Genomic DNA, 72,089 nt, shown 5'->3' on the forward strand with positions numbered 1-72,089 from the left:
TCTTGACATTCCTTCATAACTAAGTCGGACCAAAACAAAACACTGTTTCTCATCTCGAGAGAACATAATGGGCACCAACCAGGTCTTGGCCGAGGTCCCATACCTCCTTGCCGAAGTGTGGTCCCGATGGCCACATTCAAGGAAATGAAGTCGGGAAAATCTGGGTTTCCCTCTGCTGAAGAACATGAAGAACATGAATGCAAAGATCATAACTTATCATTACAAAATCTGAGATTTCATGCTTATGAATTCAAAAACATGGACCTGGGTACCCATTCTCGAAGATTTTATGAAAACGAACACAAAAACATGAATCTTGATGCAAGCTTTCGGATCGAACAAGGCTTTTATTCAAGAACACATGAATATCACTTTCGCTTTCTAAAACCAAACTTTAAATCAATGCATGGCTTACAAATCGTGCTCGATCATGCAATGCAGCTAGATGAACAATAAGAACAACAAGAGTAGATCAAGATTCTAACCTCAAAACACGAATCTAATGGCTCAAGGTGTGAAGATCAAGCTTGGAAATCTATTCCCTTTCTAAGAACTCCTCCTTCTTCCTAGAGCCTCTCTCTCTAAAAAGACAAGGATACGATACAAAATGATGTGTTTCTCAACAGTTCACCGACTTAACCCTCTGTTGGGACACGTGGCATCGGCTGGTTGGCTCTTCTCAAAAAGGTGACTGAGTGAAAAGACAAGACTATAACAAAGTGTGTTCAACAAGCAAGATGGCATAGGCACTCCGTCAAGTGATGATCTCGGCTAAGGACAAGGCTTCGGCAAGTAAGGTCTTAATGATCTCGGCTAGGAAGGACAACACTTGACTTAGCTGTGCCACACCTCGGCCTAGATGTGCCACACCTCGGTCTAGGTCATACCAATCCAGGAACAAGATCACTAGGTGCAAGGGTAACATCTCGGCCTAGATGATACACACCTCGGCCAATATGCCAAGGTGCGAGTGAAGGTTAACCAAAAGATTCCAAGATAGTCCTAGGCAGAAGAGATTCAAAGGTGCGACCCAGGCTTAGGATGACCTCGGCTAAACTCACACCAAGCAAGGAACAAAGCATACAGTAACACTTAAGTAAGACGAAAAAACAAGATTTGAAATGCAAGCTTAACAAGGCAAAATCATATAAATGCATGAGAGCATGACTAAGATGAAGTGAGGGTTGTTACAATGTACAACAAAGTCATTAATATATTATTAATTCAACAAAACTATAGAGACAGTGAGAATGTGCCATTTTCAATTAATCGAACAAGGATAGTGAGACAAAATACAAAATGAATCATCTCATAGACCCAAAAAAAAAAAAAAAATCGAAAGTTGTTTTGTAACACCTAAGAATCATGTGGGTAGAAAGAAATAAGTGTTGCCCACCTTTAAATACTTGGTGAATGAGGCAACCTGGGACGGAAATTGGGACCCCATAACAATATCTAGCAATTCACAGATGCATTCAACATCTATCCATTTTTGCTTATCTTCTGAAGGAGGGAAACAATGGCCAACAAAATTAAAAATAAATAAATAATAAAAATTTAAATCAAACTCAAAACTGAAACAAGATAATGTCATGAAACAATGGGGTGCACTTCCATTCACTTAAACACGTGCTTGACAAGTCTAAAAGCTCACCTGTTAGGCAGTATTGAAATAACACTATTAAGAAGTCTTCATCATCATGGAATCATCAATAATCAACCAGATGAAAACTACAAGAATAAAATACCTCATTCTCTAGTTCTGAAAGTGCATTCTTCAATTTATTTATAGTTTCAACAGTAAGAGCTTTCAGGCCTATTTGCCACTCATCCTGTTACAAAGAAGGAAATTTAAACTATCAATTTTAAGAGTATTTTCTAGCTGGATTTTTCATCCATCTCCAGAACAGAAATATAATAGAATACTTGAGAAAAGTGATGATGAAGACTAGTCCTTCCATAGGTACACAAACAAGATAATTACACAGAGCAGCAACATTACGGCATAAAACTAGTCGACCAATTGAACACTTCATAAGTGGGCAGTTATCAACAAATAAATATCTAGAACAGAGAAAAAAAGGTATGGTTAGGACCCTTTGTTGTCAAATTCCATGGATCAAAACCAAGGTTATAACTTGTTTCAATTTCCCAATTTTTTCCAGTTTTGGTCTTCCCGCTCGAGCGGGGAAAGTGACGCTCGAGCGGGGTTTGTTCACTCACAGCATCTCTGTCAAGCTTGCAAATATACTGGATGGTGTGATTCGATGCTCGAGCGTGGAAACTTCCGCTCGAGCGTGGACCTTGTATGAATCGCGGAATATGCAGTCTCCGCTCGAGCGGGAATTCCCACGCTCGAGCAGACCACGCAATCTCAGGTTCTATAAATTCGCATGTTGGGTCTGTTTTAGGATTACTTCTCCTAGATCTTGTATAAGGTTTTTTAGGGTTTTGTTTGAGGTTTTCTTCAAGAGATTTTTTGTGAGTTTTCCTTGATAAAATTGAATGAGTATTCAACTCATGATTTGAGAAACACATATCAAGAAGATTGTTCGTATACATACAAGAGTGTTATTCTTCGGTGGATTCCAAAGATTCAAGCGTAGAGTTTCAAAAGGCGTTTGATTCTGTACGTAGTCATTAATTCGACAAGTGAAATAGTGGATTCAACTTTAGGATTGATCAGTTCCGAGACGAAGGCGTGGTGAAAGAGTTACAAAAGATTCCAAGACAAATTGACTGAGTTGGGTAATTTGTATGTTATCTTTGTAATCTTTCTTTCTTCAGTAGTGGATTGATTAGTGGCGTTTCGCCCGTGGTTTTTGATTACAATTAAAGGTTCTTCAATTGTGGTTTTTTCCACATAAAAATCGTTTGTGTCGATTTATGATTTGTTCAGAAAAACAACAATCTAAATCACTTTCGTAAGTGCTTGATAATTTAGATTGCGTGTTTTGAATAATTGGGATTTGGAATATTTTAATCTTGATCTAATCACGAATCACTTAGGATTTTCAATTGGTATCAGAGCAAGTCACTCTTTGTTTTTTTTTAAAAATATAAGAGTGTAATTTTGTGTGACTAGTGATATGGATTCTATTTGTGAAGGTAACTCGACCCATAGACCTCCTTTACTCGATGGTACAAACTATTCTTATTGGAAAATTCGTATGAGAGCGTTTTTAAAATCCATCGATGAGAAAGTTTGGCACAGCGTGATCTATGGGTGGAGTGAACCTACTGTCACCATTGATGGTGTTGATATTCCTAAACCCCTTGATAAATGGGACACAACTTATTACCAAAACTCGAGTTGGAACAGTAAGGCTCTCAATTCCCTGTTTTGCTCCGTCACACCTGAAGAGTTTCGTCGTATCTTCACGTGTGAGGTAGCAAAAGAGGCTTGGGACATTTTGGAAATGATTCACGAAGCTACTACTTCTGTCAAAAGGTCAAAACTTCAACGTCTCACCTCCGCTTTTGAAACCCTTTTTATGTGCGATGATGAGACGTTTGATGATTTCTATGCAAAATCAATGATATCGTGAATTCCTGTTTCACACTCGATGAAAAAAATTCCAGATGCTAAAGTTGTTGGAAAAATTTTGAGGTCATTACCCGAGAGGTTCCAATCAAAAGTGACAGCCATTGCGGAGGCTCAGAATGTTAATACTCTCAAGCTTGATCAGTTGGTTGGAAACCTGCAGACTTATGAAGCCCACCAGATTTCAAAGAAAAAACAAAAAGAAAGTGTGGCTTTCAATAGTGCTCATGAGACTGCAAAAACCCTGGAGACTGAATTTGATTTAGAGTATGAGATGACGGCTATATTTACTAAACAGTTTAAAAAAAATTTGAAGAAAAAGAAGCCTAATTTTAGAGACCCTATTTCAAAGGACAAGAGTAATGAAAAACCCAAAACTTTTTCACCAAAACTTGCTCCAAAAACTGAAAAGAAGATTGTAAAAGGGCAAGGGGTCAAGTGCTATAAATGTCAAGGGTTTGGTCACATTGCCCTTGAATGCCCTTCGAAAAAGAATCGAAAGAAAGTCTACACTATGACTTAGGATGATGAAAGCGGGTCGGAGCAAAAACCCAAAGAACCTGAATCTGGAGAAGACGAGGATAGTTTTTTCATGGCATTTTTGTCCACTTTCACTCAACCTCTCCCAAAGCCAATGGAGTTAGCTCGTGGTCAGAACCTGCATCATGCTCCCACCTTTGATGGGAGTAACTACCTGTATTGGAAGATCAGAATGAGGGCTTTTCTGAGAGCTTTTGATCCAGAAGGCTGGCAGGCCATTGAAGAAGATACAGAAAGTGCTAACAATCAGAGTAATCAGAGAGCCTTGATTATTATTCGTGGAGTAATTTCTGATGAAGAAAAGCAACGAGTTGCTCACTGCACAAAGGCTAAAGATGCATGGGAAATTCTGAGCCAACTTCATGAAAGAGGAGATTCACTTTCACCACCATCCAGCAACTTTCCTGCCTTAGTTGCTAGATTGGATGAGATCAAGGAGAATGAAGAGCAAAAAGAGAATGATGAAACATCAGAAGACAATGATGAGATTAATGGTGATGAACTGCAACAAGCTTACAAAAAGCTTTACGAGGAATCTCTAAATTTGTCCAAAATTAATGACAAACTCTCTCTCAAACTCAAAGCATGTGAAAGTGAGAATGTCAAGCTGAAAGGAGAACTTGTAGCAGCAAAGCAGAATATCATCAAGATCTCAAGTGACAGGCAAGACTTATGTGGAAAACTTCTATCCTGCGAAACTAAAAGGAATGAACTTCTGAGGTGTATTCCACATATGAAGAGAAGCTTAAAAGCCTCGAGATGTCACAAGCTACATTGGAAGAGATAATCTGTCAGAAAGATGAAGAACTTCATATTGCTAGAACCACTATTGCCATGTGGAACAAAGGTTCCAAATCTTTAGAAGACATCCTCGGGTCTCAACAAATGGGTTATGACAAAAGTAGGCTAGGCTATGGTGCAACAGCTCACACGGGACAGGCCTCTACTTCACATGACCTGAAGACTCAAGCAAAGGGAAAGCTGAAGGTAGACCAGGCTGATCCCTCTCTTCATCTACCTAAAGGGGGTAAGATCGTTAAAAGGGAGGTAAAACCTGTTTTTATTTGTCGTCACTGTGGTAGGTATGGCCACATTCGTCCTTATTGCTTTGAATTATTTGGTAAGGTGTCTCAAAAGGGTAGAAATTCGAATACTTTCTGGGTTAGGAGACAACCTTACATGTCTAGGCGGAATACCAAGTTTCATGAGGGTGTTCACAACGCCAAGACATTTACCAAGACCACTAGATCTGATTTTGTTAAGACCAAAAAGATTTGGGTGAGAAAAGATGACTTGACTTGTTTAGTTGTTCACACTGCTCTAAAAGCACATGACTCACACATGTGGTATCTTGATAGTGGGTGCTCTCATCACATGTTTGGTAATAAATCCTACTTTACCTCCCTTGAAAAATGTGAAGGAGGAATTGTTACCTTCGGAGATGGCGGCATTTCTAGAGTCATTAGTAAGGGCTCTATAAATGTTGTTGGTCTCCCCAAGCTCGAAAATGCCTTACTTGTTGATGGTCTTAAAGCAAATCTTTTGAGCATTAGTCAAATGTGTGATTCCCATCATGAAGTATTATTTTCAAAAAATAAATGTGAAATTTTGGATAAAAAAGGAAACACTGTCTTGCATGGGATTCGCACATCTGATAACTGCTATGGGATTGTTACTACTAATGATCTCACTCTGCCATCATGAGTAACATTAATTTGTGGCATCAAAGATTAGGTCACATGAATTTCAAAGACCTACCTAAGATAGCCAACAAAGAGCTTGTGAGAGGAGTACCTAAACTGGGTAAGAATCTGAACCATGTGTGTGGACCATGTCAACTTGGAAAGCAGGCCTGTGCCCCTCACAGAAAGGTGAACAGCTTTACAACCAAACGTCCTCTTGAATTGGTTCACATGGATTTAATGGGTCCTACTTGCACTGAAAGCATTGGAGGTAAAAGATATATTTTTTTAACTGTTGATGAGTTTACCCGATTTTCATGGGTAAATTTTTTAAGGAAAAAATCTGATACGTTTAATGCTTTCTAGGCCTTAGTCCTTAAAATTCAAAATGAACAGGGTGTTTCCATTGGGCGTATCATAAGAATCTGAACTGATCATGGTCGTGAATTTGAAAACAGTTCGTTTTCTGATTTTTGTGATATGAATGGAATTGAGCAGGAATTTTCTGCACCTATTACTTCACAACAAAATGGAGCGGTTGAGAGGAAGAACAAAGTTGTTCAAGAAATGGCTAGGGTCATGCTTCTTAGTAAGAAACTTCCTCCAAAATTTTGGGCTGAAGCCCTAAATACTGCTGTTTATGTCATAAATCGCGTGTATTTAAGGCCCGACACTTTACAAACTCCATACGAATTGTGGAAGGGATTGAAACCTAATGTAAAATACTTCAAAACTTTTGGGAGTAAGTGTTACATTTTCAAAGATAGAGAGCCTTTGGGCAAGTTTGACTCCCGAAGTGATGAAGGTATTTTTCTAGGGTATTCAACCACTAGTAGGGCTTTTCGAGTCTATAACCTGAGAACTTCTTCTTTAATGGAATCTATCAATGTGGTTATAGATGATACAGGTTCCCCTACTCCAGCAACAAATGAGGGTGACAATGGTGAGTCTCCAATCTTGGATACTGAACCACAAATTCAAAGAGAAGCTGAGGTCCAATCACAAGAGGTTGTTACAGCACCATCCCCACAGGTAAGTTCAAGTCCAAAAAGTGCTCAAAGGGACATCACTCCTGATGCTTCTGTCACCGTAAGTCCTGAGTTCAAACCATCAGCAAGGATGAAACTGAATCATCCAGCTCAACAGGTGATTGGAAGTGTATCGGATTGAATGAAAACCCGAAGATAGATTCGGGATGAGGTATCACATATGTGTTATGTTTCATTAATTAAACCTAAAAACTTTAAAGAGGCCTTGCTAGATGATAGTTGGGTTAATGCTATGCAGGAAGAATTAGGTCAATTTGAACGTAACAAAGTTTGGACTTTAGTTCCCAGACCTAGAGACATGAATGTGATAGGTACCAAGTGAATCTTTAAAAATAAATCTGATGAGAATGGTACTGTGGTTAGGAATAAAGCTAGGTTGGTTGCTCAAGGCTACACACAAGTAGAGGGTGTTGACTATGATGAGACGTTTGCCCCAGTTGCACGTCTCGAATCTATTCGTATTTTACTTGGTGTTGCATGTTTTCTTGGTTTCAAATTGTTTCAAATGGATGTGAAAAGTGCCTTTCTGAATGGGTACTTGAAAGAAGAAGCATATGTTGAGCAACCAAAAGGGTTTGAGGACCCTAAATGTCCGAATCATGTCTACAAGTTAGATAACGCTTTGTATGAGTTGAAACAAGCTCCTCGGGCTTGGTATGATAGACTTACTACCTTTCTTCTTGATAATGATTTCCAAAGAGGTAGTGTGGATAAGACCTTATTTGTAAAACATACTAAGTCTCATATTCTTGTTGCTCAGATTTATGTTGATGATATTGTGTTTGGATCCACTGCTGATCATCTTGTGAAATATTTTTCGGATTGCATGACACATGAGTTTGAGATGAGCATGATGGGAGAGTTGTCTTATTTTTTGGGTCTTCAAATTAAACAGTCTCCTTCAGGTATGTTTGTTTCTCAGTCTAAGTATGCCAAAAATCTTGTGTCAAAGTTTGGTCTTAAGTCTGCCAAACATGCACATACTCCTATGAGCACCAATCTTCACCTTTCCAAAGATTCTTTTGGTACTGATGTTGATCCTACCCTTTATAGGAGTATGATAGGGAGTCTTCTTTACCTCACAGCCAGTCGTCCTGATATTGCTTTCAGTGTAGGTGTTTGTGCCCGTTACCAAGCCAGTCCTAAAGAGTCTCATCTACTTGCTGTCAAACACATCATTAAATATGTTAATGGGACATTGGGGTATGGGGTTTGATTTTCTACTGATGCTATAGCTGAAATTACTGATTTTTCTGATGCCGACTGGGCAGGGTGTGCTGATGATAGGAAAAGTACATCCGGGGGGTGTTTTTTCCTTGGGAATAATCTGGTTTCCTGGCATAGTAAAAAGCAAAATGCCATCTCCCTTTCGACTGCTGAGGCTGAGTACATTGCTGCAGGGAGTTGTTGTGCACAAATGTTGTGGATGAAGCAAATGCTTCATGATTATGGGATCGAACAGGACACTCTCACTCTTTTCTGTGATAACATAAGTGCCATAAACATTTCAAAAAATCCTGTCCAACACTCTCGCACCAAACACATTGACATTCGTCATCATTTTATTCGAGAGTTAGTGGAAGAAGGCCTTGTTGTTTTGGAACATGTACCCACTGAGCATAAAAAAGTTGATATTTTTACAAAACCCCTTGATCTTCTTCGATTTGAGTTTCTTAAAAAGACCTTGGGTATAGTGCTCAGTAACTAGGCTGTTTCCTGTGTTTTATAGTGAGTGGGAGTGATTGGCTTTCTGTATACTTGGAAGTGATAATCTCATTGTCATTGAGTCCTGATATCTTTGCATGAAAAATTTATATGAACACTGCTCATATTGCTTACAAGATCTCATTCTTCTTTGTTCATAGCCCATTCTGAATACCCATAATCATTTACTTCATGATCTCATTCTGTACACATCCTTGAGATAAACTGTTGCAGGGGTTTCCGCACAAGTGATCAAAGTTCTCTATGGACCACTAACAGTGTTTCTTGTACTTTTACAGTGGAATTGACCGATACTAGTATGTCATAGGTGATGTTGAGTCTCTTAACCATCTACCATCTGTTTTCACTTCCATGGCTTCTCCCTTAGTTCCTTGAAGTCCGGGCATTAGGAAAAGGCTACCTCAGAGGCACCAACCAGGCCATCCTTTATGATTTCATTCTTCTCTGGTTTGGTTTCCATACTCTTGAGTGTGAATGCCACCAATGAGTGCCCACAAGACAGAAAAAGTTAAAAAAAAAAAAAATGGACTCATTGATTGAGGGGGAGCCTCCGCGTTTACTCAACAAATACCCCATGATTCCTAGTGGTTTAACTTTTCTCTGTGATGGTCCATTACTCTTGTCGGAGGTCCAGCCATCTGATCACTACAAGGATTAACTCTAGCTCTGTGGCTCTTAAGGATTGCAAACACACACATTCTATTTGTGAGCTCTCATGCGTGTTTTGAAGTTATGCATTCGTATGTTGCTTATGACATTGATTAAAGTCTATCTGTTCTGTTCATGATCTGGTGTAACAAATTTTTTTTACAAGTTTGCAGGACTCATAATTGATGGATTCTTGTGTCCTAGCGATATAGTAGTTCCCTTGGACTCTCTGTTGATTACAGGTCATCTTAGTTGTTTTTTGTTTAAAAAAAAAAAAAAAATTGTCCCCGCTCGACGGAAATTCCCTTGCTCGAGCGTGGTTTTGAGCATTGTAGCATTTTTCACTTCACTTTACAGTTCTGAGAGGGGTGCATTGGCACTCGATCGGCCGTTTTCTCGCTCGAGCGAGTCTCTGCTTGTTATGGCTCACGCTCGAGCGTTAAAATCCACGCTCGAGCGGACTGGTTTTGTATAAATCTTCCCCCTTCGACTCTTCAGTCCATTTTTTGCACTTTGGTCTCTCTCTCCTAGGACATCCTTTGCGATTCCAGTCCATTGTGCCTCCTTGGTGACTTCTTGGTGCTCTCAGTGTGTGTGCTCACCCAAGGTATATCTCTCATCTCTTTCTCCTCTTCTTTTGTGTCGGATTTCTGTCTCTTTTCTCTATTCGTATTTGGTTGAGTTGGTTTTACAATGTGTAGATGGGTTTATTGTGTTCATCTTGTCGAAGGTCCTTCGTCGTTGCTTTTGTTTAGTTAATAATGGACTAGTGTCTCTATCTTGCATCAAGGGTTAGTGTTTTGGGCCTTTTGCTAGGTTTTTGTTTGTCTTTTAAATTGGGGATTTTGGTCTACATCTATTGCCTTGTGTTACTGTGATCCTATTTTTTGCTGATTTCGTTCCTCACCATGCTGGCTACCTATGTGTTTGATTGCTGTTTTCTTGGTCCTAGTACACATCTCATTTCCTTTGCTTCATACTTGCAATATTTGGTTCTCTTACGCTTACATTGTTGCATCATCAGATATCTTTCATTGCCTCATGTTGCTATATCATTGTGATACTAATGTTTTGTGGTTTCTCTGTTGGTTGTTGTTTGGTCTTGGGTTGGGGGTTGTTTGTCTTGGTTCTTTTGTCTTGGTTTAGTCATGTCCACCTTCAAAAGACGAAAGTCTACTACCTCTCGCCCCACCTATAACACTGACCGCTTTTCATCGGCTGAAAAAGCCAAGTTATACAGAGAGTCTTGTCCAGCTCGCTCCATACATCTTGAACGTAATGTTCAACCCTCCACATTCGAGTCTATACATATCCGTTCATTTTTTGAACCTTTGGGAGGGGATAATGTTATTTTATTTTCTGGTTCTCAAAACCTCACTTGGGTGCGCGAAATCTATTGCAACATGGAGAGTCTGGGCAATATTGGGCCCTCTTTCAAAACATAGGTTAGGTCTAAATCCATTATTGTTACCACCGCCCTTATTTGCGAGCTCTTAGAGATTAGTGAAAGATTTCCTATCTTCTACCCTTTTCCAGTCTGGCCTACTTGTGACTTTGATGAGGTAGCCCATACTTTGTGTGGTTTTCCTCATTCTTGGCCTACCGGTTCCTTGATCAAACAGCATGAGCTACTTCCCCAATTTAGGTTGCTCAACCTAATTGTGTGTGCCAATATCATTGTTACCACCCATAGCTCCGAAATTAATCAAGACCAAGGGTTTGTCCTTCAGTGCCTTGCTCACAATCATTCCATAGATCTTGCCACATTGATCATTTAAAAGATGGTTGCTGCTTTTGAGCGCAACAATCTTGGTTTACCCTATGGTTGCCTTATAAACCGGCTTCTTGCCAAACTTGAGGTCCCTGCTTTCGATGAGGATGAGTTTGCCTCTCCTTCCCGGTCTTTCACCAAGAAGACTGTCTCCCAGAGTCAGTCTCATATTCGGGGGGTTTCTTCTGGTTCAGGTAGATCTGGTGTGCAGGTCCTAGTGATGCTGCAGCCGTGGCAGAGAAGGCGGAGTATGATGCTGCTGCTAGTGGCAGAGATATTGGTGAGGGGGAGCAACATCCTCCAGTTCGTACCGTTCGTGGTCAGCTTCAGTCCTTTGAGAGATCTGTTGCTTCCCGGTTTGACCATCTCGAGGAGAGGATGTATATCTTTGAGGCCAGGCTCACCGATCTTGAGACGACAGCTGATACCCGGTTCAGTGCCTTGGAGGCTTCTTCCCAGCGGCTTGAGGCATCTGTGGCACAGACTTCATCTCAGCTGGCTCAGATTTTATCTTTACTTCAGTTGCAGTCCCAGGCACCAGCTCCATGATTTTTACTGTTCTGTTTCTCTTATTTTTGATCCCTCCTAGACAAAAATGGGGAGTGGTATATATTTTGTTCTGGTACAGTCATTGATGGTACAGTTCTTTTGTTTATATCCTTCTTTGGTACAGTTGGATCGTTGTTTGGTTTTGTGGTTATACTTGTTATTTGGTACAGTTGGACATAAATATGTTTTTTATTGGATGGATGGATAGTATATTTTGTCTTGTGGATGGATTTATATTTTGCTATTTAATACATTTCCACAGATTTTGGTTGGTTTGTGTGCTTGTTTTTTTTTCAGGGTAATTGATCAAAAGCTTGGATTTCTGATTTTCATGGATGTTAATGTTGGCTCATAGTTGTTGGTGTTGTTAGTCTTGTTTTTGTGATTTTGTTAGGAAAATTGTTTTAGACTGGTTTTGTCCGGGATTTGACAAAGGGGGAGATTGTTAGGACCCTTTGTTGTCAAATTCCATGGATCAAAACCAGTTTTGTAACTTGTTTTAATTTCCCGATTTTTTCCAGTTTTGGTCTTCCCGCTCGAGCGGGGAAAGTGACGCTCGAGCGGGGTTTGTTCACTCACAGCATCTTTGTCAAGCCTGCAAATATACTGGATGGTGTGATTCGACGCTCGAGTGTGGAAACTTCCGCTCGAGCGTGGACCTTGTATGAATCGTGGAATATGCAGTCTCCGCTCGAGCGGGAATTCCCACGCTCGAGCGGACCACGCGCTCTCAGGTTCTATAAATTCGCATGTTGGGTCTGTTTTAGGATTACTTCTCCTAGATCTTGTTTAAGGTTTTTTAGGGTTTTGTTTGAGGTTTTCTTCAAGAGATTTTTGTGAGTTTTCCTTGATAAAATTGAATGAGTATTCAACTCATGATTTGAGAAGCACATATCAAGGAGATTGTTCGTATACATACAAGAGTGTTATTCTTCGGTGGATTCCGAAGACTCAAGCGTAGAGTTTTAAAAGGCGTTTGATTCTGTACGTAGTCATTAATTCGACAAGTGAATTTGTGGATTCAACTTCAGGATTGATCAGTTCCGAGACGAAGGCGTGGTGAAAGAGTTACAGAAGATTCGAAGACAAATTGACTGAGTTGGGTAATTTGTGTGTTATCTTTGTAATCTTTCTTTCTTCAGTAATGGATTGATTAGTGGCGTTTCGCCTGTGGTTTTTTATTACAATTAAAGGTTCTTCAATTGTGATTTTTTCCACGTAAAAATCGTTTGTGTCGATTTATTGTTTATTCAGAAAAACAACAATCTAAATCACTTTCGTAAGTGCTTGATGATTTAGATTGCGTGTTTTGAATAATTGGGATTTGGAATATTTTAATCTTGATCTAATCACAAATCACTTAGGATTTTTAGGTATGACATCAAGAATTAAATTCAATGCAAATCAAGTTCCACATTTTGAAATATCCATGCTAAGTTGACCATCGTGGATTGGGGTCCCGTGCTGGAAGCCATATAACATAAACCATTGCGGAGACAGCTCGAGTACAAGCCGCTTCAAGCAGGGCCCTTGGATTTTACCCCTTGGTCATATTTTTTGCAAAATTTTGACACCAAAACCTACCGGGACTGGGAATGAGTCAAATATGTCAATTTTGTGAAATAAAAACTAATGGCACATGCAATGTATATCTATTATGAGTATGTAGTCATCTCTGCATAGAAAAACAAAATACATTTAGAAGAATTAGTGTATGTTGTATTTATTTATCATCTTTGAATGATATATTTATATATATAACATATAATAAATATATATCATATGCTTTTTTGTGTCCCTCACTTATCGTATCATGCATTTTTTAAAATCAATATGTCCATGTTGTATCTATGTTGCATGTGTAAACATAACATGTGTTGTGTGGAGCAATTGGAAACAAACCATTCTTTTGGATTACAAGTTTTCAAATTTCAATATACCAGAACAACAAAAAAGTAACACGTAATTCACTAGTTAAAACTTGACATATATGAACTATTTACAAGCAATATTTCCTACAAGGAAGTATGGAAATCAGTTTCACATCGTCCAACCAAAATCTAGCCCAAATTCTGCCTTAAAATCTCTCTATATCAAATGATACATTTCTAGACGCAGGCTTCTAAATAGGAGTAGTGATCAATCTATTCTCACCATTATGAAACATGAAACCAACCATCATGGGTGTCCAACATAGCAGAAATTGAAAAATAAAGCATTGGTTTCACATTGTAGACGAACAAATTAAGAGTAAACTTTCCTACTGTGAATTACGAAAAGCTATGGGTTATGAATCGATAAATTTAAGCATTAAACAATTTTGAACATTTAATGGTTATTGATGTTTGCATTAATAAAATAGTTTAAGATTGTGAACTAATACAAGATATACTTAATCATGCCCAATGACCTATTTGCTTATGAATGGAAAAGATCATCTATAGGTTCCCGCTTCTTCATTGTAGCTTTGTTTGAAGCTGAACAACATAATAGCATATGAAAAGAACATTAGGTGATAAAAGTTAAAACTAGTGCAAAATTAGAATATGTTCAACAAGAACTTTTTTTCCATTAATAAATTACAATTAAATACAGAAAATTTTAACCACTTTATACAAAAAAAAATTCTTGACAGCTCAGCACATTCAAGGTTCATGGGTAGAGGAATATGCCTTACATCCAAACAACAACTAAAAACTAGTACATCAGAAGTCGCATTATAATGAATTTGGTAAGCACTGATAGTAGTCATACTATTGTTCTTGCTATATATATAATTTGCATGCAATTGATATCTTAAATATCTCTACTCTTTGCCCTCTGCCCATTTGGCTTTATACCAAAAGGAAAAGGTTAATTGTTCATGCATTTCTCAAAACTTGCATTTGATGTGTTCATCACAAAGTAACTTGGTCCAAACAGTCATTGTCAATGGATAAGTGTGACAACTGGACAATGATGGTAGTTTGATCACATGGACTGAAGTACAAGTACTGGTGTGGGTGTGGATGTGGGTGTGTCCAAGGGTTAATACTTCCCTAAACCCGAAATCTTAAGATATAGGCTTATGCATCTATTTAGAGGTTTTTAGGCAACCTTTGGGCAGCAGACATAACTCTTACACAGAGTCGTATCATCTCTTGTAAAGGTTGTTTGTGTCTATTGTGCTTGTGTTTGAATTTAACTAAACTCAAATACTAGACAAAGCCCACGTGGGAAGTTTCTCGCCATCCCAAGGGTAGTGATAGGATGTAGGAGGGTGCACCATTCTGGTGTGATCACTTGTACAACAAAATTAACTTTTTACGGCACCACATCAACGGCATACAATAAATGCACGTCGTTATTTCTTACTTTTACGACTTGCTTTTTTCACATGTCGTAAATACTTTTCCAACCACGACGTGTCTATTGCGTAGGCCGTGAATGATAATAACGATGATTTTTTTACGGCTTGTAATGCACGCCGTAAATAATAAAATTTTCTACGACGTGCATATAGCGTGCCGTTAATACATCAATTATGCACAACGCACATACGCCAGCCGTGAAAAATAAATACTTTTCACGACGCACACAATGTCCGCCGTTAAAAATTATAATTTTCTTACAACGCACACAACGCCGCCTGTCGTTAAAAGGATTACAATTTTTACAAGAGACAATGTATGTCATAAATTGTATGATAAAAAACAAAGAATCACCAAAATGAAATTTTTGGCGCCAATACACCAAAAAAACATAAAAAAAAATATTTAGGAATCGAACATATACATTGGGCTTCTAATCGATTCTAATCATCAGACCATGGTTCGAAGGCCATCCATCGCCGGTACAACTCCACTAAACAGCGTCGGGCACAGGGAAGGAGATAGGGAACGGTACACACTCATACTCTTCTATTCTCTTCTCTCTCCCTCAGATTTGCCCTAAACACATCTCGTTTGGGGCATCTCTCTCTCTCTCTCTCAAATTTGCCCTAAACACATCTCATTTGGGGCATCTCTCTTTCTCTCTCTCAAATTTGCGAACGAGATTGAGTCGGGCCGAGTCGAGTTGCATAGTTACTCTGACGAGTCGTCGCTCGGGTGGGAGACTGAGTCGAAGAAGAGTCAGACGTCGAAGAAGAGTCAGAGTTACTCTGTGGAGGTTCAACTCCAGTTTCTCCAGGTATGCTACCTTGAACGATTCCCTGACCTTCATCGATGGCCATATATGCATCTCTGTGTGTGTGTATGTATGTGTCTATGTGTGTATATTAAATATATAGACTCACACAATGATCATTCATTCAAGGTTTTGACCAACTATAAAATGAAAATGAAAATGAAGTTGAAGTCGAAATTGAAATTGAAATTGATGAATGGGCAACGAAGAAACAGGGTTTCAAACTAGTAATAGTTACGGAGCCACTATAACATGATAAAATTTAACAGATTAGAAATGGGATTTTGCAGTGACATCAAACAATACAATTTCGCAGAACTTTCTTCCTCTAATTACCATTTTGTTTCTGGAACAATATACCCACACCCAAAAAAAAAAAAAAAAAACCAAAAAAAAAAAAAACAATAAGCAAAACCAATAACAAACACGACAGGTAACACATGAATATTTGAGGGGAAAGATATTAGATGTATTTCCTGATTACAAAAAAGAAGCAGAAGACCATCTCTCAAAAGCTGTATGTCAGAAAAAACGTTTCAATCCTGATTGTTTTATGTGCTGCACTGCTCAGGCTGAGGGTTACGTTTTGAAATTGGCTGATGTTATTCCAGGTGAAGTTGAATCCATCTCTGGCAGATGCTTGGCTCTGCTTAGGTAACTGCATTTGGAAAAAGGGAGATCTACCTTCAGCAAAAAACTGCTTTACACTTGCACTAAGCAAGGTTATGTTTTTGAGTTCTGATATATTTCCATTGTTTCTCCAATTTCAGCAGTGATGTGTGCTTTTATTTCATCTGTGTATATTCAACTACCAATAAGTTTATATCTGATGCAGGGTCCAAACAAAAAGATACTTTGTCAATTATCTATGCGCTTTGATTTCGGCTAGTATATGATGCTAGGATTTGATTTCTAGGGTTTTTGACAGTGACGAATTTGATAAAATATCTTGATTTCTAGGGTTTTTAATTGTGAGGAATTTGATCAAATCTAATGTTGTTGTCAATGTTTGTTTAATTTTGTTTTGTTATTAGTGATTTTGATTTGTTTGATTATATATATACATTTGTGAATTTACTTTCTTATTGGACATCATTAGTATAAACTGTCTTTTTTCCTTCTTCTTTTGCAGATCGATGTGGTACTTTAACTGGTTCTCGTAAGGACGAGGTACTTATTTTTGCTGATTAATATGCTTTGGATTGCAATTCCAGGTTGTTTTCTTATTCATTGTGTGGAAAACATGAATGTGCGGGTTGATTTCTAGTCTCTCTTCATTCTCTTCTCCATTCTTTATGATTTCAGTGCAATATACAATGCAAATAAACTATTTTGGATTTTTTCTTTAATGTGATTGCTCTAGCACACCACCTCAATAATGTCAACATACTACGTGACTAAACCCTTTTTTGCAATATTCCCTTCTTTGCCTCTTTGTTGTATTTGTTTGAACTTGGTGGTGTGTCTATGTCACCTACCGAACCCTATGCTTATTTTTCTTCCATTCTCTTGTTTCAGGAAAGTTTCAAGGCAAGAGTATTTGAAGAAAATGGAGCAAAAGAAACTGAAGGAGCTTAGGTATGATAGGATGTCACATTGTAGTTTTATATTCTTTATGTTTTAGTTTCTGTTCTACTTGTAGATGTGTTTATATAGACAGTAGTGATTGTAACTTGTAAAACTTTCATAAAAGGATTTTGTCTTATGATTTTTTTTATCGGTTTTAATTTTGCATCCATGTCTTGGTAATTTCAGAGATGATATAGAAGACGAGCAGTATCTATTTGATGGTGTAAAATTGACTAAAGCAGAATATGGTGAACTAAGGTAATTAGATCGTGCTTTTAGATATACTTCTTCACATTCTCCACAATTAGTTGGACTTACTCTTGTTCTCATTGATGTCTTGGTTACTATGACATGTTATGAATAATTGATTTGTTTTATGGAAGTTGGCCCCTGTCCAGCTCCCCTTTTGAAATGAAACAAAGATATGTATAAGTAATTGCCTTTTTATGGATAAAAATGACTTCTTTCTTTGTTTTTGTTGTAAGTAAATCTGTGCTTGTGTTAAGGAATGACAATAATTTCTCCTAAAGTGAGTTTGTGCTGGCTTTTTGAATTTCTTGTGGTGATTAGATATGTCCTTGAATCCGTAAAGACAATAAGTGCATCATTGGGAAATGAAAGGCATTTAATGACCAGTTTTTAGCACTCTAAGTTTTTGGTTGTTCCATTGCTGGTTAGGCTTTTGGCTCAGCGTAAGTATGTGATTTATTTGCAAATGCTACTACTTATCTCCTTAATTGAATTTTCTTACTAGAGTCCTGGTTTGATTACTGCTATTATCCCTAGCAAGTTATATTTTATTGTGTGTGAAATTGCTATTTTATTGATCAATAATAAACTTATCATGTTTTTTACATTATGACATATATAAGAAAAGAAATATATGAGTTTGTTAGAAAGTTGTGACACGGGGGAGTTGAGTTGCTGCTGGTTTTGTTGTTCTGTTTTCTTCCTTTCTTTTTCTAGTTGCTTTTAATTGGTCCCGATTGGAGAGGTGCAGTTGCAGCTGTTCTTTGCTCACTGGTTTTGGTGCTTGTAAAGAGGTGCTACTGCTACTGTATTGTTGCTGCTACTGGTAAACTGCTGCTGCATGGTTTGGTGCTGCTAAACTGCTTATTTTTCAATTGTTCCTTTTCTTCTAGTGTGCTGGGCCCCTCCGTTACATAAATGTAATATGCATTGGCAGGCTATGAACTGGGGCAGTTGTGTGGACTGGTTATCTGAGCAATTCTCTGGTCATTCTCTGACCACTAATGCTAAGAAATTAATGCTTACTTGTACTACTTACTGTATCTGGCAGGAGAGAAATGCTAGGATCTTCTCATCTGTTTGTACTCCTGCTAATGTGGTTGTGAGAAAAGTTGAATCTCTGGTTAGGTGCAGGCTCTTATCTGTTAACAACTTCAAAGAGGATGGGGATAATTATTGGTTTATGGACTCATGGCATCTTCCTCATATAGTGTTGAGGGCACATGCTCTTTGAGTTGTTTGTACTCTTACTTCCAGTGTCTCTATATATATTGTTGTGTGTTTGGATCTTCCTCTTGCAGGTCTCCTGGATCAGTCCTTTGGAGCTGCCTCATTTTCCCTTTGTATTCAGGACTTTGCTGGTACTTAGGGATGTTGTGGGTTGAGTGATTGTGAGCCTCCACAGTTAGTATTGTGATGGAGATTATTGAGAGTGAGTGTTGAGAGCCTATATATGAGTGTTGTGTAATGTGAGACATCCATAATCCTGTTATCTTGCTCATTATTTTCTTTGCAGGTTGTCAATGCTGGTCTCTTGTAGGGAGGAGGGTTGAGATGGTGAGGCTCTATAGCTAGGTTTTTGTGGGTTGAGTGACGGTGAGCCATATAGTTTATCTAATTCTTTTCTGCAGGTTGTCAAGCTGGTCCTAATTGTAAGGGAGTTTTTTTTGTTGAGGGTTGAGTGATTGGTTAGCCCTCATAAATTTTTTGGAGTGCTGTGTTGCATCTTGAGGGTTGAGTGATTGAGGACTATTTGTTTTTGTGGGTCTACTCTACCCAGTCTTGCTGTCTGTTTGTAATGAATATTTGTCAGTGTGTCCTTGCTGAGTTGCTACACATAGGTTATTGTATCTATTCAATCCCCCCATAGGTCTATAATATGTCGTAGTTCAAGTGTACATCTGCATTTGTCTTGGGGTTGGTCTTGGCAGAAGCTTGCTGGGATGGACTATGTTGCTATTGGTTGTTGTTCTGCTGGCTGTGGTATATGCTGAATTGCTGCTGTTGAGTTGAAATTTGTGTAGTTCATGTGTAGATACTGCCCATGGATGGGTGTATATGGTTCTCTGCTGGTTGTTGAGTCTGTGGCTCCACTTGTGTGGCTTTGCTGGTGCTGCTGCCTATTGTCTGCTGTCTGCTCTCATACTGTGGTCTACTCACTTGTCTGCTCACTTGTCTGACTGTGGTCTTAGCTGTGTCTGTGGTTCATGCTGCCATGATGTTGCTACTATATTTCCTTCCCCGTAGCAGTGTTGTTTTCTTTATAGTGCATGCTCTGGTGCTGTCTGCAGTTGCTTTCTTCTTGTATTTCTGAACTGTATGCTGCCCAACCTTTGTTTTGTTACTGTTTGTTGTTGTCTTCCTGCCAGTAGGAGGTGGCTGATCTGCTTGGTTGGTGCAGCAAATTGGTCTAGTTTTTTGATTGGGCTCTGTTTTTTGCTGATCCTAATGGACTTAGTTTGCATTTTTGTGTTGTTTTCCTTTCTTTTTTGTGTCTTTTGTGTCAGTTTCTGTTCGTTTGATGACAATGTTGTCTGGCTAAAGAGCCTTTTGTTTTTTTCTTTGTGTCTGTTGTTAGTTCTGTGGTGCCTGAGGGATGCCGCTTGTAAACCTGTATATGTTATTGTTTTTAATTTATAACTTACTTACCTAAAAAGAAAAAAAAAAACACAGTTTTGGCTCTATGTTTTGTGATTTAGTAACTTCCTTCAATGGTTTCATCTTGTTTTGTAGGTCTATGAGGATGAAACAGTTTTGCAGGCATTTAAATTGATGAGATAAAAGGGAGTTGGTGGAGGTACCAGTGGTTGAAAGTGGTGGAAGAAAGACAATCGGTAATATGAGTATTAGAGATGTTCAGTTCCTTTTAATTGCACCCGAGATCTACAAGAACTACAGGTTAGTTGATGAACTTCTTTTCCATGTACTACCGTTAACTCCTGTACTTGACCTGCTTGATTATTGAGATTTTATATGAGATGCTGATGCCTAATAAGTGGGTTTTTAAAATAGTTGATAAAAAATGTTTCCTAAGGGAAAATCTACAATGATAGCATTAATCCATCTCAACCATAAAACTATGTCTTGAATCATTTATAAACATTTGCAGCTTTTTACACATCAAGAAAAGGGTAAATGAACTCTTTTTCTTTTCTTTTTTTTTTTTTTTTTTTTTTTTTTTTTCGGGTATAGATTTCTCGCCAAAAAATATTCATTTATATTATAAATATGTATTGTTTTTAGGAGTTATTTTCCCGATTTTATCTAGGTTGCCTTGTTAGAGTATCATTAACTTTGGTATCTCATGGTTGCAGGGGAAGCACTACAAGATGAGAGGATTAATGGAGGGGCATTCATAGGCACTGATGGTCTTCAATTTCTACACAAGCTAATACCTGTAAGCTTTAACCTTGCCATGTCATTGATGTCTGTGTAAGCTGGATTTACTTGATGCCTGCGCATGTCTTGCGCATTCCACATTGTATGAACTATGGTACCTAAAAAATAATCTAGAACATTTCTTCTTATCTTCATTTCTTTAATTATTGTTATTATTGTTCTTATTCATTACACATTCATTCAACATAACATGTTTTTTGTAAAAATAAAAATAAAAAAATAAATCATGTTTGCTTCTCTCGTGGCGTATTTGTTGATATTTTTCTTACCAACTGAGCTATAGATAAACTACAAATAATGATCTCATGTATTTGCTATAGTTCCTATAGTTCTTTATCTTATGTATTTGCTACTAAGTACTCAAGTAGAATTACATCACATTGTCCCAAAAAGCGCCGCAAGCTACTAAAACTTATCTAAATTTATTCTATAATGGATTGAAAGTTTCTTTTTAAACTTGTAAATAATATAGACTCTAATTTGACTTGGACTCTTTATTTTGGAACTTACAATGGTAATGGATAAGACCTATACAAACCTAAACCTCATACATGGAGATCCTTTAAGATAATTATGCAAGTCCTAAATAGGTGTTGTATTGAAGTAAATTAATTTCACCCCTTCCTCCTTTTAAATTTAATTTCTCTTGACCTTCTTATGGCCTAGATTAGTACCAAACTATATTTTCCTGTACAAACTTAATAGTTTGTTTGAAGATTCCTACTCATTTCCCTCTAGAAAAATTGTAACAAAAGAGGCAACTTCATTAAAGGCAACTTCATTAGAGGTATGAAAAAAAAGGTTTTGCTTTATGTGGATTTTATTTGCATATACGTTGAGACTTGAGATCTTGAATTTTTGCTAATTTTTCATTATGACATTGTTTTTATGGAACTATTGAATTATCTTATTAATTTTGGAAATTTTTTGTTGATGTTTTAAAATTTCTTGATCATTTCTTGATACCTTAAGAAATATTTTTGTCCCTGAGTCGTTGGTTTTTGTACTTATGTGAAGTTTCCCTTGTCATGCAGACATGAAATGCAACAAGGTTAGTTGCTCCAGCTATTGTTGCGGGTTTAGGTGCCTTAACACATACATTGGGCACCCTCGTTCCTGTGATAAGAGCAAGTTGATTTGCTAAAGCTGCAGCTACAACTGCTATAGTAACTGTTGTTGATAGTTTTAGATAATCTATTAATAATTGTCGATATGTTTAGAAAGTTAGATATGCATAGTTTTGAATGGTTTAAACTTTTTGCACAGTTTAGAACTTAAGGATATAGTTTTCGAATGTTTTGAATGTATAGACAATTGTTGAATGTTTATAATTTATGGATATAGTTTCTTTTTGATGTTTCAAACAATATTTTTGTGGTTGATTGATGTTTTGTGATGCTTGTTTGTAATATTTGTTAGATTGTAACATGCTGAATTTAAAAAAAAAAAAAAAATTACATATTCTACGGCAGGCATAATTAGTCGTTGTATTACATATTTTACGGCGCACAATCAGCGTCATTATTTGTCTTGCCAATTAATGGCGTGCAAAAGTAGTCGTAGAAAAAGTAACGACGCACAAAATCTGTTGTTAAATAGTTTTTAACAGTATACTGTAGCATGTTGTAGAAAAGTGACGACGACACATAAAATTTGCCGTTAAATAATTTTTAAAGGCGTACGAAGCATGTCGTTGAAAGTGAATGACTTTTCATGACTGATCATAATATAATGCGCGTTGCATGTTGTAGAAGGATTTTTACGACGTGCATTGCGCACCGTGAAAACCCTTTTTTGTTATTAACATGGACATGTCCTAAACATTTAATTATATTGTAATGGTGTAATATTATGATAGAAGACACAATTATTATTTAGGAATCTACTTACAATTAAATGGAATTTAGTGGGGAAATTCTTCCATCCACACAAGATGTTAGAAATTTTTCTTTACTTTCAAATGTGAGCTTCTACTTCTTTTTTAAATATCGTAAAAAATAATAGCAATTCTTTACGATAATGGAGGGCTGATCACATCCAATTTCAAGGTTCCAAAACAAGAGCAAATATCAATGAACATGGACTAAGATAATGAAAAAGAACATGACCATCTTTATTATAAGAGAAGGGGAAAAAAAAAAGGTGCCATCTTTATTTATCAAAAAAAAAGCACAGTACATCATTACATATAATATACTGCAAAAGATCATAATGGTTGTCCTGGGTTTTCATTAGTCATCAAGGTAGTCTCTTCAACATACGGAACTTGTGCAATCTTTTATTTTCATACCCAATATTAACAGTCTTTCCGCCAATGAAAAAAATTCAAAGAATTAGTTGATTGTCACTGCAAAAGCGTCTTGCCGAAGTCAACAGAAAAGTAGCCAGCGGAGACTACTAAATTTATAGTAATCTAATTCCTATTCTAAATAGGAAGGCAAGTTCTTCATATGCATATGGTCTTAACCTTCAGTCTACCAGTTCCGCAAGCAAGTCCAAAGAGATGTCACTTACAAGAGGCTTCAACCTATCTGTTGTACGACGGATACCAAAAGTAAGCAGAGGGTAACTGTTAACACTTTAATTGCAACAACAATCATTCTTCCACGTCACATCAAGTCCAGATACAAAAATAAACATAACCAAAGTTTACAGAGGTCACCCGACATTAGTAAGGAAGTCTAAAGTTCTACCATTCACCACACTATACACCATCAAACAACAAAGTAAAAATTTTCTTTTTTCTAAGATACTGTGTAATTATGATTCATCATCATCAAAGGAGGTTATGAGCTCATATTTTCGTCCAATAGATTATTTGGGAAGCTTCTTTGTACCCTCGTTTCTTTCAGTTAAGAGCCACAAGAGGCAATGCTAGTACAATCCACCAAAAAGCATGCTTACTAACAAAAAAGAAATCGAATATAATAAAAATTCCTACAACTCACAGAGTTCCTTTTGGTGGAGTAATATTGCAATTCAATGCAACAAAAGACCCATTTTGAGAAACAAATCCCACACCCACTGGGGCTAGCCAATGGCCACGGTAAGAACAAATCCCACTCCATATCATCACAAACCAATAATTACGGACCTTGGAATGCCCATAACACTTTTTACAAGATTTCAAGAAAAAATTTCCACAGTATCATTGATCTAATTAAACTAAACAAATTTACCTATTAAAAAATTAAAAGACCCAACAGTTTGACAGCAGTATTTTGAAAGGCCAACAGTGAAGGCCCAATAGCAATTTGAAAGGCCCATTTTTTCTAATTCCTAACCCTACCTTCTCTTAATCCAATTTGCCCATTTTTTCTAATTCCTAACCCTACCTTCTCTTAATCCAATTTTCCCTACAGTTTGTTTGACAGCACACCGGCAGGCAGCAGCCCAAGCCAACAAAGCAACCAAGTAGCAGCACACAAACAGAGCAGAGCACACGGAGGGGAAGAGCAGCAAGCACAGGTAATTTTTTTTTTTTTTTTTTCTATTCAATTAATTAAATATTTGTCTTGTCCTTTGCTCAATTAATTGCTATTATAATATTAGTATTTACATCATGAAAAAGAATTTGTTTAAGTTTAATAGTTCCAATCACATAATTTAAAAATTTTGTGTTGTGTTTTGTTCACATCATCACATAATTAAATCTTTTGTCCTTTACCTTAAATTTTTTTTTTTTTTTTTTCATTCAATGAAAAAAAAATGTGAAGGCCTCAGAAATTTAGTAGTTGATTATCGGCTTTGGCCCCGGAAATCTCAGGCCGGGCTTGCAAAAAGCTTTGAGATTATCGTTGCCTGATTTGATCTGAATTTCATGTAAAATAAATAGAGTCAAGGTGCATGTAATGTACAAACCATCACTGGTTGAAAGAGTAATGGAAGACCAAATATTGGGCCAGTTCATCTGTTAATGTCTCATTAGAATTTTGGTCTTTGCAAAAAAAGACACACACACACACACACACACACACTTTATGCTTGCTATTCCATTGTCTTAGGCTCTGTTTGTATGTTATTTTGAAAAATATTTTTCATAAAAAATGTTTTTCTATATTTGATTGTAATTTTGAAACTAATGTGCTAGTAGTTGTATTAATGGTGGTGGTGGTGGTGGTGGGGTTGTGGTAGTGGTGGGGTGGCGGCAATAGTAGTGGTAGTGGCAATGCAGTGTGGTGGTGTTGGTAAGATTTTAATTTCAAAAATGTTTTTTGCCTTTCAGAAGTGGCTAAGTAAAAGAATTTTGGGAATGAAATGAATAAAGGTTAAATGGAAATATTTTGCTAAAAGATCAGGTTTAATTAATTAATTTTCATCTAATTAAAATTTTGAAAATCTAGACCTGACAAGGCGAGGGGAAGAGGTGGTGGAAGTAGCGAGGGAAAGAGGATGTGCAAGTGGTGGTGGGGAAATAGGTGGCGGATATGCACAATCACTTGCAAGTGGTGGTGGGGAAATAGGTGGCAGATATGCACAATCACTTGTAAATCACATGCATCAATTAGATTCGAGTGGTTTGTATCCTGTGAAAGTAAATGGAAAAATGACCCAATGTTTTTTACCTCTGAAGAAATTTTTTATTTTTTTATTTTTTTATTTTCAGACCTGTTCAAGTATAACCTTGAATTGGAGTCTCCTTGAGTGTTCTTATGAAGCAAGGACTGATGTAAGGCCCAAGACCTAATTGCCAACATCTATAAACTGGCATTTTCCAAAGCACATCACTTGAAATCTCATGTAGTTTGCTGTTTCCCAAGAAGTCACTCACTCTTCCTCATCATTTCCTCAAACTCTCAAGTTCTTTTTCCTCTCTTCAATTTTGTTTCATTTTTCCCTTTTTGGCCCCTTAGTTATTGTATCGTAAGTCTTAAACCCTCATCTCTTAATGTAAGCTTCTCTCCTCAAGTCTCCAACAAGAGTATGTAACCATAGAATGAGCCTCTCATATGTTTATATAGATTCGTTTTGTTTTGTGTTGTTGTCGATGCTACGACTTAAACACTATAACAAGCACAATTTTCCATGATGTTCATTCTCAATTTGGCCGCCATAGTACATGAACCTAAAGAAATACACTTATGCACATCGAGTTAGAAATCACGCTGCAGTGTGTGTCAAAGAAGCATATTATCAGCACACCTGAGTTAAAGAATGGTTGCTGTTAGGACCCATTAAAATGAGCCTCTGCAAGAAGAGGCTGGCAACAGCGATTGCCATTGAAAGAATGGTTATAGTTAGGGCCCTAACGCAAAACTTCAAAGTTAAATCACTACTCATCTTCCATGCTTAATAGAGCATTGGAAAAACAATTCATGTTGTTGAAGAAGATCTGAAAGTGTTTTAGCATGACTAGGTTTGCTAAAATTCATGCGGGGCTCTTTTAAATTCATTGCTCTTATTTGATTTGAGAACTTTGCTTCCCAATTTAATCTCTTTTTTTTTTTCTTTTTTTAAAAATTATTGATTGCATTGCTTTTAATTTTGATTTGTGCCATAAATCTAATTTCAATGTCTGTTTTTTTAATCTAATTTTTTTGTTGATTAAATTTTATCATGCTTTTGTTTTGCTTGAATCAAATATTTTCTTCAGTTGTAATCTATCTCGGTTGAATTTCTCTTCAATTTAGATTAATTTTATAATCATGGTTGTTTTGTATATGAAAGGAAAAAATAGAAAAACTAATTCAATTTAAATAAAATTAAGTAATTTCATTTTGCCCCACAGTTATTTTATTTATTTATTTATTTTTATTTATTTTTTTTGTAGTTTTATATAAAAAGACCCCCATTTTAATGTTCACCTTGGGCCCTGAAAAACTCAGGGCTGGCCCTGGTCACAACCCTACTAACAGGGGCCTAACCAATGAGAATGATGTAGGTGCATTACGTGGTATTGGCTTGAACCAAACTATATTTTTGCTCATCCTTATATTGGAGATCTTTTAAAATATGAATTGCAACTTTTATTAGCTCATTTGTTTGTTCAAATTTTTGTTTTTTTAATTTTTTTTATACGAGAATTCATGACATGATTATCAATACATGATGGCTATTAGATTTGTAGATGGGTCGAGCTAAACAAAGAATGGAACTCATAAGAAACGCAAAGGCTCGCTATGTAACCTATCAAAAGAGAAAGAAGGCCTTGAAGAAGAAGGCTTGTGAACTAGAAACTCTATGTGATGTCCAAGTCTGCCTGATCATCTATGGACCTGAGTTGGATGATTATTCCACCAAGGTAGAAATCTGGCCCCCAAATCCCAATGATATTCAACGCTTGATTGACTCCTATAGAAACCAATCTATTGAAGATCGTCATAGGAGGACGCTTGATTTGTCCAACTTTTTTGAGAACCGAAACCAAAAGATTAAAGACGCGCTTGTCAAACTACGTAAGAAGAATGACAAGGCTTTGTACTCTACGTGGGATGATTGTTACAATGACTTGCCGGAGGGGCAGCTGAGAGCCTTTGAAGGTATGTTGGAGGGTAAGCTTGCAGATGTGAAGGCTAGGGTTGAATTCATGAAGGGAACTCAAGCATTGGCAAGTCTTAATGATGTGGAACAAACTACTCAACAAAACTATTCGAATTATTACATGCAAGGCTTGTTTGGTACTACAAGTTTGCAAATGGGGATTATCCATGAGGACACGCCTACTTCTTTGTTGAATCCGCTGTATGAAATTGATGACGTCTCTCTTCATTACCCTTTTGATCAGACTGATCACCAAGGAATTGTTGAGCTTGATGAAAAATCCATGGTAATTAGTCCAATGATGATGCCAATGAACAACATTAATGACACTCATTACACTCAACTTGGCGGTATGTCTAGCAGCAACTTGCAGTGCATTGATCCACTAAAGACGTCTATATATAATGATCCAATAATGTTGTTGCCCTCTCTAGAGCCTGTTTTAACAGGAGTCTCATGCACTGAGTCATCCTTTTCAATGTCTAGGATGATGGAGAACGAGGTTGGTAAAAATCATCATCCTTCGCCTTCTATGGGTTACTGTGGCGGTCCAAGCATGCAGACAATGATGCCATATATGCAGTACCTGAAGATGGCAAGTGGTCCTTCTCAAGTTCATGCATGGCAGATGGAGGAGTACTATAAAGCCAATGAGTTTCAGATGAAGAACCAGAAGTGAATTCAATTCAGGTTTAAGTTATGGATTCTAATGGTACATTTGGTAGTAGAAACTGATTAATTGGTGTGGAAAGGGAAGTACCCAATATTACTTTACTTTATTTATTTTTTTATTTTATTTTTAAATTTAGTGTTTTAATAGCTTAGGTCTCCTTAAGTTTAATTAATGACTATTTATATGGACTCATTAACCTTTTAAGTAGGGTTCTAAATTCTAATTGGTAAAGTAGCATTTATATATAATTAAACTAAATTACATACGAGTATTTTTGCTGGCACTTCGGATGTGAATTAAGAGACTATTGACAGTCAAATTCAAGTTGATTTCATTCGCTTCATTAATACCATGTCATATATATTGATCAAATGTCTTAGTCAGGTAGTAATTTTTTTTATTGGTGAAAGAATAATTTTTTACTCATGTAAAAAAATTTCAGTTGTTGGATTGAGTCAATGTTTTTAATTTGACCAATTGATAGGGCTGCAATGAGCTGGAGTGAGCAAAGTTTTAAGTTGCTCATACTATTTTTTTAGTTTTGCAAATAAGCAATATTTTGAGGCACGGTTACAGGACTACTCTATTGAATTTTTTTTTTAAATATATTCATACACTACCAACTATGTATATATATAAATAAGTCCGGACGCATCATCAAGAAGAATTGTCTAAATGATTTGAATCTGCCGTGCTTCACAAGGACTCTTGAAAAATCATGCATGAGGAAAATTATTAGGTAGTTTTGGAGTATCATGTGGTGTCATCTATGTGATGCTTGAGGTAAATGAAAAATTGTTACTTCACAAAATAGACAATATGTCACATAATATTTCAAAATACTTTATAATTACTCCGACAATTAACCATTAGGTGAATAAGATAAGTTATTTAGTGATATTAAAGCAGTGGTCAATGTCATTCATTGCATGACACTAATCGTGTTATTTTTTAAAAAACTAACATAAAACAAATTAAGTCACATTATTTTAATAATAAAAATTAAATTGTGACAACACATAATTTTTGGATGAATAGGCATTTTTTTATTGCAAATGAAGGATACATATGGGGGTGGGTGGCAAACATGGTTGTGATGCCTCTCAGGTGAGGTAACTAACTTGCAAAGCTAAGCCCACGGAGGAGGGAGCTTTTGACCACCTCATATGAGTTGTCCCTCTTTGTCGGTCCTTACTTTCTTCGTTCTTTTTCTTTTTCTTTTTCTTAATTTTCATTGCATATTTGTATGTTAATTATTTAATATTTCTCCAACAAATCCAATTGATATTTTAAATTAATCAGTTTTTGGTTGTAATTCTGCTTTAGTTAAACCAATTTAGTTGATGACTTATTGGAAGTGATGATTTCTTGGTAGGAACTTTCATCTCTCCCATGACTAACTAGACTAGATGTTGAGTCGTGAGAAAAGTTACACCTATTGGTATGGCGTCGACTAAGACAAAAGGGTAGCCTAGTGGTTGGGAGCTGCTTTAGGCACGGGGATTGGTTTCCCCTTCTCTGTGTATTTGAACTCATTAGTTGTTTTTTTTTTTTTTTTTTTTTTTTTTTTTTTAAATTTCGTGGTTGATTAGTTAATTATAATACAAGTTGGCAATGTACACACTTTGCCAGCTATAGAAGTAAGGAGTTGTCCAAGTTTTTTGAAACTCTATTTATTACCTTTCAAGTGACTACTACTTCACTGCACTTTTGACACCCATGTTCTAACAGAGACTATAATAACCTAAAATGATTAACAAATGAATTCAACGGATCTAAAGTAAAACCATAATGGTAAGCGTAATGCCTACTAAGGCTTCGTTTGGAAAGTGAGTTGGCTTTTTAACTTTTTGTTTATTTTAGCCTAAGATTAAAAAGTCTTATTTGGGAAGAACTTTTTAATTTTTTTGACTTTTTGTGAGAGAAAGAATGTAATGATTATGGATTGGATGTGATATTTTATCTTATTGGGTTAAAAAGTTTATTTTATCTTTTTGTAACTAAAATAGACCCAAACCCAACCCAACCCTCCTTCCCAAATGAGCTATATATATAGCTCATGAGTACAAACACAAAAGCTGATCAAAGTCCATTAGTGCTCACCCATCATCCCCTATAGAAATAGGGTTACAAACCTAGCTATCACATTCACAATGCCAATTAACATGGGCACTGCCATTTGTGTCATGCCATTTTAACTACCATATTAGTGGAAATATCTTTGGGATAGTCATAAAATAATTTCAATTTTATGATAATCTAATTGAATACAAGTCATTTTTATATGTTATTTTTATATATGATAAAGGTTTTTTTTATATTCAAAACTTGCTTCAAAAAAATTCACTATGAGAAAAATATTATTTTATGACCGTCCAACTCATTTATTATTTCATTTTTATATTAAGGTTTGAATCTCTCAATATCCACATGTATTTTTTAGATAGTGTGGCCTATTTATTATATTATTTTTTAGGATAAAAAATATAATTTATCTAGTATATAGTCTATTCTACAATGATTAAAATACCTTCATTAAAATGTCTTATCCATCTCATCCTATCCTCAAATCAAACATGATCCTATTTTCAGTTGTTCACAATAGTTCACGTCATCAAAACACAGTCTAATTAAAGATGATTTAGGCCTGCTGATCAATTAATTGACTTGTACCTATGGTTAGTGTTGTAATATGTTGGCGCCCAAAGCTCTAAAATATAACTAATATGCAAAAATGGCATATTTCCAGTCCACACTCATGCAGTCCGCGCATGTAAATTGACCATGGGTTCTACTTCGATGATCTAATATGTTGATTTTAAAAGTCTATATATATGTATTAAACAAATTGAAATTGGATTATATTTATCTTTAAAAAAAAAAAAATGGCGAATGGTTTATTTTCGAAATCATAATTACTATATATTTTTTCAAGACAAATATGATAAATATGTATTTTTATAATTATCAGATTAATTATTTTTATTAATTAATTAATTAATTTTATTTTACAAATAATATATACACATGAATAATGAATCAAATCATCATAACAAAACACATGGTGGCCTTTAGACCAAGGGCATCTCTAGCCTATTTGAAGTCAGAAGTAAAATTTTTAATTAGAGTTCTTTATAATTTTTTATATCGTAATTTTATTTTTTATACTATAATGTTATTAAAATTCATAACAACATTCTAACCTTCACAATTAAAATATTTTGATTACATTGTCTTAATTAAGAGTATCTCCAACGTTACACCAAATTTTTCATCAAATTCGAGTAAAAACTTGAGTAAAAGTTTGATATGATATGATACATTCCAATTGTTTTATTAAATTTGGCTGGTCATTTAGCTTAGAGTAAATTTTCATGAAATCTTTTCCAATTCAATCGTCTACCCGATTGTCCGGCAGATCGTCCACCCGGTCGTCCACTAATAGTCACCTATGAAATTTGTTGAAAAGTTAAATGCTCCCTTAATTTGTTAAAAGTTTTGATTTTCCCTTAATTTGATATGAGATTTATGACATAGTTGAAACCTAAAAAGTAAATATTTTTTATTAAATTCAAATTTAATAAAATATCTGAGTGTGGATTGAAGATCATCTATATAATGAAAATCTAATGATGAGATCTTTTTTTATACCATGAGAGATTGCTCTACTCCGTTTCTTATTTGACTAAAGTCAAGATATATATTTGATGACGCGAAATTTTTCGGAGACAGTGGTGTTAGGAAAAAAAAAAAAACACATTGCAAAATAATGATAAATATTATAAATATTAATTATTAAAATTATAATATTTTTTTAATGAGTAATTAACATGTCCTGCCACCATTGTGCACCAATTGTCCCAAATTTTTATTTATTTATTTACCTATAGATTTTTTAATGAGAGATTTATTAGAAAATTCTTTTTCAAGTGTTTGTATCTCAATTAGTCCATAAGATATTATTGTATTCTAATAAGTCCTATTATTTGGATATTTGATCTACAAAATCCTAATTATCATATTTAAGACATTTTATGAACATTTCTACTCTTATAAATATTTTTTAAACGGTTAGCAATTTGGTGATGTGAACATTCATATTTTTGGAATGTGAATATTCACATTGACGTGTAAATGTTCATATTGACAGTGTAAACACTCACATTGACATGTTAATATTCACATTGATGGTGTGAACATTTACATCGACGATGTGAACATCCACATCACGGAACATTCACACTAAATGTGAATATTATTAAAGGTATTTTGGTAACTATATCAGCAATAAGACTTATTAAAACATAAGAAAATAATGTAAACTAAATAAAATATACGTAAGTGAAACGTAATTTATTAAAAAGTACCCCATTTTTAATACTTCAATTTGGAAAAACTATTTACCTTGAACTTACTTCACCTTGTCTGTGGGCGTTGTTTTGTCACCCACTACATAGGCATTATCCATATGTCCTCTTTTGATTTTTAGTTGATCACCGTATTGAATTAGTGCCACTAGTGATGGACGGCTTTCTATAAAATAAAAATTAAAAAAAAAAAAATCAAATTGGAACACTATAAACTAACCTAACCCCATCAAAACTAGTCAAGCCAACATTTTCTTCACACCATAATGTTGTTAACTTCTTTCACCTACATCCAAAATTTCTTATGAGACATAGCTAAACACAACACTCCAAAAATCTCTATAAAGCAATGCCCACTTGCCTTATTGCATGAAGGCAGTGATCTCTCTCTCTCTCTCTCTCTCTCTCTCTCTCTCAATATATATATATATATACATATATGTACTTACTAAAAAAAACCATAGTATTGTGGGTACTACATTGACTACACACCAAAAGAAAAAAAAAAAAAAAAAAACAATGTCAATAGAGGGGGCATTTATTAATTACTACAACCATTGGCGAAGGCAAAAAATTAAATTAAAGGGGGTATTTATTAATTACAATATCAAAATTTTTTACGAAAATATTTCACGCAAGTTTTTACGATTGATTTCGAGAAACATCAGAAAAATAATGTTATTTGTAATTAGTGTATCATGGACAATATAAAAAAAATATAGATATAAGCCTTAAAATAAATTATATAATGATAAATTTTCTTTTATACAAAATTTGATTAAAAATTCAATACAATGGTAATACCACATCATCATTGATATGTGATATCACCAACTAATAGTACATAAACAGATAGAGAGTGAACCTCACATGTCAAATGTAACTAACAATCCAATAAATTTCATATCTTTATAGTGAGATTACTTATACTTGCATGTCAATAATAATGGCATTACTGTTACATTCAAAAAATTTCATAGATAACATAGTTTATAGTAGTTTTTTCATTTTCAATTAAAACAACCATTATTGTTCTCATAATTTTTAAAATGTCATTGACATTTCACTTTAATAGTATTTTTTTAATTTTTTTTATTTAAAATATTTTATTTATGTTTGCAAAAATTTTATAAAAAAAAATTCCAAAATCCAGCGGGGCACGTGACCCCCTGGGCCTTCACTCCCTCTGCCACTAACTACAACTGCTACTACTGTCTTTGTGTTTTTGTCATCTTGACTACTACTTCTTGTGCTATGGCCTCAACCTCACCATCTCTGGTAATCAAAGGGGCTTATTGGCCGTCAAGGGCCTCGGATTTGCCTCCATCACCCATCGACACTATGTTGTTCACTCACATCTACTATGCTTTTCTTTCACCTAACAATGTCACTTTCAAGTTTGATATCTCAAATTCAACAACCTCGATGCTCTTGGATTTTATGTCTACACTCCATGCAAAGAAACCACTAGTGAAGATGCTTTTTTCCATCGGTGGAGCTAGCGAAGACCTGAGTATCTTGTCCAACATGGTATCTAGTGGTCACTCAAGGAGGAGTTTCATTGAGTCATCCATAGAAGTAGCAAGAAAGTTTGGTTTTGATGGTGTTGATCTTGATTGGGTATCTCCTCAAAACCCAAAAGAAATGGAAAATTTGGGCCTCTTACTCCATGAATGGTGAGCTAAGGTCCATAAAGAGTCCAAGGCAACGGGCCAGACCCCTTTCTTGCTCACCGTGTCCATGTACTTCTCAGTGGACTTCTCTCTCTCTGATCTCCAACGCTCATACCCGATGGGCAGGCCCAGCCCTGGCCATAGGCCCACAAGACCATGGCTTTCTATTGCTTGATCTTGCCTTTATTATATATGTTACACAATTGTGGTTTATAAACTTCTGTCTTCCACCATGAGTGTGTACTTATTGGTTTTCTAAGCATTGGCAAAATACTCTACATTCTAATTTTTTATTTTTTTTCCTAGTCATAAATTTCATGGCTTTCCATCTTTTATTAGTTTTTTCTGGTTAATCAACTTTTTTTTGGTTAATCAAATTTATAATCTACCTTCAAAACTGTTCTGCTCCATTATGCATATATGAAAAATGTTATACAAATTAATATCATATATTATATGTAAATGTATGACAATTATTTAAAATTATTTTTCAATCAATTAATAAATTGAAACTATTCAAACCGCGATTGATTATTAACCAATCTGTCATTTATAATTTTACAGAAAATCACACCACACACACGCCCGTGGTTGTTAATATAGGTCTTGCGTGTACATTAATTTTGGTTCAAATATTAATGTACGAAAATGACAAGTTTTTAAAAGATTCATATCTGTGTAATTATTGGCAAGTCAAGTGTATTTTTGATTTAGTTTTTGAGAGGGTAATTTTTATGAAAATTGGGCCGAGCTGGGAGATGGTCATTATGGCTCACAATACGAAGGGCTGAGTAAAAAGGCCGTAAAGTTACTCCGGCCCAAGAGAGGTACAAAATTACTCCAGCCCAAGAGGAATGTAATGTTACTCCGGTCCAGAAGCAACTTGGAGTTAGGCCGGTCTCAGAGTTAGCCCGGTCATGGCGTATTAAGGTTAGAACGGTCAGAACCTTGCTACTCGGTAGCTCGGTCTAAACACACCATGGTTTGTACATGAGATAACCGAGATAAGGTGTAGCGAAAAGAAGAACCGAACTAAGGATAGTTCGGCCTACTCTGCGGCTCAGCATAGCCATGATTACTTCGGTCATGTTGGAGTTCGACCATGGTAAAAACCATCTCACTTGGTTTAAGCAGTGAGGGGGGTGTTGAAGGATAAGCATTACCTTTCAAGAGTATGAATCCTAGGAGGACTCTGCATGGAGGAGTAGAAGTCCTACTAGGATTGTGCTACACGAAAAAGCTCACAAACATCACATTTGGAGGGGTAACACACAACTTTGCTTTCTAAATATACAGAGCTTTTGTCTATTTGTCAAGCTTACTGACTTAGGCATCGGAGAGGTTTCCAGAACACACCCGCCGGCTAGCTCACGTTTGTGTTTTAAGGTGATAAAGCGACGATGTACAGAGGAGCGCAGACTTGATCAACAGGATTATACGAGAAAGTTTATTTCTTTCCCGTACAATTGGCGCCGTCTGTGGGAAAATCAGACAGGACAAAACCTTTTGATCAAGCTTTACCTCTTGGAACAATGGCACATATTGAAGAATTGCCACAGTCCGCCATCGACGGGCAAACTCCAGATGGGGGCGCAAGGCGTGAAGGACTACCTCCTATCCCTCTCATGGCAGATTTGGAGCCCCAACGACATAACACCAAGAGGGATACTAGGGGAAGGCGGACTAACAGCCCCCATCACTCTCGTTCGCAAAGTCCTGACAGGCAAAGGCGGAGGATTGATCCTCAAGCTCTGGAAGACCGCGTGAAGGAGCAAGATGAATTAATAAGGAAGATGGCGGCGGACATGGAGGCCTTGAAGCGCCAGATGAAGATAAAAGAAGTGGCGACAGGAGAGGGGCGCAAAAACAAGACGCCCCCTCGTCACTCAGAAAATCGTAGTAGGAATACCACACCCTCGCAAGGAGAGAGCAGAAGCCTCAGGACAGGCGATACTCAATCCAGGTCTTCCAGAACTCATCACTCCATGTCTGAGAGGACGAGATTTGAAAGATCATACACTGAAGGAAGCACGTATTGGCCCTCACATACGCACCAAAGCAGATCTAGACAGACGGAGTTACCCAGATCATCCGACTTACGAACCGTGCTCGAAGAAAAGGCACGATGCAAGGAAGATGCCAGGGCACGGGATCCACATAGAGTTTCTGCTTTACAACGGTTGGCTCCTCGGACGCATGGAAGCGTCGAGGTTGGAATGCCAATACCGCGCCTTGCCTACGAACCAACGGACAAAGCATTAGCAAGGCTGCACACTTCGCCGTTCGTTCCGGCGATTGAAAACGCGCCCCTACCATCAGGCTTCCTTCAGCCTAAATTCACTACATATGAAGGGAAGACGGACCCCTACTCACACTTGAGCCACTTTCGCCAGGTCATGGCTGTATACAGGTGAAACGAGGCCTTAATGTGCATACTCTTCCCATCTAGCCTTGGCGACCTAGGCTTGACTTGGTTCGAGAAACTTCCAGAGGGCAGTATAGCCTCTTGGGCGCAATTGGCAGAGGCGTTCGTAACAAGGTTCCGAACAAACACTAAAACCCTGGTGGAGATCGACCAGCTACTCTCCATCGACATGGGCGATAAAGAGACCCTAAGGTCCTACAATAGTCGCTATTGGGAGACATTCAATCAGATTGGGGACTGCCCCACCAATCTCGCCATTGCACAGTATAAAAGAGGCCTTCCAGTCGGGAACAGACTAAGGGACTCGATTACCATGACGCCACCCCTCACCATGGAAGCCTTGATGGAAAGAGTGCATCAGCACATCAGGGTAGAAGAGGATGGCGCGCGTGCCAAAGCAAAATCTGGGGCGACCACAGTACCAGAAAAGAAAACCTCAGCAAAGGTCAATGCGGTAGATCGTCAGAACAGAAACGGACGTGGCAGGCGTGACAATGGAGAGGACCCGAATAAAAGATGGTTGAGGGTCCGCACGGCCATAACCACGGTCTTCAAGAAACCGATCTATCGAATTCTAAGTGAAATAAGAGATGAGCCTTTCGTCAGATGGCCAGCCAAGCTAGGAGAAGCTCAGAAGGACTATGACGAAAGATCACGGTGCACCTTTCACAAAGAAAAGGGGCACCGTACTGAAAATTGCACGCCATTGAGACAGCACCTGGAGGAATTGGTGGCAGCAGGTCACCTGGATAAATACATCGAAGGAGGGGCCCAACCAGCCCCCCAGGACCATAACCACCCCCAACGGAATGCCGATCGACGCCCCACCTCAAGGCGTTATCAATGTGATACATGGAGTCTTTGAACCTGAGCGTGTATGCGAGCTCAGGGGATCAATCAAAAAGGCCGAGCACTTTAGAGAGGTGTTAAGTGCCCAACCTGCCATCAAGAAGGGGAAGACTGAGGCAACAAACGTCATGTCTTTCTCGGATAAAGACTTGGAACGAATATACTGCCCTCACAATGATGCCCTGGTCGTCACTCTCCGAGTCAAGGATTTTGACGTCAAGCGGATTCTGATTGACCAGGGTAGTTCATGTGAAATCATGTACTACGAAACATTTAAACAATTGAAGCTACAAGACAAGGACCTGGTGCCAGCCGTATCTCCCCTAATTGGATTCAACTCCATGCCAGAATGGCCCGTCGGTAAAATAATCCTTCCAGTCAGAGCAGGAAGCGTGACTAAACAAGTGGAGTTCTGGGTATTGAAGGTCCCCTCCACTTACAACATCATCTTGGGCAGAACATGGTTGCATGCCATGCGATCGGTGGCGTCATCCTACCACCAAGTAATGCGGTTCCCAAACGACATTGGTGTAATTGAAGAGGTCTATGGAGATCAGATTATGTCCAAGCAATGCTTTGTCACGGTAAATGGCAGCCGCGCTGCCAAAGGATACGTTCATTCAGTGGAAGAACTTGAGAGTAATGAACTGTTCGCAGATGTAGGCAAAGCAGCTAGTCAGAAAGCGGTGGAAGACTTGGTAGAGGTGAAAATAGATGAAGAGAACCAGGATAAGTTCTTTTTGCTCGGTTCGTCGTTGTCCAGCACTGAGAGATTAGAGGTCTTGGAATTCTTAACCTCTAACATCGAAGTGTTCGCCTTGACACCCTACGACATGCCAGGCATTGATCCAAACTTCATCTGTCACCAACTTAATGTCCACCCATCCGCCAGACCAATCATCCAACGCACACGCAGATCGGCACTCCACTACGCCGAGATAGTGGCGGAAGAAGTAGGTAACCTGCTGGAGGCAGGAGCAATTAGAGAAGTGCACTACCCAAAATGGATTTCCAACACAGTCGTAGTGCCAAAAAAGAATGGCAAATGGCGTGTCTGCGTCGACTATAAAACAGTCAACAAGGCGTGCCGAAAAGACAGCTTTCCTCTACCACGGATAGATCAACTGGTAGACCTAACGGCGGGGCACAACCGACTTAGCTTCCTAGATGCATACAGAGGCTACCACCAAATCGCCTTGCATGAACCAGACCAGGAGGTCACATCCTTTACAACTCCAAGAGGACTATACTGTTACAAGGTCATGCCCTTTGGCCTGAAGAACACAGGGGCAACATTCCAACGAATGGTCACTAAGATGTTTGAACCATTGTTAGGAAGAACGATGGAGGCTTACATCGACGACATGGTGGTCAAAAGCAAAGATGAGAATGACCATCTCAAGGACCTAGGAGAGATGTTTGAAATCCTGAAGAAGCACAAGTTGCGCCTCAATGCATCTAAGTGCGCATTCGGAGTAAGATCTGGCAAATTCCTAGGCTTCCTAGTGACCAACCGGGGTATAGAAGCAGACCCCTCCCAGATCAAAGCAATCCAGGATTTGGAGAGACCAAACTCAGTAAAAGAAGTGCAGCAACTCACCGGCATGGCGGCTGCACTCAACCGATTCATCAGCCGGTCATCAGACAGACTACGATCATTTTTTTTAAGCATTAAAAGTCAAGTTCGAGTGGGACGAAGAATGCGACCGAGCTCTGAAAAGCTTGAAGGAATATATGTCTTCCTCACCACTGCTTGTTACCCCAGTACCTAGTGAAGAACTTTTCTTGTACCTGGCAGTCTCTCAGCACGCAATTAGCTCAGTGTTGGTTCGTGCAGAAGGAATCCAACATCTGTCCATCTTTTATGTCAGCAAGACATTGCTGGGAGCCGAAACAAGGTACTTGCCACTGGAAAAATTAGCATTAGCCTTAATGATGGCCTCCAGGAAACTGGCACACTACTTTCACGCCCACACCATAGTCGTCCTCACAGCTTTTCCACTAAAAGCTTTGTTTGAAAGGGCGAACTTTTCTGGGCGAATCTTGAAGTGGGCAGTAGAGTTGGGACAATTCGACATCAAGTTCCAACCCAGAACCGCAGTAAAAGCCCAATCTTTGGCAGACTTCGTCGCAGAGTTTACTCTTAAAAGTCATCATATCTGCCCAGTCGACCTAACTGACACAACCGAATTAGGGATAGAAGTTGACGCCGGAATAGCGCAACCCCTAGTACAGGATACTCAATCAGACGCCAAGACAGATCAAAGCAAAGCAAGGAAGGAAAAGGCAAACCATGCTACACCAAACCAAGGTGCACCAACAAATAAAGACTTGGTACAATCAGATAGCGAAGGGCAGACAACAAACATGAACCTTGAAGAGGACACCAGCAACATGGAAGACCCCAAGGCATCCTCTGATCCCTCCACTTGCTGGAAGTTGTTCGTTGGAGAGATGTGGAAGCTCTTTGTGGATGGAGCATCCAACCGGCATGGAGCAGGGCTCGGCATAGTCCTCATCTCTCCAAACGGCCTAGTGGTGGAGCAGGCAATCAACCTTGGCTTCCCAGCATCAAACAACGAAGCAGAGTATGAAGCGCTTCTTGCAGGCCTCAAATCAGCATTCTATATGAAGGCCACCGAACTAATGGTCTACAGCGACTCACAGCTGGTGGTAAACCAAATTTCTGGCGACTATGAAGCAAAGGATGACAGGATGGCCAAGTACCAAGAATTGGTCAGAATAAAGATCAAGAAATTCGAAGTAGTAAGGATAGAACAAATTGGCAGGGAGGAAAACACCGGAGCAGACGAACTAGCAGGCTTCGCCTCAATGGCAGATACCTCCATCCCTCATCCACTACTAATCGACTACCTACCTAGACCAAGCATTGAAGACCCCGAAGCAGAAGAGGTATGTTGCGCAGAATTAGGCCCCTCTTGGATGGATCCCATCATCCTGTTCTTAAAAGACAGCATCTTACCAGAAGAGAAAAAAGAAGCCAACAGAATAAGAGCGAAGTTGCAGCGATTTTGGCTCTCCCCATCTTTGGCATTATACAAAAAGTCATTCTCAGGACCTTACCTAAAGTGTGTTCATCCCAGCAAAGTGGAAGCATTCTTGTTCGAAATACACGAAGGGGTGTGCGGAAGCCATCAAGGTGGAAGATCACTAGCTTATAGGGCCATTTCGCAAGGATACTGGTGGCCATACATGCAGGCAAACTCGGAGAAATATGTGAAGAAATGCGAGAAATGCCAGAAATTCGCACACCAAATACATCAACCAGCTAGAGAACTCCTACCATTGACTAGCCCATGGCCTTTCGCAATGTGGGGCTTGGACATAGTAGGACCACTTCCAACAGCACCCGGAAACAGGAAGTTCTTTCTCGCAGCAACGGACTACTTCACAAAGTGGGTGGAAGCAGAAGCATTGGCATCAATCAAAGAAAAAGATGTGAAGAAGTTCGTTTGGCAGAATATCATCACCCGGTTTGGCATACCAAAAGCCCTAATCTCAGACAACGGCACTCAGTTCGACGGCAGAATCTTCAGAGGCTTTTGTGAAGAGTACAAGATAGAGTTCTACAATTCTACACCGGCATATCCCCAAGTAAATGGTCAGGCAGAAGCATCAAACAAGGTAGTATTGGATGGACTGAAGAAACGGTTAGAAAAAGCCAAAGGCAAGTGGGCGGAGGAACTCCCTCATGTTTTATGGGCTTACCGTACTACACCACGACGATCAACTGGAGAAACACCATTCTCCTTAGCTTATGGCATGGAAGCAGTGATCCCACTGGAAGTTGGTCTCCCCACAATTCGAAGCGAAAATTTTGATCCTGACTTGAATGGCGAAGCCATAACTTTGGAACTCGACCTTGCAGAGGAAAGAAGAGAAAGAGCACTGGTTTACATCGCCTCGTATCAACAAGAGTTATCCAGGAAATACAATAAAACAGTTCATCCAAGACAATTCAAGATCGGAGATTGGGTACTACGCAAAGTGATGGGAAACACCTTGATATCAGGAGATGGCAAGTTAGGGCCAAATTGGGAAGGTCCTTACAAAGTGGTTGGGTTAGCAGGCAAAGGGGCATACCACCTAGAAGACAAGGACGACAAAGCCATTCCAAGGCCGTGGAACACTGCCAATCTCAAACTGTTTTATTTTTAAGCTTTTTTTTACAAGTATGTGTAATTTTCCTTTCTCTCAATAAAACAAAGTCAATTCATCTCAGCATAGTTATTTTTGGTATGAGATTGTATTAGTAAGTTAGGGACATCAAAAATAACGTTGGAAAAACTAACTTAGAGGTTGGCTGGATTAAACCAACACCCCTCTTAAGCCCAGGATAAGGATCCAGGCTGCAGGACATTTGGTCGGAATAACCAAACACTTTATTCTAAGTTGGCTGGAAAAACTAACTTAGAGGTTGGCTGGATTAAACCAACACCCCTCCTAAGCCCAGGATAAGGATCCAGGCTGTAGGACATTTGGACGGAATAACCAAACACTTTATTCTAAGTTGGCTGGAAAAACTAACTTAGAGGTTGGCTGGATTAAACCAACACCCCTCCTAAGCCCAGGATAAAGATCCAGGCTGCAGGACGTTTGGTCGGAATAACCAAACACTTTATTCTAAGTTGGCTGGAAAAACTAACTTAGAGGTTGGCTAGATTAAACCAACACCCCTCCTAAGCCCAGGATAAGGATCCAGGCTGCAGGACGTTTGGTCGGAATAACCAAACACTTTATTCTAAGTTGGCTGGAAAAACCAACTGTAGACACCCCATTTTTGACCGACATTAAGACTCAGACATCATCGATTGAGCGCTTGGTGGTATTGCATATTGTGCTCGTTCGGAGGTTTCAGAGTCTCGGCTGCGAGCCTTGCCTCCGAACTTCCGGACTCTTTCATGCTTTGCCTCGGTTTGCGAACCAGGCTCTGTTTTCTCTGTTTTCTCTTCCCGAAGGGAGGGAGAGGTCTCGTAGATCATCTCTCAGTGGCCGTAGGCTACGTTTCGTGGTCGTAGGCCATTTTGCCCGTTTGGAGTCCGGTTTCCGGTTTTTCGGAGCCGTTGGCCATGTGCCTCGGTTCGGGACCGCTTAACCACCTCCGTTTGCTCCGATTTTTGGCATGCATCTTATTTGCTCCCTTTTGAGGGACACTGTGGCTCGAAAAACCAACTTCGTGGTCGAACACCACTTCCGGTGCCTAACAGTCAGTTTTCGGGGCCTCGGACTGCGCGTTTCAGCTCCCGAACCTCCATTTTGCATCGGTTTGAGCTCTTTTTTGGCAGGGACCTCTGTTTCATTGTTAGGAAGGTCGTAGAAGGGTGGGAGGCCAGCAATTGTTCTGACAACCAGTTTTATTCCTCCATCGCCCTCCGTCGCCCGTTTTTTCTCACTTGAAAGCCAATGTTGACCACCCTAAGGCCACTTTTTCTTGCCCCAAAGCACATATTTGTGTTGTACACACCTGGGAGGCCACCAATATCACATGGCCGGCCAGTAATTCTGTGTGACCCTTTTGAACCCCTCCTAAAAGTGGCATTTTCTCTCTCCTGGTTCACTTTCTCCAGTTTTTGACTACATGGTTGTGCTGTGCACACATGGGAGGCCACCAATCTGGGGTGGCCGGCTACTAATCTTGATTGACCCTTTTGACCCTTGGCCGGCCGGCCATGGAGAGAGCCGGCCGGCCACCTGCAACTTCAATAACCGGCCGGCCATGATCCCCTCTTCTGGTACATTATAGATATACATTCTGTTTCCCCCCAGATTTTGTATCCGGGGGGCTGCACTTTTGGGGGAAAACTTGAATTCTTTCCCCCCCATTTTCCCCCCCTTTTCTCCCCCTCTTTTGCCTATATAACAGCAGCTCCAGCTCCCATCTGAGGGTTACAAAAAATTTTCCCTAAGCCCCTTGCATTTATCCTCCCTCTCCTTCTCTTCCAAGCACCAAAGCCTCTCAAGTCCTACACCATTTACCCTACACCCCTTATCACAAGGCCTCCACCCTCCATTCCAGTAGCTTGGAGCTGTTTTCCAGAGCTAAGAAGCCATCAAACTTGGTCCAAGAGTTGTCAAAGACTTGGTCTTCAAGGGTAAGTTTCCTTCTCCTCTTTTTGGCTCTATTTTTGCATACAATCTAAGCTATACTTTCTTGAATATTTGGGCTCTGACGCTAACTGAAAATAGCATTATTTTGAGCCTCTTTTCATGTTTGTTTAAGGGCCTCTCCCTGTTTGAGGCTTCCTTTTAACACTTTTTTCTTTACCTCTCTTGTATGCCTCTTTCTTGCATAGTATTTTTGGCCTATTTGTAAACTGTTTTGAGCCTGGTAATAAACTGTAAAGTGGCTTATTTTGAGTCCTTCTTCAACATTGTTGAAGGGCTCTTCACTGTTTGAGGCTTCCATCTGTCACTTGCCTCTTTATCTCTCTTTTGGCCATATTTTTGCATGCTTTTTTTAGCTCCTTGTGCTTGTATTTTTGGACTCTGGTCTGAACTGTGAATAGCCTTATTTTGACCTACTCTTCATGTTTGATCAAGGGTCTTTCACTGTTTGAGACTTCCTTTTTGCTCTTTGTGTTTAAACCTCTCTTTAGGCCTTATTTTGCATAGTGTTTTAAGATTGCATGTGCACTGTTTTGGGTTTGGTCACCAAATGTAAAATACCATGTTTTGGGTCCCAATTCAACTTTGTTGAAGGGCCCTCCTATGTTTGAGGTCAGCAACCATCACTTGCTTCTTTGTCTCCCTTTTGGCCCATTTCTTGCACAATGTTTTAGGCCTGTTTGTGTTTAGATCCGTGGCTTGTTGTAAACTGTAAAGTACTTCATTTTGAGCCCCTCTTCAGCTTTGTTGAAGGGCTCTTGGCCATTTAGGGCCAGCAGCTGCTACTTGCTTCATTATCTCTCTTTTGGGGCCATTTTTGCATGCTAGCTTAGTCCTATTTGTGTTCATTGTTTGGCCTTGCTTAAAACTGTAAATATGCTTTTTTTGGGACTGCCTTAAATCTGTCTTCACGCTTCATGATCAAATAGTGCATGCTTTGTATGGCTATAGGCCATTGCGTGTGCCTAGTTTTGCATTTCGGGTCTCATTTCATGCATCGGGTACCATATTGCCATGTTTTGGGGCTGTTTTGCATCATATTTTGCTACTGAAATTTGCATGATAGTATGCCATATTCCATGCCTTGCCATGTCTTGTTAGAGTGGCATTTGGTGCCTTAGGGTCGGTCCTCGGTTTGCGTGCATACGTGCACGCATTTCGAGTGTCTCATTTTCATCTCATGGCCTCCTATGTGAGTGTGGCTGAGGTCCACTCATGTTGGTGTAAGTCTATTATGCATTGTGTGTGCTATTTCATTTCATAGCATTGTGTATGTTAGGTTGTATGTTAGCTCATTGTGTATGCCATGTTACCTCGTGCATCTGTAACAAGCCCGCGGGGGACCTCGCTACAGCTCGGACTCGACTTTTCGTAGTCACGGTTCTAAGTCTGAACCAAAGACAGAAACTGTAACAAGCCCGCGGGGGACCTCGCTACAGCTCGGACTCGACTTTTCGTAGTCACGGTTCTTAATCTGAACCAAAGAGTCCAAATCCGGCAAATCGTTTTTGAGAAAAACAGATTTTTGAAAGAAGTGCCAAACATGGACTGCTTTGCCAGATACAGAGTCGCCACCTAAATATTTTATTTTGGGAAATTTAGGAAACCCTGACTCGGTGCCAAAAGGCCACGCGTCCGTCATCACCAAAGTTGCCTCGGCTCGGGAACTTGGGTACGATTGGGGAAGGTCACTTCGTGAGCACCCCCGCTCGCCCGGTCATAGACCGGCCTCTACTAACCATGATATCAATTTTTGAAAACATTGTGAGTTCTTATACCGGTTATTAGCCTAGGTTACTATGTGACGCGCACAGCATATAAGTATAGACCGGGTCGCCCGAATTGGAACAAAACATTTCATGCTTGTTTTTGAAAATGGTTTGTTACCCGCAGGTAGGCTTGAAACATTTTGATGATTCATTCCAATTCAGATAATCCAACCTTCACCCACAGGCATTCAGACAGATATATCAGATAAGCACATAGCTTCATGGTAAGCATGCTATCATGGCATTCACTCACACGCATGCAAGGATGCTAAAGCATAAAAACTTACCGAGTACTCCAAGCCAAAATAGAAACTATATTAGAAATCATGCATGATCCTAAGTATACAGAAATGCCTAATGCATCACATGCAAAAATGTAACTATAGCAGGCTCGGCTATTCTAAGATGGTATATGAGATGCTACAACTAACATGTATTCAACTTGGAATTAAAAATACAATGCAGTTAGTATGATGCGCCGAGCCCGGTGCATGCAATACAGATGAATGATGCAAACATGCTGTCATACTGTATGTTAATTTAAACATGCCCTAATCTAACCATCATAAGCGGATAAATAAAAGGGAGAAAGACGTGGGGTTGGAAGACATACATCACACTCACGCACACTTATTACAGTTGTGCCCTCACTCGGAGGGTCCGAATAAATAATACAGTCCAAATATTACAGTCCCCAAAATAAAAGAATATTACAGTCCAAAATATTACAGAATTCTAATTAATTAATGAATTAACTAGAAAGCAAATAAACTGGCGTGCAAGCCAGGGGCTGCCTTGCTTCTGATGGATGATGCATGTCCGGATTGTCTTGCGCGGAAATCCACCGGGATGCCCCAATTAGCCTCTGTTTACACCTGTTCCTTGAAGAGCGTGCCAAGTCCCAAAAAGTCGTTGATTCTCCGTTTTGCTGCAACAGAGAGCAGGAAAGGGGCATAGCAATGTATTTGCACAAATATATGCATGTCTCGATCCTCGTGCCACCAATCGTGCATACCGAGGCATGATGGCCGAGGAATCGAAATGCACAACTCTATATAGGATGAATGCACATGAAACTATAGCTAAAACCTAACCCCATCATGGATAATCCGGAGTGTCGGCGACTGGGGGAATAGAGACACATTCCGTCACTCGGAGTACGAAATGTACCTCGTTTCCCGTGTCCGGGCTAACTCTTATTCCGGACACGATGCAACATGCATGATATGCATGAAATGCAACTAAAATATAATCCTAACATACAGAATGCTATGGAACGAGATGCCTCGAAATGCGTGCAAGCGGGCACACAAACCGAGAAAGTGACTGGATGTTGAAAAATGAGATGCCTCGAAGTGCGTGCACACGGGCACGCAAACCGAGGCGATGATAAATACAATGAGAATGAGATGTCTCGAAGTACGTGCACACGGGCACGCAAACCGAGGCAATGCTAAAATGACATGGAAAATGAGATGCCTCGAAATGCGTGCACACGGGCATGCAAACCGAGGCGATGACAGATACGATGAAAATGAGATGCCTCGAAATGCGTGCACACGGGCACGCAAACCGAGGCGATGACAGATATGATGAAAATGAGATGCCTCGAAATGCGTGCACACGGGCACGCAAACCGAGGCGATGACAGATATGATGAAAATGAGATGCCTCGAAATGCGTGCACACGGGCACGCAAACCGAGGCGATGACAGATATGATGAAAATGAGATGCCTCGAAATGCGTGCACACGGGCACGCAAACCGAGGCGATGACAGATATGATGAAAATGAGATGCCTCGAAATGCGTGCACACGGGCACGCAAACCGAGGCGATGACAGATATGATGAAAATGAGATGCCTCGAAATGCGTGCACACGGGCACGCAAACCGAGGCGATGACAGATATGATGAAAATGAGATGCCTCGAAATGCGTGCACACGGGCACGCAAACCGAGGCGATGACAGATATGATGAAAATGAGATGCCTCGAAATGCGTGCACACGGGCACGCAAACCGAGGCGATGACAGATATGATGAAAATGAGATGCCTCGAAATGCGTGCACACGGGCACGCAAACCGAGGCGATGACAGATATGATGAAAATGAGATGCCTCGAAATGCGTGCACACGGGCACGCAAACCGAGGCGATGCTAAAATGATACGGAAATGACAAATGGACTTATACCAACATGAGTGAGCCTCGGCCACACTCACATCGGATGCCGATGGCAGAAAATGAAGTGCCTCGAAATGCGTGCACACGGGCACGCAAACCGAGGCAATGCAAATGCAATGCAAATGACATGAAAAATGATAAGTGGACTTATACTAACATGAGTGAGCCTCAGCCACACTCACATAAGATGCCGATGGCAGAAAATGAAGTGCCTCGAAATGCGTGCACACAGGCACGCAAACCGAGGCAATGATAAAATGATGCGAATGACATGGAAAATGATAAATGGACTTATACTAACATGAGTGAGCCTCAGCCACACTCACATAAGATGCCGATGGCAGAAAATGAAGTGCCTCGAAATGCGTGCACACAGGCACGCAAACCGAGGCAATGATAAAATGATGCGAATGACATGGAAAATGATAAATGGACTTATACTAACATGAGTGAGCCTCAGCCACACTCACATAAGATGCCGATGGCAGAAAATGAAGTGCCTCGAAATGCGTGCACACAGGCACGCAAACCGAGGCAATGATAAAATGATGCGAATGACATGGAAAATGATAAATGGACTTATACTAACATGAGTGAGCCTCAGCCACACTCACATAAGATGCCGATGGCAGAAAATGAAGTGCCTCGAAATGCGTGTACACGGGCACGCAAACCGAGGCAATGCTAAAATGAAATGAAACAAGGCCAAAATGATATGTAAGCATGCTAATGGAATTTCAGCAACAAAATATGGGGGAAAACAGTCCCGAAATGAAGCGAAATGACATGAAATGTAAGGAAATGACCCGAAATGCAACATTAGGCATCCGAAATGGCCTATAGCCATACTAAACATGCACAACATGGACATGCAATGCAAAGACAGAAGCTAGACAGTCCCAAAAGATGCACTTTCACAGTTATGAACATGGCCAAACAGTAAGCATAGGTAAGGGAAGCATGGCATGCAAGAATGGGGGCCAAAAGAGGGGTAAAGAAGCAAGTGGTATAAGCAAAACTCAAACTGAAAAATTTCCTTCTATAACACTGAAGATGGACCAAAAATATGAACATTTACAGTATATGGCAGCCTCAAAATCAGTATACAAACATGCTAAAAATATGATGCAAAATAAGGCTCAAAAGGTACTAAAACATGAAGTGTATAAAACAATCACCAAACAGAAAAAAAGTGTGAATGAAACATGAAGTATAGGCCAAAATAAGACCACTTTCAGTTCGGATCAAGGTCCAAAAACAGAAACCAAGAGGGCTATCACCTTATGCAAAAATGGGGCCATATAGGGGATTAAACTACAAGTGACACATGGAAACACCAAACAATGTTGAGCCCTTCTCCAATGTTGAAGAGGGGCTCAAAATATGCCTCATATCAGTTTACAACATGCTCGAAAATAAATTGCTCATAGGTCAAAAAAAGCATACAAAATCATGACATACAACATGGTCAATGAAGCAAGTATATTATGGAGGGCTCAATCAAGGTTGAGCCCTTAATGAGAAGTGAAGATGAGCTCAAAATATGGTCCTTTTCAGTTAGGACCGAAGCTTGAAACCAAAAAGAAATGAGGCTTAGAAATAGATCAAAGAAAAGGGTCAAAAGGATCAAAGTGTAACTTACCCTTGAAGATCTAGACTTTGGTTGCTTCTTGGATGGATTTGCTGCTCCTTTGGCCTTCAAGAACCCTTCCTAGCTGCTGGAAATGAGATAGTGGTGGTAGAGCTTGGTGGTATAGAAGGAATGGAGGTTAATGGACTTAGGGTTTTTGAAGAATTGAAGAAGATGAAGATGGAGTTGGCTATGGAGTTCTTAAGATCAAATTTTCTAACCCCCTAGAAGAAGGTCTTCAGCTGGTTATAAGGTCAAGAAAGGGGGTGTAAAAGGGGGGTCAAATGGAGAGGAAAACTCTCTCCCAAAATATCCCCCGGATACAGAAAATATCTGGGGGATATTGCCTCACAGCTGGAAGGGGCACAGTGAGAGGAGCACGGCCGGCCGCTTACTTTTGCTGGAGGTGGCCGGCCGGCCACACCCCCTAGCCGGCCGGCTAGGGGTCAAAAGGGTCAAGCATCTTTTCTGGCCGGCCAGGTATTGGGGAGGTAGGCCTTTGTGTGTACAACACAACCATGTAATTGAAATTCCAAGAAAGTGGGCCCAAGGGGTTCAACAGTGGCTCGGAAAGAGGGGTTCAAAAGGGTCAAGTGACCTTAATGGCCGGCCATGAACTTTTAGTGGCCTCTCAGGTGTGTACATCACAGATATGTGGTTGAAAGTTGGAGAAAAAGGGTCCAAGGGGTTCAACATTAGCCCGGAAGAAAGGGGTCAAAAGGGTCAAATGACCTTAATGGCCGGCCATGAACTTTTAGGGGCCTCTCAGATGTGTAGATCACAGATATGTGGTTGAAAGTTGGCAACGCTAGCTCTAAGGTATTCAACATTAGCCCGGAAGTTGGAAAAACGGGCGCCGGGAGGCTCGGGAGGAGAGATAACTGGCTGTCGCAACAATTGCTGGCCTCCCACCCTTCAGTGACCTTCCCTGTGATAAAACAGAGGTACCTGCCAAAAATGAGCGAAAACCGTTGCAAAACGAATGTTCCGGAGCCAAAACACGTAGTTCGGGGTCCCGGAAATGGGCTGTTAAGCACCGAAAATCGTATTTGACCTCGAAGTGGGTTTCTCAGCCCTCAGTGTCCCTCAAAATGGATGAAATAGGATGTATGCCAAAAAACAGGGCAATAGGAGATGGTTAAGCGGTCCCGAACCGAGGCACACGGCCTGACGGCTCCGAAAACCGGGAACCGGACTCCGAAATGGGCAAAATGGCCTACGGCCACCAAATGTAGCCTACGGACGTTGAGAGATGGTCTACGGGACCTCTCTCTCCCCTCAGGAAAAGAAACAGAGAAAACCGAGTCTGGTTCGCAAACCGAGACAAGGCACAGAAAAGGGTTCGGGAGTCCGGAGGCAGGGCTCACGGCCGCGACTCTGAAACTTCTGAACAAGCACATTATGCAACATCACCAAGCGCTCAATCGGTGACATCTGAGTCTTAAGGTCGGTCAAAAATGGGGTGTCTACAGTTGCCCCTCTTTGACAGAACTCGGAAGTCACAAGTGACGGGAGTGAATGTCAAAGCCTAGAGACGACCCATTTTTGACAAGGCCGAAGACTTAGACAAACATACAGGATAGACGGAAATGTGCCCGCAGGCATGCCCGCAGGCAGGGGGCAAAATGCGAATGATATGCAAGAAACCGAAGGTAGCCCAATGATCGTGCAAATGCAGCTAGCTGTAATGAGGCAAGTATTCGCAAATAGATGCAACAATTTTAAGCAAGAATGCAAAGCGACAACTACATTTCATGCAGTTAAGAACGCGGAGGATTATCCAATCCCCGCCATGTCTCACACGGAGAAGATACGATACCTGCGCGATTCGTCTGGTCGCACCAGCCTCAATTGAACCGTACATACAATATCGTGCCTGCAAAAGAGAGAAATTGCAACAAGTACAATATGCTAACAACACATATTTGATGTGATTTCGAAAGTTCGACACACGCAGTGCTGGTGAGCGGATGCATCGTAATGCAAGAATGAGATATGTGTGACGACGCATGCTCAAACACAGAGGTATACAAATATCGAGAAATGTACATGACAATGCGAGTATGCCTATGAGAATGCAAGATAGTACAAAACGAGCATGAAACAGGGTGTTCATTTGTCATGAAACAACGAGTACGGAAACGCGTGTTTCGGCGAAGGTAACTTAATCACGACCTCTGATTCACTTCTCTGAAAGGTTATAACCCATTTGAAAGGGATACACGTTGATTTCGATGGACGATGATGAGACACACATCAGAACTTGAAACCGAAGTCCCGACGGAGTAATTTTGCGACCGGAAGTGTACGTTTCTTGAACTTTTTCAGGTCCCGGGAACTCCGATCTTCCTCAAAATTTGCAGAGAGCTAGGTGAGCATGTGGAGGTGATGGCCGGCCGTTTATCTTCCCTAGGGGGGGTGTCCAACCGTTTTCCACAAAAGCCAATGGCTGGCCGGCCATTTCTGCAAAAGCAGATGGCTGGCCAGCTATTTTTAGAGGCCGGCCGGCCGTGCCCTTTTCCCAAGGGCATTTTCGTCTTTTTGCCTCCTTTTTGTATGCATTTCATCCAAGGCTTGAAGCCTATAAATAGCAACCGAACCCCTTTTCATTCCTTGCCTCTTTCAACACTTTTCTCTCCAGTTTTGAGTTTTACGCGCGTTTTCCAACGCCTCGCGCAAATTGTTTTCGTAAAAACACTTAGTTTTAAACACTTTGGAGCGATTAAATTCCGGCTTCGGAGCTTCTTTTTGCATTTTCAATACTTGAGGTAAGTTCATCTTAAAATTTTGAATATTTTCCCGGGAGTTGACTTTTGTTGACTTTTTCCAATTTTTGCTTATTTTGCTCATTTTTGCTCCCCTTTTGCAGATTTCTGAAAATGGCGGGTACTTCTTCCCCTGGTGGCGGTTTTCCGGGTGCTGGGGGGGATTTCGATCCCACGACTCTACCTCCGAGGACCCGACCTTTTATGCCCGAGAGGTACCGTCCAGTAGTGCACGTCCTCCCTCGTGCCGTTTTTCGTCATTTCACCAGTTTCGACGAGAGAGCACCCGCAGATCTGCTTCTTAGAGAGCCGGAGCAGCATCTCTCTCACGAGGCTCGAGAGGTATTTACCTCCTCTTCTGTATTTTACATTTCGCACCCTTGCCATGTTTAGACATTTAGCTTGTGACATTGTACTTTCCTTACATCTTTGAACATGTAGTTTCAACACTTGAATTTCTGAACACTCGGCTCATTAATTAATCGCGAACACACAGCCCACATTAAAACACATGGCTCAAACACTGACTTGTCGAACACACAGCCCGAATTCGAAAGTGAACACACAGCCCACACTTTAACTGAAAGTTGAACACGCAGCCCAAACTTCAAATTCTCTGAACACGCAGCCCAGGTAGATAGTGAACACGCAGCCCACAAATTAACTGAAAGTTGAACACGCAGCCCAAAATTCGAATTCTCTGAACACACAGCCCAGGTAGATAGTGAACACGCAGCCCAAAAATTAACTGAAAGTTGAACACGCAGCCCAAAATTCAAATTCTCTGAACACGCAGCCCAGGTAGATAGTGAACACGCAGCCCACAAATTAACTGAAAGTTGAACACGCAGCCCAAAATTCAAATTCTCTGAACACGCAGCCCAGGTAGATAGTGAACACGCAGCCCACAAATTCACTGAAAATTGAACACGCAGCCCAAAATTCAAATTCTCTGAACACGCAGCCCAGGTAGATAGTGAACACGCAGCCCACAAATTAACTGAAAGTTGAACACGCAGCCCAAAATTCAAATTCTCTGAACACGCAGCCCAGGTAGATAGTGAACACGCAGCCCACAAATTCACTGAAAATTGAACACGCAGCCCAAAATTCAAATTCTCTGAACACGCAGCCCAGGTAGATAGTGAACACGCAGCCCACAAATTCACTGAAAATTGAACACGCAGCCCAAAATTCAAATTCTCTGAACACGCAGCCCAGGTAGATAGTGAACACGCAGCCCACAAATTAACTGAAAGTTGAACACGCAGCCCAAAATTCAAATTCTCTGAACACGCAGCCCAGGTAGATAGTGAACACGCAGCCCACAAATTCACTGAAAGTTGAACACGCAGCCCAAAATTCAAATTCTCTGAACACGCAGCCCAGGTAGATAGTGTTTGCATGTAGCTTATTTTACTTCATCGGCACACAGCCTATTTCATCTCATTGGCACACAGCCCATTTACTTATCATTGGCATACAGCCCATTCACTTTATACTGACGTATGTATTCATTCTGAATGCAGGGTAGTTCCCGCAGTGTGCGAGGATATGGTTCTACCATGGCACGAGATTGGTATGCTGAGCTCCCGGAGGGCGTCAGGGATTTGGTAGATTTGGCGGGGTTTGGGCCCTTCTGCACCGGGTTGTCACGCTGTCCTGCCAGGAGGACCTTGATGGCAGCTTTGGTAGAGAGATGGTGGGACACCACTAATTCCTTTCATTTCTCTGCTACCGGGGACATGACCATGACCCCTTTTGATTTTGCTGTATTGACCGGCCTTGATGTCGGAGGTTGGGCCATCCCATACGATGAGGATATGGGCGAGTGGGAGGCCGCCTGGATGTATTTGTTGGGGGCTCGCCCACCTGTTGATAGGGTTTCAGGGAGAGTCAGATATACTTGGTTCTCATCCCATTTTCGGCGGGCTGAGATGATGCCCGAGACTCCTGAGGAGACAGAGCAGTATACTCGTGGCTTCCTGATGTTCCTCTTCGGGACTACCCTGTTTGCCGACAGAGGGAACACCATTGGGCTATATTTGTTGAGCGCTCTGGTTGACCTATCACAGGTCAGTAGATATGATTGGGGTGGCGCTGGCCTGGCTACCCTCTACTTTTACATGAGCGCGACCTCCCGCGGGCGGGGTGATTTGCTTGGCGGCTACTGGAGAGCTTGGGAGGTACTTTCTGTCTCCTTGATTTACATTTCTGCTCTTTATCACTTGTATATTGCACATACAGCACACTTTCACAGTCTGCATTTTGCTCTCATCATTTCGTACTTACATTCTGCACTGCTTTTCTCAGCTATGGGCTTATGTATACTTTCCATCATTAGCCCCAGTGCTGGAGGTGGTGGGGATCCCTGTGACCCCATATTCATTGATATTTGAGGGCCCGCACCGGGCGAGGCCTCGAGAGACCCTGGTTCGCCTGCGACAGTACTTCGACACTGTGCGACACTCAGAGGTACTTCAGAACTTTCAGTTCTTTTCATTTTCATCTTTGATTTGCTCTGTATATTCTCGTTCTCTGATTGGTTCATACATTTATCATCCGCAGATTACTTGGCAGCCTTGGGCGCCTCTGGGTGATGATCTCCTACTTCAGTATACCGGAGCATCAGGCATCTCCCGGTATAGGGTCCTGCTCGAAGGGCCAGTTGGCAGAGTCTGGTTTCTAGGGGAGCGCTTTCTGTGCCAGGTACGGGGATATCTTTCCCAGGACGTTCCCGCGGTACCTCCGGCTAGTATGCGGACCGCTGACAGGCTCTCTTACTCAGAGGTAGTCGGCGCCATGCTAGGCAGCGATGCTTTGTTATATGTTGCGGAGGGGGACTACGCCACCTATCGTCACATATATTTGATGCCTCCATTGACAGAGGCTCGTATTCCGATGATGAGACCTGCCGGCATGTCATCCTCGGATCAGGCTCAGGCTCGGGCTACAGACATCCCTTCTTCTAGCAGGGCTGGCACATCTAGGGGTGGGAGTAGACCGTTTCCTCCGAACCCGTCGATTCATCCTCATCTAGGATGGCCAGATATGCCTACTGAGTTGATGGCGTGGCAGTATGGGACTAGCTCTCCGATTCCAGTTCCACTAGAGCCTCGGATGCCCAGTGATCGATATGCCATTGATCCGGACTCACCGCCGGTACGCTCCACTTTCGTCATTCATCATTTCAGATGTTTAGATACTCATTTGTTCACTGATGATTATGAACTCATTTTTGCAGCCATCGCGAGGGTACATGGAGGAGATGGTTGAGCTGGTGGCCACACTCGAGGGCATGGTCCTACGCAGGGAGGCACAGTTGTCTGTTGCAGGCATTCAGGTACCCTTCAGTTTTTCCTGGCATTTATCATACTTCTGATGACATGCTGATTTCTACTGCATTGATAGACTACCTGTGTAGAGCACATCTGACACACACATCACTTGTATACTGTATTTACACGCACCCACTTCATGTAGCTTTTGCTCGTATCTGTATCCGATGTACATATTTGGACTGATGTATTTGATTTGAACTCCTTGTTTTCAGATGCCTACATGGTCCGGTCAGCCGCAGGCCAGGCCACCTGGGCCTCATTGGGGAGCTGGGCCATCCGGGCCTTATCAGGGAGCTGGGCCATCCGGGCCTTATCAGGGGGAGGGGCCATCTCGGCCTTCCCGGGGAGCCGGGCCATCTAGGCCTTATCGAGGAGCTCGAGGAGGACCGGTCCGCAGGCGCAGGGCTCATGTTGTGGAGGTGGAGCCTGATGAGGAGGAGGAGGAGGAGGAGGAGGAGGAGGCTACCGACCGCCAGTTCGAGACATCTGTCGAGGAGGGAGGCTCCGGTTTTGGCTCGGGGAACAGAGGCGAGGCTGAGGAGGATCCTGAGGATGACAGCTCCGACTCTGACGATGGTGTGGAGGTTGTCCCACAAAAGAGGACTAGGCGTGCTTCTCGTTCCCGCTCCCGAGGATTTTGATGCTGCTATTTCCATGCTTTATTTTTCTTTTTACTAGTAGTTTGTAGCACTTTGCACATCGTTAGGCAGTTTTATTTTTGTAAAACCTGTACCTTTATTTGTTGTAAAGCATGATGAAATGAAATAGCTTTTGAAAAGGTGTTTGTACTTTGAACTTTTAGCATCATATCGCATCAATTTGTTTTGCACAAGAAATGAAATTGAATGGTAATGCGCATTGTAATCACCAAATCAGGTAGTGAACCGACGCAACAAACTAAACAACCCAACTTACTAAGATATAACAGAATCTTTAGCAAGTTTACAACTCGATAAGCAAAAAGCAACAATGCAAACAAACAAGACTTTAACAAAACTTGCTTAAACAGAGAGCAAGGACTCAAAACACAAAACACGTCCGCTCGACAAACAACTCGATAAGCAGAGTACAACAACTCGATAAGCAAAACTCAACAACAAAAGGTGTACTTCTGACGATCTGGGCATCGGCACGCGTCTGAAATGAAGGCCTTCGGCTCTCCTGTTGTATGGTAATGTTTGGAGTTCTCCTTCGAAGAGCAAAACAGGACCAAGAAGACATACTGCAATATTGCCAGCCATCCTTGGGAGCTGGCTGGCCAGAGATATGCCACGGCATGGAGGACTAGAGAGTTTCTGGCCCCTGCTTCAACCTTCAGTTGCACTTTGTCAGATGTGTGGATTGGCTCAAAGAGGAGGCACAAGTTGGGCCTAGCTTGGCATCAGATGCTCCGTCCAGCTCCGGGAGGGGACACATAGATACTTGATTCAACTATGCCCCAAATTTATTGCTTATTTAGCATTTTCAAGTTTTCTCTATGACTGTACTAAAATAAGCAACCTCGATTGTAATGCAAGAGCAGGAGAACTCTATTTTGAAATCAATGAAATTGAAAGTTATGGTACTGAAAATTTTCCACTTTTGGTCCAAAAATGGTCTTAGTCGTAAAAAGATTGATTTGAACAAAGTCAACTTTTATTGAAACTTTTCAAAACTATTTTCGATGTGGATCAGAACTGGACACGCCGAAAATCTGTCACTGAAATGCACAACCCCGGATCCCCGCAACTAGAAAGTTGCCCCTAGTCTGAAGAACAATGCGGCACTCCAAAGCAACGGAAAGTTGCCCCTAGTCTGAACAGCACTGTACCGGAGATCACGGTAAATGCTGATAGATAAAGATGACTGAAATGATTGAAATGGACAAAGTTGATCGGGGAAAAGTTTATGACTGAACTTCAAGACGAAGCTGCCTACGTATCCCAAAGATGGGAATCAAGTCTTACGTAGTTCAGGCTTAGGTTCGCTCGAGTATTTTCACTCTCCTTTTGCGCTCTAACTTTTGCCAAGGCCGCCCTTTGCGGGTTTTCAACCTTGCGAGCTCAGTTTTTATATTTTCTAATTTTTTGTGCCCTGAATCTTGCCTAGGTCGCCCTTTCGGGTTTTCGGCCTAGCGAGCCTCTCAAGGATAGTATTTCTTCAACTTGTCCATATTGATCGGTTGTGAGAACTCCAAGCCATCTAGATCCATCAGAACCACAGCCCCACCTGACCAGATAGCTTTGATGATATAAGGACCAGTCCAATTGGGTTTGAACTTGCCCCTTGGGTCGTGGATGGGAGCTCGGTTGTCTTTGAGCACCAAATCTCCTTCTTTCAGATTCCTGGACTTAACCTTCTTGTTGAAAGCCCGGGCAATTCTGCGTTGATAGCCTTGGATGTGGTACAGTGCTTTCAGTCTTCTTTCATCAAAAAGCATGAGTTCTTCGAATCTGCTTTGCTGCCAATCTGCCTCGGCTATCTGGCATTCAGCTAATACCCGTAATGATGGGACCTCAATCTCAATGGGTAGAACAGCCTCCATTCCATAGACCAATGAATACGGAGTTGCTCCAGTAGAAGTTCTGATTGAAGTCCTGTAGCCCCATAGAGCAAATGGCAGCTTGTCTGGCCAATCTCGATAGGTTTCCACCATCTTCTGTAGTATATGCTTGATATTCTTGTTGGCGGCCTCAACTGCTCCGTTGGTCTGCGGCCTGTATGTGGATGACTTATGGAAAGCCACATTGTATTTCTCCAACAAGTCTATCACTTCTTTCTTGAAGTGGGAACCATTATCTGAAATTATCTCGTTTGGCACCCCGTAGCGACAGATAATATTGTTCCTGATGAACTTTGCGACATGCGACGCCTTCAACACTGCGTATGATTGGGCCTCGACCCACTTTGTAAAATAATCTATCGCTACCAGGATAAACTCATGCCCGTTTGACCCCTTCGGGGTAACAGCTCCGATCACATCAATTCCCCAGACTGAAAAAGGCCACGGCGAAGTCATGTTATACAGTTTTGACGGCGGGATGTTCATGCGATTTGCATGAATTTGGCATTTGTGGCATCGCCGAACAAAACCAATGCAATCCTCCTCCATGGTTGACCAGTAGTAGCCCTGTCTGAGGATCTTTCTGGCCAGCATTACTCCATTCATATGTGCACCGCACTCCCCCCCATGGATGGCTTCCATCAGGCGTTTTGACTCTTCAGCTTCTACACAGAGCTTATGCATTCCCAGATGGCCCCTTTTGTACAAATTTCCCCCGCAGATAATGAACTGAGCAGCCATTCTTCTGACAGCCCTCTTATCCTTGGCATTTGCCCCTAGTGGGTATGTCTCCTTTTCCAAGAAGTTCCAGATGTCGTAATACCAGGGGTTGCCGTCTTGAACCTCATCTATGGCGGAAATCGACTCATATGCCGGCGCAAACTTTTGATCAATAATGATTGGACGCATCCGGACTCCGGACGGGATGTCTATCATAGAAGATAGAGTTGCTAATGAATCTGCAAACCTGTTGTTCTCTCTTACGAGGTGGGCGAAATTTAGCTTCTCAAACCGAGGAATTAACAAATCCAAGGTTTGGTGGTAGATTATCATCCTTTCCTCTTTAACCTTCCAATCTCCTTTTGCTTGAGACACAACAAGGTTCGAGTCCCCAATGACGTCCACTCGTCTTGCCCCTAGTTCCAGGGCTGCTTTCAGCCCAGCAATACATGCCTCATACTCTGCTTCATTGTTGGAAACTTTGAACCGGAGCTTGAATGCTAAAGGAATACGGGAATCATCAGGCGCTATCAGCAACACCCCTATCCCATATCCATACTGGTTTGACGCTCCGTCAAAGTACATTGTCCAGGTTTCATCTTTAACGTGCAGAATTGCTTCATCCGGGAATAGATACTCAACCGCTTCATCCCCCTCAACCGGGTGGTCGGCAAGGAACTCCGCTACCGCTCTGCCTTTTACTGACTTGCGCGTTACATACTTCAAATCAAATTCGGAGAGCAACAACAGCCATCGAGCTAGCCTACCCGTAAGTGCTGGTTTCTCGAAAAGATATTTGATGGGATCTAACCGCGAAACCAACATTACAGAGTGAGCTAACAGGTAGTGCCGCAGCTTCCTGGTTGCCCATACCAAGGCCAAGCAAGCCTTTTCCAGCGGTGTATAGCGGGTTTCGTAATCTAGCATCTTTTTGCTCAGATAGTATATGGCCCTTTCCACTTTGTCTTCTGACTCCTGCGCGAGCATGCAGCCCATGGTAGTCTCAGTTACCGAAAGGTACAGTATCAACGGTCTCCCCGGCTCTGGCGGTGACAACACGGGTGGGTTCTGTAGATATTCTTTGATCTGTTCAAAAGCTGCTTGACATCGGCCGTCCCATTGGAATTTCTTTCCTTTCTTCAGGAGACCAAAAAGTGGTTCACAAGTTAAGGTTAATTTAGAAATAAACCGTCTTATGAATTGCACTTTACCCAGAAAGCCTCGCACCTCCTTTTCAGTCCTTGGTGGTGGCATTTCTAAGATGGCCTTGATTTTGGAAGGGTCGACCTCGATGCCCCTTTGTGTGATCAGAAACCCTAACATCTTCCCTGCTGTAACACCAAACGTGCATTTCTGGGGGTTCAGTCGCAGCCGAAACTCTTTGATCCTCTGAAAGAATTTTTGTAAGGCGGTGTAGTGGCCCTCTCTATCTTTGGATTTGACAATCATGTCGTCCACGTACACTTCGACCTCCTTATGGATCATATCATGTAATATTGTAGTTGCTGCCCGTTGATACGTAGCTCCAGCGTTTTTCAACCCGAATGGCATCACTCGATAACAATATGTCCCCCACGGGGTAGTGAATGCAGTCTTCTCCCGGTCTTCGGGTGCCATCACTATCTGATTATAGCCTGAGAAACCATCCATAAACGAAAGCAAGGCGTGTCCTGCCGTGAAATCCACCAATTCATCGATGTGCGGCAAGGGGAAGTCGTCCTTCGGACTGGCCTTGTTCAAATCCCTGAAGTCTACACAGACCCGAATTCTGCCGTCCTTCTTTGGCACTGGAACTATGTTGGCCAACCAAGTTGGATATTCAGATACCAACAGGAACCCTGCGTCAATTTGTTTGGTGACCTCTTCCTTAATCTTGAGAGCCCAGTCCGGGCGAATCCTTCTGAGTTTCTGTTTGACAGGGCGGGCCTCTGGATCAAGAGGGATCCGGTGCTGTACAATCTCAGGATCGATTCCAGGCATGTCTTCATAGGACCACGCGAAAACATCTTTGAAATCTTTTAATAAAGCGACTAAGCGCTCGCGCTCCTCTGAAGACAACGTGGACCCGATCTGGACCAGCCGCGGGTCCTTCTCAGTACCAATATTCACAGAAGTGATTTCATCGATTAAAGGTTTAACAAATCTTTCCTGCTCTTGATCAATTAATCGTTGCAAAATTGGAGGAATTTCTTCCTCACTATTTTCATCAAAATTTTGAAAATCCTGATTTAAGCAATAAATCAAAGGCACAGAAAAATACTCGGAAACCACATCCACATCATTCTCATTAAATACTTCCAAGCCGTCAGATTCCTCTGTTACAACAGACTCAAAAGAAAATGAAAAAGACGACCTAGACAGGACTGTGGTATCCGGGTTATCACCCCCAGGAATACCGGACTCAGACTCAGTCGAGCTGGAATCTGATTCCGACGCAGAAGATTCGGCAGAATCAGATTCCGGCTCACTACCTGACCCGGAATTGCTAGATAAAAAGCCTTCTTCATACTGCCAAATGAGAGAAGGTGCGATAGATGCATCCAAGATCGGCGCTGGGAAGCCCGCGGCTATTTCATCTCCAATCACAGAAACCGAAGAGTTATCCCCCAAGCACTCTTGGCTGATCGGAGGATCTGATAGTAGACTCGCCAGTGCTACCCCCATTTCCAGCTCTGTACTCTCGGGATCCACTGCTTTACATTGCTTAACCTCGGTTGGTGGGTCTGTCTGCGCCTCGGCAACGTCATCCCCAGATAATTGTATGTCGAAGAAGATTTCAAAACCAGGCACGCGCTTCCCCTTTGCGTTTAGCCATGGCTCCGGGAAGCCGCAGAATGGAAAATCTTCCCCCTCCCGGACGAAACGTCCGTTCAGGGTACCCCAGATGGGCCTGTGCATTAAATCAAATGGCTTCCCGGCCTTCTTTGCTCTGGCCCTTCCCGCCATTTCTTTTCCTTTCCTTACCCAATCCTCCTTGGTGGGCAGATAACCCAGTCCAAAGGCATGGGGGTTGTGTGGCACTTCGGCCAATACTGAGACGCCCTTCCGGCCGCTTCTCCCTAATCCCATCCCAGGGGTATGTTTTAGCTTGTTCATGAGGTATATGGATTGTGCACTAACGTACATGCCCTCATTCGCAGCCATGACATTCTGCACTACTTGAGCCTCGGCCAAAGTGAACCCCGACAAAAACACATCCTCCGTGCCGTGCTCGATTTCCAAGACGGGTGTAGACACCTCCGGCGGGGGATGGATCGATGAATTTCCAAAAACGATTGCTACCCCTTTCCCGTGAGGGTATTTCAGTATTTGATGAAGGGTGGAAGAGACTGCTTTGACCTGGTGCAACCACGGTCGCCCCAAAAGTAAGTTAAAGGTTGCGGAACGTCCAAAATATGAAATTCGATACTGTGTTGTCCTGGACCAACCTTAGTTTGAATTTTAACAGTCCCCATCACCTCTCTGCTGGTATTGTCATATGCCCGGATCACTTGGGTGGTTGGGACGAAATCTACGGGCTTCAACCCGATTGCATATGCCGTTCTGGTCGGGCAGACGTTAATCGCAGACCCGGTATCAACAAGTACCACCGGTATCCACTTATCTCTACATTCCACAGAGATGTAGAGAGGCTTATTATGATTTGCGCCCTCAGGCGGTAGCTCCTTGTCTGAAAAAGTCAATGCCGGGGAACCTCCTCCCGGAAAAACCAGCCCAACCAGCTGTTCAGGCGTGGTGTCTATAGAAAGTTTCGACTTGTCCATGGCAGATAGGACAGCTTCCCTGTGCACTCGTGATGCCATTAGCAGTCCCCAGATGGAGATGTCTGCTTGTATTTTCTTTAATTGCTTCAACACAGCCTCGTCTTCAATTTGCTTCTCCTTCTGTCTCTCTACCTCTCTGTCTTTCCCGGATGCTTCGGGTTGGTCTAGGTGTGGGGGCTTGAAGTACCGCCCACTTCTTGTCATATGGTCCACTTCATCCAGATACCAAGTATCATCCGGTTGGTTATTCCCCCAGTCTTCATCGGTGTGGGCAAGACACAAATCGTCATCTTCCCACCACATTCCACTGGCAGCCAACAGACACCTGTCTGGCTCCGGTCCACTCGCACTCTCAGTGCTCTCTGTCCATACGTTCGCAGCATTGCTTGTCTTTGTGCGCACAGAACTTTCGGTCCCCTCAGGGCCTTTTGCCTTTCTGGCTCTCTCAGTTTCCTCAAACTTTCCCTGTTCCAACTGCGTCAGTACAGCTGCTTGTTCAATAGTTCCCACATCCGTAATGCCCATGTCCTGAGCGGAATTCTTAACACCGGCGCTCTCCGGCGGTACAACTTGATTTTCGGCCGTTCTGGCCACAACTGATATTTCTGCCCCTGCCGGGCTCTGTTTTGGTTGAGCTTCCCCCACTGCATCCGGTTGATCTTCGAGCCATCCCGTGGCCTCCTCTGATCCCTCATAATCATTCCAGTTAATGGACGCATCCTCCAGCTCCTGATCATCGAGAAATTGCAAGTTAGCAAAGTCCTCTTCTACGGTTGTCGGCTCATCTGCCCATAGCCCAGATCCACCCCCTCGGATCATGCACAGTTCTCCTGTCTCGGGAAATTCTGCACTTAGCCCATTTCGGCTCGTTGATAGGATGTACTTGCTCGGATCATAAGCTCCTTCAGCAAAATTCTGTCCAGTCCCAAATTTAACAGACTCAGTCTCCCCCAAAATCTGCCCTGCCCTGCCTTCGACGGTCACCACCATCGGTTCTGGCTGGGTTTTGGAGGTGTCCACCATACACAAGAAGTCAGTGCAATCGGGGAGGAGCACCTCCGGCTTGGGTAGGTGGGTGGGAGTAATGTAGATGCTAGGATCGTAAGATGCGACCCCAGTCTGGATAAAGTTAATTCTTTTGGGAGGAGGAGCTTGATTATGTGATGGGAGAGGGTTGGTCGTAACATTGGGTTGGTCGGGAGGTGCAATCACCTGTTTGTCAATAAGATCTTGGATTTCATGACGCAGTCTGTAACAACGGTCGGTGTCATGACCGTGTTGTTGGTGGTATGCACAGTATTTTGACGAGTCATATGAGGGGGGAAGTGGATTTGGTAATGGCTTTGGTTCCAGGGGTTTCAAATGATTCTTTCTGATCAGTATTCCTAGAACTTTGGTCAGAGGCATATATAGTGGAGTAAAGGTTCTTTGGCCTCGGGGTTGGAATCGGCTGTTTTGTGAGTTGCTTCCGGACGCGCCGGAGAATGGTGTGGCAGTCGTGGGTCTTGGAGGGGGAGGGGGAGTGGTGGTGACCATACCAACTTCCGAGGCTCTCGTATTTGCAGCGCCGCTCGGGCCTGCGTTGTTGTTGCGATTGAAGGTCCTCCTTGGTTGTTCTCTGTCCTGGTCAAGCAGTCCTTGCCTCATAGCATCTTCTATTTGCACCCCCATATCATGTAAATCTGCGAAAGTAGGGAAGGGGACCACAATCATTCTTTGCATTAACTTGGGGTGGAGATTGCGCACAATCATCCGAATTTGATCTCTGTCAGTGGGCCTTAAAGTCATCGTCGACGCCTTTGCCCTCCATCGGATCACAAAGTCCGAGAAAGATTCCTTAGGCTCTTGCCTGGTTGTTTCTAGATCACGGGTTGTGATCTCGATCTGCGTATTATATGAATATTGTGTGACAAAGGCCTCAGCCATCTCATCCCAGTTTTTCTTCACCTCATCCGATAATCTTGCGTACCAATGGGAGGCCACACCCGACAGGGTTCGGCCGAATAATGAGAGCTTCTGTTGTCGTGTAAGGCCCATTGGCCGTAAGACATCCGCAAACAGTCGGATATGAACCATGGGGTCACCAGTCCCGTCAAAACGGTCTATTTGTGGCATTTTGAACCTATCGGGGAGTGTCACGGCCTCCTCGGTATATCCATCTCCGATATCCGGCATAGCCTTAGCCCCTTGGGATTTCTTAAAGAGTTTCTCCAATTTGCTCAATTTCAGAGCCGTAGGATCAACCTCGTCCTCGGATGGAGAGTCCGGGTGATTGGATGTATGAGCCTTGGACAGTTGTAGTGGAATCGGGGGCGGTGCTGGCCCCGTTGGAAGACTCGTGTCCTCTTGTAAATTTTGAACAGTCGGTACAGTACTTTGGGTGTTCAGAGGAGCGTCCTGAATAGCAGGAGCCTTCTCGGGTAATGGGACCCCTGCTGGAGGGGGGATTTGTGAGGCAGATGCTGTGTTCTGTTGTTGTAACCTGGTAATCAACTCAGCCTGTTGGGCCATAACTGTGGCCTGCTGTTTGGAGAATTCTGCTTGACGGGCGGCATCATCGTGCATCTGTTTCATGCTTTCCTGCATCTGGCGCATTAGAGCCTCTATCCCCGATGTATTCTGTTGCTCCATCTGTCTAACAGGTATGTCTATTTCTGCAGCAGTAATTGAGACCTCAGTCCTATAGTCCTCTGATGGAGTAACCCACTGCCTTGACAACCTCTGTTCCGACACACTACGCCTTTTCGGCTTCCTTCTGATAACAGGGGGTAGAGAATAGAACACTGGCTGTCCGTCTATCAGATCCTCAGATCGGTGGAGTCGACGACCTCGTGTCCAAGGTGCTTGGGGAATGCCTGCTGGTTCGGAAGCAATCGTGCTAAAACTGACCTAGCAAAAGATAAATAAAGCGAAAAGGAAATAAATGAACAGATAAACGGGCAGCATAACAGCTTAAAACAAAATGCAAGACACACAGTCGGGCATAATCAACACACGGTCAATAAGCTGAAATATACACTGTCCTCAAACACTGATTATCATCCCTGTATCACTGTTCCCCAAAACAGAATCTGATATCCGCAGATAAATAGTCCTCAAACACTGGCTGATGCTCACAGGCTTGATACCCGTAATACAAAACTGATGCCCGCAGGCCTGATGTCGACGATACTGAACTGATGCCCGTAGGCCTGATACTGCCAATACCCTGAACCATAGCCCGCAGGCTTGATATTCAATACTCATATACTGATCTGATGCCCGCAGGCTTGATGCTGACAATTCTGAACCGATGCCCGCAGGCCTGATGCCCAAACTCATATACTGATACATGCATTCCTGTAGAGACGCACTCTAAAGCACATAACAGATAAGTGAGAGCCAAAACACCCCTATGTTGGGGTAAGGTTTCCCTGTCCTATTTTGTCAAGAGCTAGGGTTTCACTATGCACACAGCGGTTTCAAACAACTTATGAACGGGTAAGCAGCCTGTCCTAATTTGGAATGGTCACTATGGATCTGAATATGCACTAGGCCGAATGGTCAAAGAGGGTGCCCCGGTAAAACCGGGGTTTGTGTTCCCATACTGGCAGAGCCCACAACCGGTCAGCCTTATGGTCATGCCTTGACAAGACAAGCCTCCGGCAAACCGTTCAGGAATAGCAGATGGCAAACACGGTGTCCTAGGCGCACCAATGCAAATGCAATGCAAAGAAACACACAAGTGTAGTCAAAAACAGATATCATGAGTTCGAGTTAAGTTCTCTAAATCCCCAGCAGAGTCGCCAGAAACTGTAACAAGCCCGCGGGGGACCTCGCTACAGCTCGGACTCGACTTTTCGTAGTCACGGTTCTAAGTCTGAACCAAAGACAGAAACTGTAACAAGCCCGCGGGGGACCTCGCTACAGCTCGGACTCGACTTTTCGTAGTCACGGTTCTTAATCTGAACCAAAGAGTCCAAATCCGGCAAATCGTTTTTGAGAAAAACAGATTTTTGAAAGAAGTGCCAAACATGGACTGCTTTGCCAGATACAGAGTCGCCACCTAAATATTTTATTTTGGGAAATTTAGGAAACCCTGACTCGGTGCCAAAAGGCCACGCGTCCGTCATCACCAAAGTTGCCTCGGCTCGGGAACTTGGGTACGATTGGGGAAGGTCACTTCGTGAGCACCCCCGCTCGCCCGGTCATAGACCGGCCTCTACTAACCATGATATCAATTTTTGAAAACATTGTGAGTTCTTATACCGGTTATTAGCCTAGGTTACTATGTGACGCGCACAGCATATAAGTATAGACCGGGTCGCCCGAATTGGAACAAAACATTTCATGCTTGTTTTTGAAAATGGTTTGTTACCCGCAGGTAGGCTTGAAACATTTTGATGATTCATTCCAATTCAGATAATCCAACCTTCACCCACAGGCATTCAGACAGATATATCAGATAAGCACATAGCTTCATGGTAAGCATGCTATCATGGCATTCACTCACACGCATGCAAGGATGCTAAAGCATAAAAACTTACCGAGTACTCCAAGCCAAAATAGAAACTATATTAGAAATCATGCATGATCCTAAGTATACAGAAATGCCTAATGCATCACATGCAAAAATGTAACTATAGCAGGCTCGGCTATTCTAAGATGGTATATGAGATGCTACAACTAACATGTATTCAACTTGGAATTAAAAATACAATGCAGTTAGTATGATGCGCCGAGCCCGGTGCATGCAATACAGATGAATGATGCAAACATGCTGTCATACTGTATGTTAATTTAAACATGCCCTAATCTAACCATCATAAGCGGATAAATAAAAGGGAGAAAGACGTGGGGTTGGAAGACATACATCACACTCACGCACACTTATTACAGTTGTGCCCTCACTCGGAGGGTCCGAATAAATAATACAGTCCAAATATTACAGTCCCCAAAATAAAAGAATATTACAGTCCAAAATATTACAGAATTCTAATTAATTAATGAATTAACTAGAAAGCAAATAAACTGGCGTGCAAGCCAGGGGCTGCCTTGCTTCTGATGGATGATGCATGTCCGGATTGTCTTGCGCGGAAATCCACCGGGATGCCCCAATTAGCCTCTGTTTACACCTGTTCCTTGAAGAGCGTGCCAAGTCCCAAAAAGTCGTTGATTCTCCGTTTTGCTGCAACAGAGAGCAGGAAAGGGGCATAGCAATGTATTTGCACAAATATATGCATGTCTCGATCCTCGTGCCACCAATCGTGCATACCGAGGCATGATGGCCGAGGAATCGAAATGCACAACTCTATATAGGATGAATGCACATGAAACTATAGCTAAAACCTAACCCCATCATGGATAATCCGGAGTGTCGGCGACTGGGGGAATAGAGACACATTCCGTCACTCGGAGTACGAAATGTACCTCGTTTCCCGTGTCCGGGCTAACTCTTATTCCGGACACGATGCAACATGCATGATATGCATGAAATGCAACTAAAATATAATCCTAACATACAGAATGCTATGGAACGAGATGCCTCGAAATGCGTGCAAGCGGGCACACAAACCGAGAAAGTGACTGGATGTTGAAAAATGAGATGCCTCGAAGTGCGTGCACACGGGCACGCAAACCGAGGCGATGATAAATACAATGAGAATGAGATGTCTCGAAGTACGTGCACACGGGCACGCAAACCGAGGCAATGCTAAAATGACATGGAAAATGAGATGCCTCGAAATGCGTGCACACGGGCACGCAAACCGAGGCGATGACAGATATGATGAAAATGAGATGCCTCGAAATGCGTGCACACGGGCACGCAAACCGAGGCGATGACAGATATGATGAAAATGAGATGCCTCGAAATGCGTGCACACGGGCACGCAAACCGAGGCGATGACAGATATGATGAAAATGAGATGCCTCGAAATGCGTGCACACGGGCACGCAAACCGAGGCGATGACAGATATGATGAAAATGAGATGCCTCGAAATGCGTGCACACGGGCACGCAAACCGAGGCGATGACAGATATGATGAAAATGAGATGCCTCGAAATGCGTGCACACGGGCACGCAAACCGAGGCGATGACAGATATGATGAAAATAAGATGCCTCGAAATGCGTGCACACGGGCACGCAAACCGAGGCGATGACAGATATGATGAAAATGAGATGCCTCGAAATGCGTGCACACGGGCACGCAAACCGAGGCGATGACAGATATGATGAAAATGAGATGCCTCGAAATGCGTGCACACGGGCACGCAAACCGAGGCGATGACAGATATGATGAAAATGAGATGCCTCGAAATGCGTGCACACGGGCACGCAAACCGAGGCGATGACAGATATGATGAAAATGAGATGCCTCGAAATGCGTGCACACGGGCACGCAAACCGAGGCGATGACAGATATGATGAAAATGAGATGCCTCGAAATGCGTGCACACGGGCACGCAAACCGAGGCGATGCTAAAATGATACGGAAATGACAAATGGACTTATACCAACATGAGTGAGCCTCGGCCACACTCACATCGGATGCCGATGGCAGAAAATGAAGTGCCTCGAAATGCGTGCACACGGGCACGCAAACCGAGGCAATGCAAATGCAATGCAAATGACATGGAAAATGATAAGTGGACTTATACTAACATGAGTGAGCCTCAGCCACACTCACATAAGATGCCGATGGCAGAAAATGAAGTGCCTCTAAATGCGTGCACACAGGCACGCAAACCGAGGCAATGATAAAATGATGCGAATGACATGGAAAATGATAAATGGACTTATACTAACATGAGTGAGCCTCAGCCACACTCACATAAGATGCCGATGGCAGAAAATGAAGTGCCTCGAAATGCGTGCACACAGGCACGCAAACCGAGGCAATGATAAAATGATGCGAATGACATGGAAAATGATAAATGGACTTATACTAACATGAGTGAGCCTCAGCCACACTCACATAAGATGCCGATGGCAGAAAATGAAGTGCCTCGAAATGCGTGCACACAGGCACGCAAACCGAGGCAATGATAAAATGATGCGAATGACATGGAAAATGATAAATGGACTTATACTAACATGAGTGAGCCTCAGCCACACTCACATAAGATGCCGATGGCAGAAAATGAAGTGCCTCGAAATGCGTGTACACGGGCACGCAAACCGAGGCAATGCTAAAATGAAATGAAACAAGGCCAAAATGATATGTAAGCATGCTAATGGAATTTCAGCAACAAAATATGGGGGAAAACAGTCCCGAAATGAAGCGAAATGACATGAAATGTAAGGAAATGACCCGAAATGCAACATTAGGCATCCGAAATGGCCTATAGCCATACTAAACATGCACAACATGGACATGCAATGCAAAGACAGAAGCTAGACAGTCCCAAAAGATGCACTTTCACAGTTATGAACATGGCCAAACAGTAAGCATAGGTAAGGGAAGCATGGCATGCAAGAATGGGGGCCAAAAGAGGGGTAAAGAAGCAAGTGGTATAAGCAAAACTCAAACTGAAAAATTTCCTTCTATAACACTGAAGATGGACCAAAAATATGAACATTTACAGTATATGGCAGCCTCAAAATCAGTATACAAACATGCTAAAAATATGATGCAAAATAAGGCTCAAAAGGTACTAAAACATGAAGTGTATAAAACAATCACCAAACAGAAAAAAAGTGTGAATGAAACATGAAGTATAGGCCAAAATAAGACCACTTTCAGTTCGGATCAAGGTCCAAAAACAGAAACCAAGAGGGCTATCACCTTATGCAAAAATGGGGCCAAATAGGGGATTAAACTACAAGTGACACATGGAAACACCAAACAATGTTGAGCCCTTCTCCAATGTTGAAGAGGGGCTCAAAATATGCCTCATATCAGTTTACAACATGCTCGAAAATAAATTGCTCATAGGTCAAAAAAAGCATACAAAATCATGACATACAACATGGTCAATGAAGCAAGTATATTATGGAGGGCTCAATCAAGGTTGAGCCCTTAATGAGAAGTGAAGATGAGCTCAAAATATGGTCCTTTTCAGTTAGGACCGAAGCTTGAAACCAAAAAGAAATGAGGCTTAGAAATAGATCAAAGAAAAGGGTCAAAAGGATCAAAGTGTAACTTACCCTTGAAGATCTAGACTTTGGTTGCTTCTTGGATGGATTTGCTGCTCCTTTGGCCTTCAAGAACCCTTCCTAGCTGCTGGAAATGAGATAGTGGTGGTAGAGCTTGGTGGTATAGAAGGAATGGAGGTTAATGGACTTAGGGTTTTTGAAGAATTGAAGAAGATGAAGATGGAGTTGGCTATGGAGTTCTTAAGATCAAATTTTCTAACCCCCTAGAAGAAGGTCTTCAGCTGGTTATAAGGTCAAGAAAGGGGGTGTAAAAGGGGGGTCAAATGGAGAGGAAAACTCTCTCCCAAAATATCCCCCGGATACAGAAAATATCTGGGGGATATTGCCTCACAGCTGGAAGGGGCACAGTGAGAGGAGCACGGCCGGCCGCTTACTTTTGCTGGAGGTGGCCGGCCGGCCACACCCCCTAGCCGGCCGGCTAGGGGTCAAAAGGGTCAAGCATCTTTTCTGGCCGGCCAGGTATTGGGGAGGTAGGCCTTTGTGTGTACAACACAACCATGTAATTGAAATTCCAAGAAAGTGGGCCCAAGGGGTTCAACAGTGGCTCGGAAAGAGGGGTTCAAAAGGGTCAAGTGACCTTAATGGCCGGCCATGAACTTTTAGTGGCCTCTCAGGTGTGTACATCACAGATATGTGGTTGAAAGTTGGAGAAAAAGGGTCCAAGGGGTTCAACATTAGCCCGGAAGAAAGGGGTCAAAAGGGTCAAATGACCTTAATGGCCGGCCATGAACTTTTAGGGGCCTCTCAGATGTGTAGATCACAGATATGTGGTTGAAAGTTGGCAACGCTAGCTCTAAGGTATTCAACATTAGCCCGGAAGTTGGAAAAACGGGCGCCGGGAGGCTCGGGAGGAGAGATAACTGGCTGTCGCAACAATTGCTGGCCTCCCACCCTTCAGTGACCTTCCCTGTGATAAAACAGAGGTACCTGCCAAAAATGAGCGAAAACCGTTGCAAAACGAATGTTCCGGAGCCAAAACACGTAGTTCGGGGTCCCGGAAATGGGCTGTTAAGCACCGAAAATCGTATTTGACCTCGAAGTGGGTTTCTCAGCCCTCAGTGTCCCTCAAAATGGATGAAATAGGATGTATGCCAAAAAACAGGGCAATAGGAGATGGTTAAGCGGTCCCGAACCGAGGCACACGGCCTGACGGCTCCGAAAACCGGGAACCGGACTCCGAAATGGGCAAAATGGCCTACGGCCACCAAATGTAGCCTACGGACGTTGAGAGATGGTCTACGGGACCTCTCTCTCCCCTCAGGAAAAGAAACAGAGAAAACCGAGTCTGGTTCGCAAACCGAGACAAGGCACAGAAAAGGGTTCGGGAGTCCGGAGGCAGGGCTCACGGCCGCGACTCTGAAACTTCTGAACAAGCACATTATGCAACATCACCAAGCGCTCAATCGGTGACATCTGAGTCTTAAGGTCGGTCAAAAATGGGGTGTCTACAGCATCGTGTATGCCATTTCATAGCATTGTGCATGCTAGGTTGTATGTTAGGATTGCATTCATGCATGTCATGCATATTGCATTGTGCTTGGGATAGGAGTTAGCCCGAGCATGGGAAACGAGGGACGTTTTGTACTTCGAGTGACGGAACGTGTCTCAATTCCCAGTCACCGACACTCCGGATTATCCATGATGGAGTTTAGGTTTTGTTGTGTTTATATGTGCATTCATTTCATATTGAGTCATGCAATTCGACTCCTCGGCCATCATGCATCGAGATGCATGATTGGTGGCACGAGG

The 72,089-nt window shown here is 41.7% G+C and overlaps 1 protein-coding gene, 1 non-coding gene and 1 pseudogene across 9 annotated transcripts; all 3 read left to right on the forward strand.

Moving 5' to 3' along the window:
- Positions 1-15,181: 15,181 nt before the first annotated feature.
- Positions 15,182-22,256, forward strand: LOC114303209 (uncharacterized). Of its 7 annotated transcripts, XR_014366624.1 has the most exons (11): positions 15,182-15,678; positions 16,287-16,397; positions 16,808-16,845; positions 17,194-17,253; positions 17,431-17,502; positions 17,815-17,936; positions 18,211-18,319; positions 18,545-18,621; positions 20,227-20,391; positions 20,808-20,890; positions 21,927-22,256. It is a non-coding gene; the product is annotated as an uncharacterized LOC114303209 (transcript). The 7 variants fall into 7 exon arrangements; XR_014366623.1 differs by lacking the exon at positions 18,545-18,621; XR_014366627.1 differs by lacking the exon at positions 17,815-17,936.
- A 1,960-nt stretch (positions 22,257-24,216) lies between these two features.
- LOC114279475 (uncharacterized) lies at positions 24,217-28,311 on the forward strand. Of its 2 annotated transcripts, none has more exons than XM_082925050.1 (2): positions 24,217-24,360; positions 26,960-28,311. In XM_082925050.1, the coding sequence occupies exon 2, from the start codon at positions 26,960-26,962 to the stop codon at positions 28,049-28,051; it is 1,092 nt and encodes a 363-aa protein (XP_082781176.1). In that variant the 5' UTR covers positions 24,217-24,360; the 3' UTR covers positions 28,052-28,311. The 2 variants fall into 2 exon arrangements, with proteins under 2 accessions (XP_082781176.1, XP_082781175.1); XM_082925049.1 differs by having other exon boundaries at positions 24,224-24,360; positions 26,952-28,311.
- A 5,355-nt stretch (positions 28,312-33,666) lies between these two features.
- Positions 33,667-34,260, forward strand: LOC145823798 (class V chitinase CHIT5b pseudogene; annotated as a pseudogene).
- Positions 34,261-72,089: the final 37,829 nt, after the last annotated feature.

This window comes from Camellia sinensis, chromosome 4 (assembly GCF_055761805.1).
Source record: "Camellia sinensis isolate YWXY chromosome 4, ASM5576180v1, whole genome shotgun sequence".
NCBI lineage: Eukaryota > Viridiplantae > Streptophyta > Magnoliopsida > Ericales > Theaceae > Camellia > Camellia sinensis.

Coding starts and splice junctions, on each gene's coding strand:
- LOC114279475 (XM_082925050.1), top strand. CDS start 26,960: ATGGGTCGAGCTAAACAAAGAATGGAACTCATAAGAAACGCAAAGGCT.